Genomic DNA, 72,089 nt, shown 5'->3' with positions numbered 1-72,089 from the left:
CAAGCCTCTTTCCCATGAACTGTGTGCCCAGAAAGGTCGCCATAAGCCGGATAGTCAGTTATCGCTCTCAAATTGAAAGTTTCGTTCTTATATGCATCAAATACTTCTATCCCACTATCCCACAACAATCGCAAATCATCTAGAAGAGGTTCCAAATATACATCTATATCATTTCCAGGTTGTTTAGGGCCGGAAATTAACAACGACAACATCAAATACTTTCTTTTCATGCACACATATGGAGGTAAGTTATAAATAGCCAACACTACTGGCCAAGTACTATGTTGGCTACTCATGTTTCCGTGTGGGTTCATTCCATCAGTGGACAGCGCTAGACGTAAGTTTCTAGGTTCATTGCCGAACTTGGGATACTTAGCGTCGAACGATTTCCATTGCTTACCATCTGCCGGGTGTCTTAGCTTTCCATCATTTATTCTTCTTGTTTCATGCCAAGTTAACATTTTTGCATCATCGGGATTCGCATAAATCCTTATGACTCTTGGTATCAATGGAAAATACCACAACACCTTAGCTGGGATCCCTTCCTTATCCTTATAAGGCCACTCCAAACATTTAGGGCAATTGGTTAAGTTTTCATATAATTTCCAATACAATATGCAATCATTTGGACATGCATGTATTTTCTCATATTTCATACCCACTCCTCTTATTAGTTTTTTCGCCTCATATGTCTTAACAGGTAGAACATTACCATCGTAAGCAACTCCTTTATCAAGGCTAAAAACTAGTGAAACACGTGTCACTCACCCCATTTGCCCCCTTGATATTATACAACTTCACCACAGCCGACATTTTTGTGAACTTACAACCAGGATAAAGAGGTGCTTCAGACTCACACAACTTCTCATACATGTTGTTAAGGTCATCCCAATTACTAGTGTCATCACCTACATCTTCAAAAGCAATGGACTCATCATCATTCTCTTCATTATCTATAGACCCAACATTCAACTTCTCTACTTCCAACTCTTCCAACTCAAAAACTCGCAAACTCAGGATCATCAGTTAGCCTTTCGTGTACCTCAACATCATCTTCTTTAGAGTTATTCTCTTCCTCTAATGATTCCCCATGAAAAATCCAAAGTGTATAGGATCGACTAAATCTCCACTTTTCTAGGTGTATTTTAACGTCCATAAAAGCCATATAGCTAATATTACCACATCTTTCACAAGGACATGCAATACTAGAAGAACCTTTCAAATTGTTCGAAACGAATTCATAAAATTCAGCTAAACCATCCTTTTAGGTGCGGTCACTCATATTTGCATCAATCATCCAAGTTCGAGTCATTATTCTACATTCGTAATAATAGGCAACTAATTCAGAAAATACAATAATAGGCAAACAAATAAACGAAATTCAGGAAAGCAATTAAGCTAAATTATCAACAAATTAGATAATAACCCAAAAAATCCTATATCTAGTTATAAGCGTTGCTAAGAAACATATATATACCTGATTGATAAACACGCGCGATGAGGGAGAGAAGACGTGACAACAGTGACGGAGATGAAGACAGAGAGACGATCAGGGAGGAATGGAGGATGATATAGTAGCAGTATTAGCTTGCGTTTGTGTTTGTAGCGTATAGCAGAATAAAGCAATATGTTGTTCTTAAGATTTTCATAATATTAATAACAACGGTTATTGAGTCTACAACCGTTGTTAAAAAGTATTAAAAACGGGTTCTAATATCACCGTTGTGATTACTTTTCACTAATTTGGCGCCAAACCATTAACAACGGTTAAAATTTAACCGTTGTTATTAGTTTTTTCATTAACAACGGTTGTTTAAGTATGACCCGTTGTTAAAACCAATAACAACGGTTAACAACACATAACCGTTGTAATTAAGTTTGGTAAAATTCGCGGAATAAATTCTACAACGTGTTTTGATGATTTTCGTGAATAAGCGTTGTTAAAGGGCCGTTGTGGTTGCCTGTATTTGTAGTAGTGGTAGCCCAGTAAGGGCACAAGCCTATTACCGATGCAAAGGGATCTGCCTTGGTTTGTAAAAGATAAAGACAAGAGGCCACTTGGGGCGCGAGCCATGGGGCGGTCCAAGGGACCTCTCCTGGATGTTTAAAATGTATTTAAGACCGCTTTTATATTAATCTTTTCGAATATGGTTTGCACGACTCGGAATAACTACTATTATGTTGGTAACATTCTGTGTCAGGTTTGGATTTGCAAGCTTGACATGAATAGTTTACAAGTAAATGTACAAGATATGTACGTGATACGTGCATATTGTATAGTCTTTTTAGCCTATTTTAGCACGTATTTCTATGCATTTTTGTAATGTTTATATAGTATTATGCCCCGAATTGGCTACTTTGGTTCGTTTTGTCCGTTTTGTAGAATTGAACGCGAAAGTAGTGGAATCGTACCACTTTTCGTCCTTTTTGCATGCATTTAGAGGAGACGGGATTTTTCAGAGTGAGATACTGCATTGGAATGCGTGACGGTACGGTTTATGAGGCAGTCGGTGACGAGATTGGGCTAATTTGAAGGAAGAAGACTCGATCGTGTAGTTTTACCACTCGATCAAGTGGTTTTTATGGCCTCAGTTGATCGATCGAGTAATTATTTACTCGATCCAGAAGTGCTGAAAAGAGAGTTACTCGATCTAGTAACTATTCTACTCGATCGAGTAGATTATCCTAAGTTTTGCTCGATCGAGTGGATTCATTCTACTCGATCGGGTGATTTAGCTTGGCGTGGGCTTTAATTAGCCCGTGAGTGTGTTTTAGTTGTTGGACTTAGTTTGTTTTCTATTTAAACTTGCGTTAACTAGGTCATTAATTATCTTTTTATCTATCATTCTAGTTTTGACAGTAAAATACATTACGTTGCTTTTCCTTCTCTACTGTAACTTTATTTCTCGGATTATTTCGCTCGGATTTGATTGTTCTTTACGCCGGATTCGCACGATTGTAATCTCTTCCTCCTTTATTAATAATAATCTTTATTTTGTTGCTTTGATTACTTATTTTACTTCGTTTATTCCTTTGCCCTAATTGACTTTTATGCAATTTGATTATCGTTTTAATATGTTGAATGCTGGTTATTTATCTGCTGTTAGTCTTGATAGTATTAATAGCGATATGAGTAGCTAAATCTAATTCATGTTGGGATTAGAGGATCTACGGTAGAAATGTGACGATGTAGTAAATAGTTTAGATGAGTTAATTGTGAGGCTCTGTCACCATAGCAATTTAACTGTATTTTTACCGACTTAGTTGAGTGCACGCTTCTGAGTCATCCCTTTAATCTGGCTAAAATTAATCCTGGATCGGAAGATTGGACTAAATAGGCCTGCTATGAATAGTAGACTACCCTGACGAGGACGGAAGTTAAGTTAGTGGTATTTTAGGATAGAAAGTGGACCGGGAGAACCTTTCCATATCCGTCTCGCATTAATTTGTCTAAGTTGTTTACAGCTGAGTCACTGGACTACCGTAGTGAGCCGAAATCCTGAAATGACCCTTCTCTATCTGATAGTTTAATTCTATTTCCTGCCTTTACTACTCTATCTCTGCTTCTCTTTCCTTTAAACCTTCTAGTTTAGAAAACCAATTCAAACAACCCCCCCCCCCCCTCATTTGTGACCAAATAGACGGACTTCTACAGATATCTTGCCTCCCTGAGGAGATTGACCTGACTTCCCTAGCTATATAGTTAGTTTAGTTAGTTTACTTTTGATAGGTATACGACAGAAGTATCAAATTTTGGCGCCGTTGTCGGCGAGGCAATTGCCCTATCTGTCTTTGTTTCGTTTATTTTATCCGTCTCAGGGAATTTTTATTTCTTGAGGCAGTTCTTATTTATTTTCTTTCAGTGTTGTCTATGCCTAGGTCAGACAGGTTTGAGTTAGTTTCAGCTGATTCAGAGCCAGAGAGACTATTTAGGCATAGACTCCGTCTGCAGAGAAAATCACGAATGGAAGACTTGAGTACTTTCGAGCCAGAGCTACATCATTCTCTTTTCGCAGAAGACCAGTCTTTAGTGGAAGACATTCCTAATTCAGTCGATCAACAAGTAAAGATGCCGAAACTTTCCAGTCACTCGGTGCCTAAAGAATCCTCAATTCCAAAGGGTTTCAATCTCCAGACTGAGGATGGGAATACATTCGACATCTGTCCTTCCTATATCAATCTGGTGGAAATAAATCTCTATAGAGGTGTGGCAGGTGAAGACCCGAAGAAGCACATGGAGCTCTTTACAGACTACTGTTCTACTATCCCCGCCACAAAAGGGGTAACTGAAGACAAGATTAAGGAGGTTTTGTTTCCTTTCTCTTTGACCGACTCAGCCAGAGAGTGGCTGACTGATTTGGACCGCATAGCTGCAGGAGTTACAGATTGGGAGTCTCTTGCTCTTGCCTTTTACAAGAGATATTTCCCCCCACAGCGCACCAATCAGTTGAGGGCCAAGATTACCGTTTCAAGCAAAGCTTAGATGAGACTTTATATGAGGCATGGTCCCGATTCAAGAAATTGGTGAGGTCTATTCCTCACCATGGTTTTGACCCATGGTTTATATCTAACCAGTTCTACAATGGGTTGTACGATGACCATAGAGCCATACTTGATGCGTCATCTAATGGGAGATTCCAGGAAAATACCGACGATGATAAGGGATGGGCCCTTATTGAAGAGATGGCGAATCACAGTGCTGAGTATGGAAACCCGAGGGATGGTATTAGAACAGTTCATGCAGTCGATAAGCAGGTTGTGACCCAGCTGGAAGCCATGAATGCTAGATTTGACAAGTTAGAGTTACATTCTGCTAGGGAGCCTTAGATGGTCCATATGCTTACTAGAGGGGAGGCCGTCACATGTGAGAGGTGTGGGAGCAATGATGGTCACACTGCTGTTGGATGTCTTATGGGGAAGGAACAAGTCCTTGCCTTTCAACAATATAGGCAAGGAGGGGATTCCTATTACAACAACCAAGGGGCAGTCCATCCCAATTTGAGGTGGACTAGTCAAAATGTACTCAATCCTACCCCTCCTCCGCACCAGCAGCAGCCGTATGTTCCTCCACATAAGAATCAACAAGGCTTTCAGAAGCCTCCTTCCTTCCCTCCTCCCAATCACGGAGCATCATCTTCTGGAGAGGTGAGTGAGATTGGTGAGCTAAAGACTATGCTGCAATCTTTTACAAAGCAGTGGCAGTTGAGTGATCAACAGAAAGATGCATCCATCAAGGCACTTGAAACTCAAGTTGCCCAATTAGCCGCGAACCAATCTGCAAGGAAATTAGGTCATTTACCATCACAAACTGATAAAAATCCACATGAGACGGTGAATTTAATTAATTTGAGATGCGGTCGTTCATATGAGGGACCGGAATGTTGAAATCAGACCCGAGGAAGGAAATGATAGCTGATGAATAGTGTTCTGTCAAAGGAAATTAGCTGACGGCTAAGAAGGTACTCGATCGACTAGTTTCTGGAGGTCGATCGAGTAGATTTGACGAAGAAAGTACTCGATCGAGTAGAAATTCCACTCGATCGAGTGAACAGGAAAAGCCAACTGCTCGATCGAGTGAATTTTATACTCGATCGAGTGATGCTGTTGAAGAAACTACTCGATCAAATGGGAATTTTGGTCGATCGAGTAGTATGGATAATGGACAGCTTGATCGAGAGCCTGCTAGTGCTCGATTGAGTGAGAAATCACCTGAAAGACCTCGTTCGAGAGGAAAGAAGCGTCCAAAGAATACAGAGCTTGATCCGGCTGACACGTTGGAGGAGAGAAACAAGGGACTCGAGATACCCATCACGGTTCCTTTCCCGAGGTGTCTGTATAATACTAAAGCTAATCAACAATTCGGCAAATTTGCCAAAATCCTGAGAAGCTTGCAGGTCACTGTACCATTCACCGAACTGCTGACACAGGTACCCTCTTACCTTAAATTTATGAAAGAAATTTTATCGTGTAAGAGGCATATTAGTGATAATGAGACGGTAGCCTTGACTGAGGTAGGGACGGCCCTAGTTCAGAATAAGTTACCTCCCAAACCGTCAGACCCGGGTAGTTTTTCGATTTCGTGTCATATTGGTACCGACTTGATTGATAACGCGTTATGCGATCTTGGCGCTAGCGTGAGTGTCTTACCGTTATCTCTGGCTAAGAGACTTGGTTTGACAAAGTTTAATTGCGCCAACATGACTGTCCAGATGGCCGACCGTAGTATATCACAGCCACTAGGTGTAATAGAAGACGTACCTGTTAAGATCGGGAGGTTCTTTATTCTCGTTGACTTCGTTGTACTTGACATCCCCGAAGATGCACATACCCCTATTATTTTAGGGAGACCATTTTTATCTACTGCCCGTGTAGTAATAGACGTCGGGGGCAAAACATTGACTTTTCAGGTTGGGGACGAGGAGCTGATATTCCATCAGTCTAAGTTCCGGAGGGCTCCCATGCAAGCTTAGCCATGCAATGCCCTCTCTTCTATTGACCCTATTATTGACACTCCAAATGAAAATTTGGAGCATTGTGCTGCCATTGTGACCCTCTGCCTCAGATTGAGAGCAAAAAGGAGGAAAGTTCGTCTGTTTTACTTGCTGTAGGTACATATGAAAACAATGAAGGAGCTATCAAAGGGCATTGTGCAATTAATATCAGTCAAGTTGGGAGCTACAGTGTTACAGGCGGTGAGAGAGGAGCAAGGGTGAGAAAAGTTCGAACATATGTGGATGTGAACTATTCTCCTCCAAATGATTCAAGTTCAAGCTCATGGAAGTTGAAGAGGACGATTAATGTTTTTGAGGTGACGTCCTCCAGTCAGGAGCCCTCCGAGGGGCTACTGAATTGCTTTGGGAATTGAGCGGGGAAATGCCCCGTGTACCACCTTGTATAAACAATTTTTGAACTTCCGTTGACTTTCTTTTATTGCTTTTAATTAGGACAATTAGAATTTAGACAATTTTTAGCGTAGATAAAGACTATAGACTGTCACTTTACGTATTTGGTATTTTGGGATATTTTTGCATGTGTTTCTATGTAAGTTTGGGGAAGTTTACGCAAATATAAAGGAATAATGACGAATTCAGGAGCTTACACGAGAAAAAGAGTTCGATCGAGTACTTTTTGTACTCAATCGAGTGGATTCTGTTCGATCGAGTAATACCATACCAGTCGATCGAGTAAAGCAGAAATGGGGAGTTCTCGATCGAGTAAAATTCTACTCCATCGAGTAGATGGATCCACAAAGCCCTCGATCGAGTAGTTCTAAACCACTCGATCGAGTGAAATCACAAGAGACGCAGGGAGTTTTTCCTTTAACTCCTTTACTTTTGACTCTTTATTCATTTTCCCCAATTTTTCGACATCCCTTCCTATTTGCGATTAAAACACCCCCAAATCCCCAATTTCTTTTGCCCTTTTACCAAATCCGTCACCTACATTGTGTTCATTGTTAGTTAATCGACAAAAGCCCTCTACTTTCCCCTTCATTCGCGTTGCTTTACTCGGTTTATTGAAGGATTAGGGTTCCGCGGTTTTCATCTAAAAATCGCCTAATTTGATTATTTCTTGTCGATTAATTCTTCTTTGTAGGATCTCTAGCATCAAGTAAGTAATTTATACACCTTATTGCATTTTAATTTCATAAATTATTGTATAATAGGAGAGCATGTTCTCCTAGGAGTATGATGAAGATTGATCTTAAAAAGGCCTATGACTCTATTGAATGGCCTTTCATCAAGGAAATGCTTCAGGCTTTAGGGTTCCCTGATCAAATGGTGCATTGGATAATGCAGTGTGTTTCCACCCCATGGTATACACTGAGTCTTAATGGTGCTTCTTTTGGTTACTTTCAGGGAAGGAGGGGGATAAGACAGGGGGACCCAATGTCCCCTCTGCTCTTTACTATTTGTATGGAATATTTGAGTAGGGTGCTAAGTGAGGTGACAATGACTATGGATTTCAATTTCCATCCCTTATGCAGACCGTTGCAGTTGAGCCATTTCTGTTTTGCAGATGACTTGCTACTGTTTTGTAGGGGGGATAGGCATTCTATAATCATTTTGTTAAGGGCCTTTGCTACTTTTTCCTCTGCTTCTGGGCTTGAGATGAATCGTGATAAGTCTGATATATATTTCAATGGTATGAGGCAGGAGGAGATTGATTATGTGATAAGTATTTCTGGGATTAAAATTGGGAGCTTTCCTTTTAGGTACCTAGGAGTGCCTATCTCTTATAAAAGAATGGCAATAGGTGATTGTACTAGGTTGGTGGAAAAGATTATAAGCAGAATCAGAAGTTGGGGAGCTAGGAGTTTGAGCTATGCTGGGAGATTGATCTTAGTTCAGAGTGTCCTCTCTCAGTTACACTCCTATTGGACCAGAATTTTTATCATTCCCTTAACTGTTATTGATAGGGTGGAAAGGATTTGTAGGAATTACTTATGGTCAGGGTCTGATCTTTATTTGAGAGCTCCTGCTGTGGCTTGGGAGAAGGTCTGACGTGAGAAAAAGTGTGGAGGATTAGGAGTGGTGAGTTGCAGGGAATGGAACATTGCTATGCTTGGGAAGTATGTGTGGTGGATTGCAGCTAAGGCTGACCACTTATGGATAAGGTGGGTCAATCATATTTATATTAAGAATCAGCCTTGGATGGACTATAAACCTACCACTAATACAAGTTGGACATGGAGGAAAATATGTCATGTGAAAGATCAGTTTAAGGATGGCTATGTTGGTGGGAACTGGTGTAGAAATCAGGGGAGGTATACTGTTGCAGATGGGTATTCTTGGTTACAGCCTGAAGCTCCTAAGATAACCTGGTATCCACTTATCTGGAATGCTTCTGTTGTCCCTAAACATGCGTATATTGGTTGGCTTGCTATGCAAGGGTGACTTTTAACTAAGGACAGACTGGGTTCATTTGGTATTCAGAATGATGGACAGTGTGAGCTATGTCAAGCTCATCTGGAGAATCATACTCATATGCTGTACCTGTGTTGTTACAGTCAGCATTGTTGGTCCCTGCTCTGGGAATGGCTTGATTATAAGTTCCCTTTGATTGGCTTATGTGACTGGTTTAGGAGATGGAGATGTAAGACCCTCATCAAGAAGCAGATCATTGCAGCAGCTATTGTTGGTCTGATATATCACATTTGGTTTGCTCGGAATATTTGCAGGTTGGAGGCAAGATTACAAGCACCATGGGCAATTCTTAAGCAACTGAAGGGTGAATTACAAGCTCGATTTCAAAGACCTTCTAAGATTGAGCTCGTGCAAAAGTCTGTCTGGGCATGTCAATTACTAGCAGTTTAGTTTGTTTATGCTTGTAATGTGTATGTCCGTAATGGTGGTGATTTCGATGTAATCCTTGAATGATTATCTATCTTTATAATATATTTTCACAGTTCACCAAAAAAAAATTTCATAAATTATGCCCTTTATGAAGTGTATTAGGAATTAGGGCTTTGATTTCGGTTTTGGGTCGAAATTTTCGACTTAAATTTCGTTTCCTTGTTTAATTTACACTACTTGATGCTTAATTCCCATGACTCATTGTTTCTTACATGTTTATTTCGAATTTTGCGAGAAATTTGCGATACGGGTTCAGGACAGTCAAAATTTTCGACTGTAATCTTGGTTTTTGCTGCTGTCATTTGATTAGTCAACTTCAATTGTTGTTTAGTTGCTGTTGATGCTTGCTACGCCGTCCCTATCGTTGTTTACATGCTTCAATTCGATATTTTGAGGAAATTTTGGGAATTATCGGGGTGAAGTTGAATTTTTCGACTATCTGGGGATTGTCATGCCGTTACCATGCTGGTTTTCATGCTGTTTAGCCACTGTTTTCTTATCAATTCCCCTGCCCTATTTATTCAGAATGGACTCTAGCTCAATGCCTTCGTCGAGCTCTTCTGCCAGTCCGTCTTTGTCTTTGTCCGACACGGTAGTCCCTGCTGTTACTACCGTCTCCGCACCAGCCAGCGCTCTCGTGTTCTTAGTTTCAGCCGCTGGTACTGTCTTTACGCCAGCTAGCACAGCCGCTAGCTCTGTTTCGGCTGCCACTTCAGTTACGGCCACTACCACTGCTAGCACTGCTGCTAGTCTTTCTTCGTCAGTGGTGGTCACAGCAGCCACAGCCTCTACTCCAGCCACGGTGAGCACACCTGTGGCAGACTTACCTGCAGTTGCAGCTGCCTTTAGAGCGGCCCAAGACCCTCGCACCGTCACTGGACGGGATTCTATTTCGGGTTCTAGAGGCCGGGGCCGAGGTCGTGGACGTTCCCGTTCTACGCCACCTCCCAGCACTTCCACTTCAGCTGCTCCTTCTGGCACGGTCACTGTTCGAGGGGATAACTCCCTCAACTTTCACCCAGACTACCCGCAGGCAATTTTTATTAAAGGTGTACATCGTAAGAAGTTTTATAACCTCCTAGGCTGTGAGTTTTTACCTACCCGGTTTTCAGATAAACCGGCACTTGAGAGACTCGGCATCTACGAGTCAGTTTGTGAGCTTCTACGGGGCACGGGGATGGCTGGACTCATTACTATGAGTGGCCGTACCTTTCTGGAGCTGAGTCTTGAGTTCCTCAGCTCCTTCACCTTCTCCTCCGGGGCACACGACGCTGCCCCCACTAGTACTTCCGTGTCTTTCCAGTTGTTCAACCGGTCTTTATCGATGACTTTGGAGGAGTTTGGTAGGAGACTTGGCCTCTCCTCTACGGGCGACGCTACAGCCCCTAGGAGGGTCATTGTTCAGCTTTGGCGGACTTTGGCCCAGACCACCTTTCCCGAGCGAAAGCTCGCACAGGTCCACCTTCCCCCTGCCCGTTACTTTCTTAGACTGATGGGGAGCACCATTTTTGGCCGAAAGGAGCCAAACAACATCAACAACAATGAGCTCTCCATCTTAGGCGGTTACCTGAACATCGACTGCGAGGGTCCTTTCACCCTCAACATCGCTTATCTGACCGCCCAGCACCACCAGGCCCAGGGGCTGAAGCTTACGGGAACCATTGTCTGCGGTGGCATAGCCACCATTCTTGCCCGTTCCTTCTACTTCGTCTGGCCTTGTGACTTACCGTACCTCCGGAGAGAGAGGTACTTGAGCCTGGATGCCATGCACTCTCAGCATTGGCTGACCACCGACTACCAGACATGGAAGATAGACGGTTCCTTGTCTGTCGACCTACCTTGTGACACTCTCCCCCGTCTAACCCCTTTGCCTACTGTCGCTAGGGGCGCCCAACTTCCACCACTACCTGCCTACCACCTTCCACTCCGACCACCTCCCACTTTACCCGCCGCCAAGATGCGGCGTAGACTTGAGAGTGGAGAGGGGTCCACACCTTCCGCGAGTGCCCAGCCTTCCACGGCTACTCCCATCCCAACCCCTACCCCTACTCCTACTCCTACTCCTGCACCAAGCGACCAGACACAGGCACAGCCGGTCCTACCGGCTACTTTCGTACCACCTCCACCCTTTGTGGCGTCCGCGGTCATGGACCAAGGGCGCCGTGACGGTTTGTTCCTTGAGATTGCAGAGAGACAGGCTCGTATGGAGAGGGACTTAGCTCTTAACTTGCACCCTCTGTACGAGTACCACTTGAGGCGACACTGTCCGATCCCATAGGGTTGGCAACACCCTTCCTTTTACCGGTACCCAGCTGAGGGGTACCCGGAGTCTGCTGAGGAGGAGGAGGAGGACGAGGACCCTGAGGTGGCAGTGGAGAGAGCTCGAGCTGAGCAGAGGAGGAGGAGAGAGGAGGAGGAGGATCCAGAGTTCACGGTGGAGGACATCCGTCACGAGGAGGCTGATGAGTAGCTACTTGTCTACTCACTTCCCCAGTTTTCTGGCTGGTTTGGGGAAGTTCGTTTTTTGTATGTCCATCTTACTCTTTTATTTTTGTCTCCTTTTTATTTTATTGTTTTTATTCTTTATTGGTTGTATATTCTCGTTCCCCTGTATATATCTGCTGATTTATGCTGGAGGACAACGAGGGCGTTGTCCGTTTTGGTATGGGGAGGGTATTGCATCCTTTTGAGTCTGCATTTGCATTTGTTTTGCATTCACGTTTATTTATTTCAGCTTGCATTGTTTTTTTATCTGATTAAAAATAAAAAAATAAATGCATTGTATTTCAGCTTGCATTTATTTTTGCATATAGGTTGAGTCGGAACGGTAGATTTTCGTGATGAAACTGCACTATAGCTTGTCATTTCGCTTGAGCCTTGCACTTCTGTTGATAGTTATTAGCTTTGTCATACGCATAGTCTACGAGTTTCTGTTCAAATATAGCTGACTGTTTAGACTTGACCTGATAAATTGGCAAACTACTCCATAATTTCTGAGTTTTAGAGCCCATAACTGGTGACATTCATGACCACTTAATTAGGAATTGAGAGTAGTACTCCTTGCATAGCATGTTCATCATTTTTGCACTTTTATGACATCAATTTCTTGTCAAATGCACACATTTGGGTTTGTGGTTGGTGTCACATGCAGGGAGGTACTTGCAAATTTTCCCCTTTTCCTTATATTTTTCACCCATTTAGCCCCACATAAGCCAAAACTTGCCTTTTTGACCCATTAGCTACATCCCAAACTGAGCCTGCCTAGTCATGCTAGTTTAGTATGTCTTTTGTGGTATGATTTTCCGTCTGTAGTTTGGCTCGTATCAATTTGTATGGAGTTGGTGTAAATAGAGGAGGGAGAAAAAGTAAAAAAAAAAAAAAAAAAAAAAAAAAAAAAATTGAAAAAGAAAGAAAAAAAAGAGTGAAAAACGTGAAGAAAGAACAAAAAAATGAAAAAAAAAAATAAAAAAAGAAGGCTGATTCATTTGTTATTTTGATTCATTTAGACGGTGTTTAAAAAAAGAAAGTTTGTGACCGTCTAACTCCTCCATTCTTATTCCATATTTTTGAGGAGATTGTGTTTGAGTTTAATGAGCTGTGTGCCAAGTGAAAGGCACTTGTATTCTATTTTTCAGTCAGTTGAGATTCGGAGGGTTTATTATGGTCCTGCTAGGAACTAGCTTGACGCTTTTACCTCCACATTACCATAACTTGTTTTGCCTTTTCTCACCTGAACCTCACTATTCCCATATTATTTGTAAGCCCTCGGCTGTGACGGACATTATTGGTTGGAGTGTGTGCATTAGTACTTGAATTGTCTTTCATTTTTGTTGCATGCATGCTATGTAAGTTGCAGTTAGGTGAGTGACTGTCTTTCCTTCTCTCTTTTACATATAACATTCACCCTTTGCTTCATGAGAGAAGAGTGACCACGAGAGAGTCCGATTTTGTTGGTCTTGCAAGGTCGATAGGTTGGCTATATTTCTGAACAGCTTATAACTCGTTTGTGTATTGACTGCTTAGCTCTAACTGTCAGATTTTGTTGCATTAAATTGGTTCAAGTAGACAAGTTAAGCTAGCTCTGAGTTTTCATTTCCGTTCCATTAGTTGCATTTTAGTATACTCGAGGACGAGTAAAGGTTCGGTTTGGGGAATTTGATACGTGCATATTGTATAGTCTTTTTAGCCTATTTTAGCACGTATTTCTATACATTTTTGTACTGTTAATATAGTATTATGCCCCAAATTGGCTACTTTGGTTCGTTTTGTCCGTTTTGTAGAAATGAACGCGAAAGTAGTGGAATCGTACCACTTTTCGTCCTTTTTTCATGCATTTAGAGGAGACGAGATTTTCCAGAGTGAGATACTGCATTGGAATGCGTGAAGGCACAATTTACGAGGCAGTCGGTGATGAGATTGGGCTGATTTGATGGAAGAAGACTCGATCGAGTAGTTTTACCACTCGATCGAGTGGTTTTTATGGCCTCAGTGTTGGGGCTGGTGTCCTTTACAGTTAGTGCAAGGACTTATAAATCTCCAAAAGGATCAAAGGGTATACTTTTGTATTATAATCAGTTGGTCCACGTTTATCAATAACGGTTGGCTTGCTAGATAAGTTTGACGTTATTGTCATACAGATGGCGGTGATCAACTGGTCCCTAAAAGTCACACCTATAGGATACGTTTGAGAGATGTGACGGTATGAAAATACAGTCATGTTGATGCCAAAATTGACTAAGCAGTTAGTCCGAGTTATTGACTAATAATTAGTCGAACGTGATGTTGAGATATTTTATTTAATACGGATTAAATAAAATTGGCTAAGGCGAATAAAACAGTTGATTCGTAAATTAAATATAAACGGTTATATTTAATTAATGTATATTGAATTAATTATACAATATTGTCTTTGTCGAACATGTATTAATATTTCAACTAATCCGTGTTATTAGTTGATATTTTAATAGCCGATAACCGATGACGATTTATAATAAAAACCGCGTCATATACATTTAGCATTTTTCGAGCCGGACCACGAGTTAAAATTAAGAGGAAGTGGAAGCCCACTTCCCCATGGAGGCTCACGGTTGGCCGAGCTCACAAAAGGGAGTCCCTCTCTCTTTTGTAACCTAACTGATTCATTTGAAACAAAAACTAGGGTTTTGGAAAAATTTCCTCTGAAACCTAGATCTCACATCTCGTAAAACTCACAACAAATTCTCTCAATATTGCAAGGCAATTAGAGAATACATTCTAGCACAAGGGCATATTCTCAGACGGTCTTGGGTGCAACAATTAGGAGGAAATCTACGTTGATTTCTGTTCATTTTGCCGAATTGCACTAGGACCCGAGGTTAATTCTTTACCTTTATCGTTTCTCTTGTATTTATGTTTTATGACAATAATCACATGCTAAATCTACGTTATAGTCCTAAAATTTATGGGAATTTTACGGATATTTCCCTACAAGTGGTATCAGAACCAGGTTACGTATATTTTTCAATGTGATTTTCATAAAAACGATTTGAAACGATCTTGTTTTTGATTTGTTCTTTTGCATATTGTTATTTTATACGGAGATTATAGCAATATGTTAAGTTTTGTCAATTGTAGAATTGATTTTATGCGTTTTAGATCAAAATTGCATTGGTTTTTGTTTTACCAATTGTTTTCACGAGGGTTTTTAAAGTTTCAAAGATGTTTTGCTCTCGGTCGAGCAATTTTCTACTCGATCGAGACCTCTATCGATGTTGTTTTTCGTTCGATCGAGCACATGCTTCACTCAATCGACCTCTTTTAAAACCCCACTTTGCTCGATCGAGAAATCCTCGTACTCGATCGAACAAGATTGCTAATATGAGTCCTCGATCGACCTCGAGTCCTGTCGATCGAGTACTTATTTGTTTGGCACCTCTCGATCGAATGGCAGCTTCATTCGATCGACCCTTTTTGTTCCTCGATCGAGAACTTGTGTCCCTGGATCGAGGGATTTCGTTTTGGCAGCATTGAATTTTATTCTTTTTGTTTTAAATTCTCTTTTGGCCATAAAATGTACATCATACGGATGTTGTACACTCGCTTGATAGTGAAACGGTTCACTCACGTACTATTTAGTTATTTTTTAACATTTAAAGTAACGGATTGTAATGAATTAAAATTAAGTTGATTAAATCGGTTTTATCACATAATTTTAATTGTCTTTGGTGGTTTGGATAAATTTAACATAATTACGGAATTATGTCACGAATAAATTTGATTTAGTTGATGCATTTTATTTATCGTTATTGTTGAATGCTTTGAATGCTTTTAATTACGTATTTGTTTTTACAATCGGTTGTAACTTAGTGTGGCCTTAGTAGAACGTGTTACCGTAATGATGGAACACGGTCTTGGTTGTATTTTGAGATCTCGCGTCTCCGTTTTGGTTTTTCTTTTATAATTACAGTTTTTATTTAGAATGTAAATAGGTTTATATTTTGTAAATTTTAATTGTAATTTTGAGAAGACCAAAGATGGAGACCGGATGCTCACTCCCGCTGCATGAAAGAGATGGAACATCAAGACCAGCTTCTCGGGTCCAACGGTGGATTCCAAAGTTGTATTATGTTCTTTTACTAGGATAGGCCACACTAGGAATTTTTGTTTACGTTTTGCATTCTTTTATTTATTTTATCGTAACGATAGATTGCATCATATTCCGCCTAAAACCAAACCACCTAATAATTGCATGAAAACTGACTCATATAGAGGTCACGCGTTAGTTTTCTTTGACATTCTTATGTCACACGTTTATATTAAGCCATCACCTAAGTTAATTCATTCACGTAATGCTAGTTATTCGTTCACTTAAAATGAATTAAAACTAAGTTGATGGGATCTTCCTCGTATAACCAAAAATTGAGAATAGTCTTTATAAGTCAAACTCCAATGAAACCCTTCTTCGTCGGTAGGCATAATATGACCCCTTCTACGTCGGGTAAGTTGGAACTGATTGACTTATTTTATCTCAACACTATGGTCACCCGTACGATCCTGTGATTGTGGTGGACTATAGATAGGATTTACGGAAATCTATCGACCGAGAGTTCTTACGGAAGAACTAGCTAAACAGTTGGCTTATCAATTTACGGAAATTGAGTCTTGGGATCACTTGTATTATTCTTGAAGGAGATCAATTATGCAAGTGCAATGAGTCTACACGATTAAAATGAATTTTAAATAGACTTAAATCACCTCGATGAGTTGCTTATTTCGTTTTTGTTTTTCTTTCTTTTTCAGCGTAGATCACGTTTTTTAAACTGCTAATAACATAATGGCTGGCATCCTCGATGACCCAATGCCAAGTGCCACATTGGACCGTGAGTCCTGGCTCGGATCTTTATGAATCAGATGAATCAGTCTACTAGACTGAAGAATGATGGATCAAACTTCACGGAATGGGAGGCGGCATTACGGAATGCTGCCACTGCTGACGGGAAACACAAGTATCTGACTGAGCCCCTCCCGCCAGCCCCAGGCCCCACGGCTCGAGTTAACGAAGTCTCCAAGTATAGCGACTTCGTCATGGAAGCGGGTGCGATTAAAAACGTACTCATTTTTGCAATGGAGTCCAATTTGCAAAAACGCTTCATAGCCCAAGGTGCAAACAAGATTTTCACCACGCTCACTAAGGAATTCTCGAAAGCACCGAGAATCGTGACCTATGAGCATACCACTCGCTTATTTGATGGGAGACTCCAGAAGGGCCAACCGGTTAGCCCACACATTCTCAGCATAATTGAGAATGTCGAGAGACTAGAGGCGCTTGATTGTAAAATCAGCGAGAACATTGTGATTGACCGCATGCTTCATTCACTCCACGATGGTTTTGCGCTCTTTAGAGCGAATTACTATATGAATGATTTGAAGAAAAGTCCCCATGAACTGCACTCCCTTCTCGTACAGACCGAGAAGGACATGAAGTTCAGTGGGAGCCTGAAACAGGATGTTCTCGTTGTGTCAAACAAGGGCAAGGGTAAGGGCAAAGCTCAGGCCGACCTAGCGGTAGGTAAACCGAAGTTTAAGAAGTCGGGATCAGGTAAGAGTGGGCCTGGTGAGGCAAGCAACTCATCAGGCGCGGCAAAGAGCAAGACCGAAAACATGGAATGCCATCACTGCCACAAGACTGGGCATTGGAGGCGTACATGTCCTGTTTATCATGAGGACATAAAAGCAGGTCGCGTTAAACCTGTTGGTATGTCTTCTTCCTCTTCTACTTTTATTCATATAATTGAGATTAACCACGCAAGTTACGGAACTTGGGTACTAGATACTGGTTGTGGTTCTCATCTGTGTAATCATGTGCAGGGGCTCCGAAACATCGAACCCCTCGTAAAGGGTGAGGTGGACCTGCGTGTCGGGAATGGAGCACGAGTGGCTGCCGTCTCGAGGGGAACATACGTGATCCAGCTTCCTAGCGGATTTGAGTTATCTTTATATAACTGCTATTATGTACCCAGTCTTTTTAAACACATTATTTCAGTTTCTGCACTTGACAAACTTGGTTTTTCATTTGTAATAGAGAATAATTCTTGTATTTTCTCATTACACGATATGATTTATGGCAAGGCAGTCTCCATGAACGGAATTTATGTTTTAGATCAGACCACCGAAATATTACACGTAATGAATAAGAAGTTAAAGGTCGGTGACAAAGATCAAACATACCTATGGCACTGCCGTATGGGACACATTAATGAGAAACGCGTAAAACAGCTCATAAATAATGGAGCTATCTCGGCCTTTGATTTTCAATCATTTGGCACGTGTGAATCATGTCTCATCGGTAAGATGACTCGAATTTCCTTCAAAGGTGTTGGAATGCGCTACCGACCTATTAGGACTCATACATACGGATGTGTGTGGACCTATGTCAATCACCGCACGAGAAGGCTATAGGTATTTCATCACTTTCACGGATGATTTAAGTAGATATGGCTATGTCTACTTAATGAAGCACAAAAGTGAATCCTTTGAGAAATTCAAGGAATACCGTCGGGTACAGAACCTCTTTTGGTAGAAAGATTAAAACACTGCGCTCAGACCGTGGTGGCGAGTATCTTTCTCATGAGTTTGATCAACACCTCAAAGACTCGTGGGATTGCCTTACGATTAACTCCACCGAACACCTCGGTTGAATGGTGTGTCCGAACGGAGAAATCGAACACTACTTGATATGGTTCGATCCATGATGAGTCACACCGTGTTGCCCGACTCATTGTGGGGTTATGCTCTTCTCATCACCGCTCTAATACTTAACCGAAGTCCGTCTAAAGCTCATGACAAGACTCCATATGAACTATGGAAGGGAACGGTCCCTAACTTGTCCTTTATACGGGTTTGGGGCTGCGAGGCTTATGTCAAGTGGAGACACGAGGATAAGCTCGGCCCGCGATCGGTCAAGACATACTTTATAGGTTATCCTAAAGGAACACTTGGTCATTACTTCTATTCGCCAACCGAACAACGTGTTTTTGTTGGGGCTAGTGCGACAATCTTAGAGAAGGAATTTCTCGAGAATGCAAAGAGTGATAGAACCTTCGACCTGTCGGAGATTCCAGAACCAAATACCGAGCAACCATTGGAGGAACCAATTCCTTCAATCCCGGCTGCGGTGAATATTCCTGAGGAACCTAGGAGGTCGGGAAGAGTCTCTATTCCTCCGGACAGATACATTTGTATGGTCGAGGAACATGACATAGATGACATTCTACTCTTAACGAGTAGTGAACCCGCAACCTATAAAGGTGCCATGACTAGTTCTGACTCAAAACTATGGCTTGAGGCCATGCAATCCGAGATGGACTCCATGTATGAGAACAACATATGGGATCTTGTTGACTTACCTGCTAAGGTTCGTCCCCTTCAATGCAAATGGCTTTACAAGATAAAACATTCTGTGGAAGGTCAACAAGATATCTATAAAGCACGACTAGTTGCTAAAGGTTTCACCCAAGTGCCAGGTTTGCACTACGATGAAATTTTTGCACCCGTAGTCATGCTGCGTTCCATTCGGATTATCTTAGCGATTGCCGCTTTTCATGACTATGAAATTTGGCAGATGGATGTGAAAACCGCCTTCTTAAACGGTTTTTTGGAGGAAGAGTTGTACATGGTACAACCCGAAGGTTTCATCAATCCTGAACATCCTAAGAAAGTGTGCAAGCTTAAGCGTTCCATTTATGGACTTAAGCAAGCATCTCGGAGTTGGAATCATCGCTTCGACTAAGTGATAAAAGAAAATGGATTTACTCGATCGGTCGAGGAACCATGTCTATATATCAAGTCGAGTGGGAGCAAGATTGTCTTCCTAATATTGTATGTCGATGACATACTCCTGATTGGGAATGACATACCTCTCTTAACTTCGGTAAAAGTATGGTTGAAGAACCATTTCCAGATGAAAGATCTGGGTGAGGCACAAAGAATTTTGGGCATCCGTATCTATCGAGATAGATCACGTCGGATGTTATCTCTCAGTCAGGAGTCTTATATAGACAAGATACTAGAGAGATTCAGCATGACTAACTCCAATAAGGGGTTTCTTCCTATGGCTGCTGGGGTGCATTTGAGCAAGTCTCAGGCACCAGAGACACCGGAAGAGAAAGAGCGCATGACACGGATCCCTTATGCCTCGGCTATAGGATCAATCATGTATGCCATGATATGCACACGTCCAGACGTGGCATATGTATTGAGTATGACAAGTCGATTCAAACAGCATCCAGGTGAATCACATTGGATGGCTGTCAAGAACATTCTTAAGTACCTACGGAGGACTAAAGATTGGGCATTGACTTATGGAGGCGATCAAAAGCTATGCGCAACCGGTTCTGCAGATGCTAGCTTCCAAACGGATCGAGATGACTCGAAATCTCGATCTGGATTCGTTTTTACTCTTAATGGCGCTGCAGATCAGCTGGAAGAGTTCCAAACAAAGTGTTACAAAGCAGATTCTACGATCGAGTCCGAGTACTATGCCGCGTCTGAAGGCCGCAAAGGAAGCGATATGGATGCGTCAATTCTTACAGGGACTATCTGTAGTGCCTAGTTCGAATGACCCGATCACCATCTATTGTGACAATAGAGGTGCCATCTTCCAAGCTAAGGAGCCTAAGTCTAGCAACAAGTCTAGACATGTACAACGGAAAGCTCATCTAATCCGAGATTACGTGGAGCAAAAGGAAGTAGTGATAGAAAAGATTGCTACAGATGATAATATAGCAGATCCTCTCACTAAACCATTACGACAAGATAAGCATGAAGGGCATGTTAATTCCATGGGAATTAAACGTGTTCCTAAGTTGTAGTACTCTTTTATGGATTAGATTCATTCTCTTATGTACTCTATACGACATCATCGTTTTGATATTTATATATTTTGTTTTTCATGTGGTTTTGTGCGACAATTTTGAACACCACAAAGTGAACTGAACAAACATTATATTTTTGGTCCTTAATTGCCCACGTGAGCTGATAACTCAAGGTAATTATTTTGTGACGTTGGTTGATGGTGGGTTCAATGAGCCATAAGTCAAAAGGTTGGCTGACCAATCACAGAGGCGATTTATACGGATATCTTGTAGGAGACAATTGTGACATCGACGTGGAGTCCTAAATGTTTTATAACATTCAGTGACAGGTCGTGGATAGGACCTCCATGGTGATCCTAAGAGTCGATTCTTTTGACTATCGACTGTCTCTTGAGACTAAGGCAGATTTTGGGTGACTTTGGTTTCTTTCTCACGGTCATCCGTAACAGGGGGCCAAGTAGATTTTTTCTGGGTCATTTCATGCTGTGCTTATGTCGGAAGGAGTCGAGTTGAAGGAAATATTCAGCCTTTATCAGGTACTCGATATTTCTCGGGGCCACTCGAGGAGTCAGAATCGAAATGCATGGCCATGCTCGAATACGGATTCGTTTTATCAGTTAAGTTACTCTCTAGTCGGGGAAACCACTCTTGATACAGATCGATTGTAAAATACGACCTTTGCGGATCCGGATCTGCAAATTGTTTTACATTGAGTGGGAGAAATTTTAAATGAATATGAGAATCGGTTATCGCACATACACTTGTTCGGACAAGTGGGAGTTTGTTGAGCCGTGTCCTCCGGTTAGTGCGGATAACGTCATTGCACATACACTTGTACGGACAAGTGGGAGCTTGTTGGGGCTGGTGTCCTTTACAGTTAGTGCAAGGACTTATAAATCTCCAAAAGGATCAAAGGGTATACTTTTGTATTATAATCAGTTGGTCCACGTTTATCAATAACGGTTGGCTTGCTAGATAAGTTTGACGTTATTGTCATACAGATGGCGGTGATCAACTGGTCCCTAAAAGTCACACCTATAGGATACGTTTGAGAGATGTGACGGTATGAAAATACAGTCATGTTGATGCCAAAATTGACTAAGCAGTTAGTCCGAGTTATTGACTAATAATTAGTCGAACGTGATGTTGAGATATTTTATTTAATACGGATTAAATAAAATTGGCTAAGGCGAATTAAACAGTTGATTCGTAAATTAAATATAAACGGTTATATTTAATTAATGTATATTGAATTAATTATACAATATTGTCTTTGTCGGACATGTATTAATATTTCAACTAATCCGTGTTATTAGTTGATATTTTAATAGCCGATAACCGATGACGATTTATAATAAAAACCGCGTCATATACATTTAGCATTTTTCGAGCCGGACCACGAGTTAAAATAAAGAGGAAGTGGAAGCCCACTTCCCCATGGAGGCTCACGGTTGGCCGAGCTCACAAAAGGGAGTCCCTCTCTCTTTTGTAACCTAACTGATTCATTTGAAACAAAAACTAGGGTTTTGGAAAAATTTCCTCTGAAACCTATATCTCACATCTCGTAAAACTCACAACAAATTCTCTCAATATTGCAAGGCAATTAGAGAATACATTCTAGCACAAGGGCATATTCTCAGACGGTCTTGGGTGCAACAATTAGGAGGAAATCTACGTTGATTTCTGTTCATTTTGACGAATTGCACTAGGACCCGAGGTTAATTATTTACCTTTATCGTTTCTCTTGTATTTATGTTTTATGACAATAATCACATGCAAAATCTACGTTATAGTCCTAAAATTTATGGGAATTTTACGGATATTTCCCTACACTCAGTTGATCGATCGAGTAATTATTTACTCGATCCAGAAGTGCTGAAAAGAGAGTTACTCGATCGAGTAACTATTCTACTCGATCGAGTAGATTATCCTGAGTTTTGCTTGATCGAGTGGATTTATTCTACTCGATCGAGTGATATAGCTTGGCGTGGGCTTTAATTAGCCCGTGAGTGTGTTTTAGTTGTTGGACTTAGTTTGTTTTCTATTTAAACTTGCGTTAACTAGGTCATTAATTATCTTTTTATCTATCATTCTAGTTTTGAGAGTAAAATACATTACGTTGCTTTTCCTTCTCTACTGTAACTTTATTTCTCGGATTATTTCGCTCGGATTTGATTGTTCTTTACGCCGGATTCGCACGATTGTAATCTCTTCCTCCTTTATTAATAATAATATTTATTTCGTTGCGTTGATTACTTATTTTACTTCGTTTATTCCTTTGCCCTAATTTACTTTTATGCAATTTGATTTTCGTTTTAATATGTTGAATGCTGGTTATTTATCTGTTGTTAGTCTTGATAGTATTAATAGCGATATGAGTAGCTAAATCTAATTCATGTTGGGATTAGAGGATCTACGGTAGAAATGTGACGATGTAGTAAATAGTTTAGATGAGTTAATTGTGAGGCGTTGTCACCATAGCAATTTAACTGTATTTTTACCGAGTTAGTTGAGTGCACGCTTCTGAGTCATCCCTTTAATCTGGCTAAAATTAATCCTGAATCGGAAGATTGGACTAAATAGGCCTGCTATGAACATTAGACTACCGTGACGAGGATGGAAGTTAATTTTATGGTATTTTAGGATAGAAAGTGGACCGGAAGGACCTTCCCATATCCGTCTCGCACTAATTTGTCTAAGTTGTTTACAGCTGAGTCACTGGACTACCGTAGTGAACCGAAATCCTGACATGACCCTTCTCTATCTGATAGTTTAATTCTATTTCCTGCCTTTACTGCTCTATCTCTGCTTCTCTTTCCTTTAAACCTTCTAGTTTAGAAAACCAATTCAAACAACCCCCCCCCCCCCCATTTGTGACCAAATAGACGGACTTCTATAGATATCTTGCCTCCCTGAGGAGATCAACCTGACTTCCCTAGCTATATAGTTAGTTTAGTTAGTTTATTTTTGATAGGTATACGACAGACGTATCAGTACGCTTAACAGTTTCGTCAACGTACTCGAGTTAGATCGACATGGCATGTATGTTAGCCAAGGATGGTATGCAAGATGGTGAAGATATGAGAAAGTGAGATGAAAAGAAGAGAAAATAAAACGAAATGAAAGAAAAAATAAAAAATGCTTGAGGTAAACTAACTATATTAAGTTCATTGTTGTGTAATTAGTCTAACATGTATCATTGTACTCGAGATTCACCCGACATGGTATGTGTAAACAAAGGATGATTATGGATATGACTAAAAATGCTTGCAAGTGTAAAAAAGGTGAAGAATGGTAAATAAAAGAGCATGGTATGCAATGACCGCTTAAATTGTAATTAACCAACAAATATCATCCTCACACGAGATAAAACCGTCGTGGTATAAATAACTAGGATAATTTCAGCAGTGGTTTAAAATCATCATGAGGAAATGACATTAAAGTGGTAGAAACCGTAAAAGAAATGAAAGAAAATGAGAAAAGAAATTATTCAAGGGAGATGAAGTAAAACACGTTTTGGATAAGGTTTTAGAGGCCCAAGAGGCGCGAGCCTTGCGGCGACACAAGGAGCCTCTGTCTTAGACCAAAAGTCCAGTTTTAGCTCATCTAACCCATATTTGAATTGAGTAATTCATTATCTATGTTTGCCATGTCATATAAACATTAAAAACATGAAATAAAGGAGTTTTTTACGACCTCATACTTATATGTTCGGTTGCTAGACAAGAAATTGACAAAGTATAAAACTCATGAGCCATAAAACTCGATTTGAAAACCAAAGCTTGTGTAAGAAAAGGGTGTTGCTTTTAGTTGTTGATTGAGTGTAGTTGATCGAAATGGTAGGTCATGTGTTTTTAATTCACTATGACGGTATCAAACAATGTTTATAAGGATCATATTTTGGATCGGTAGGTCCAAAACACGCATCGATTTTTGACTTAAGAAGTCGAGGTCTAGAATGTTAAGGAAAAAAAGAGGTGGCGGACTCTCGCGTACCTTCAAATGAGGCACGAAGGGGGGTATTTATAGAAGATTATGTGGTGTTGGTTGCATTGGGTGGTTTTTTGCAACGTGGCCTGGAAGGGCTCACTTGGGGCGCGAGCATATCTGCAACACAAGGGCGTGTTGTGTCCTTTTAACTAATTTGGATTTTCTCTTTTGTTCTATCCTATGTTTTGTTGGATGTGATTTGTGGTTTATACCTTAATACCATGTAACCTAGTATTTAGGTATTATTTAGGGTGAGTTTTTTGTGTGTTGGACTCGATTTTGAATTTGGTGGAGTCGGGTTTTTAAATTTGAGTCGGCTTTAGGCCCAGACTTTGAATTGACTCTAATTATTGTCATTTCGACACTGTCGACGTTCATAAAAAATTCTAGGTATCTTTAAAATGTTTCTAAATGTTTTTCATTTTGGAAATCGGTTTTTTTATCTTTCTGATGCACGGTCATATTGAATGTCGATTAGACGTTGCTATTCCGAGACATGTTGTAGTCCAATAATCATCGGGTGTTTGTTGGATTCTGTAGATACAGTGTATCTACAGAGCCTCCACTTTGACTGAGGCTTGGACAAGGCAAAAGTCAAAGTATAGCCCCTAGGTCAATCTAAGATTACAACCTCGAGATTATGGCGACATCGAGGCAACACAAGTTGTTCCGAGTCAAGGACCTGACGTCGAGTACATTTTAAAGTATTTCGACTGCCGGGAAGGGTCGTTTAAAGTCCATTAGACTAGGTATTAAGGCTCTTCAACCATAGGAAGAAGCCATACCTGAGGGATTGTCGGGGCATGTCCTTAAAACAGGATTGAGTTGTAACACCCCCATTTATTCAGGAGCCTTTAGCAAGACATTCCGGGATAAATAAGACTGTTACCATCTCAGAGTTTCGAGGCAGTGACTAACAAATATAAACATTCCAAAGTACTTTATATAAATTTAATGAATAATGCTTTTATTACAACTTAACCAAAAAACTGAAATAATAACTAATTACATCTCGCAGAGGAATTAAATAAAGTGAAAAACATTAATTACAAATGTCTTAAACTATGTGATCTAGACTCTGGGTAGTATTGGCCTAATTCCTGACGATCCCCTAAACTCCCAAGTCAGCTAATCAAGTACCTATTATTTAATCTACTCCCCAATTATCCGAAAATATTAATTGGTTCACACAGAATGCCATAAATTAAAGGAGGCATCAATTTCATTTTGACAAGACAGAAAACAAGTTAACTAAAAGGTGGAGTAGGATAAATAAACAACAATTAGTATGTAATGCAGTATGCCATGATATGCAGTTGAGCTCATCACCCTAAACTCCCATTCATCCCGCCAATCCCTGGCCCGCGGTATTCATCATCCCAACTGAAGTTAAGGTATTCAATCATCCCAAAGACAAGTCCTGCAGAACCTGCCTGGGGAAACCATTGGAAGTGTTATGCAATATGAATGAAACTAATAATAATAGTAATCATCCCAGACACGAAGTGGGGCATTCATCATAAATATTATGCCAAGATATGCATAACCCAGTAATTATTCAACCATATAAAATCATCTAATGTCAACACACATATAATCTCATATGCCTCATAATATAACATCCATAATTTAATAATGCAAACAGTTGAGTAGTTATCCTACCCGATGAGCAAATACTTCCAAATAAAGCAATCCGGGCAATTATTAATAATACTGTTCAAATAAAACCGTCACCTAACATAAATAATAATAATAATTACTAATTATTCTAATTCACAAAACAATTAAACTAATTACAACAATATGTAATTTAATAAAACTAAATCTCTTACAAACCCAACAAACCATCCCAGGACTACCCGTGTTTAAACCATGACAAATACCCATAATTCTCGTGTAACTACACCCTAAAACAACCCATGTAAACCGCCCCAAACAACCACCATTAGCACGTAAACGACCTCTGCCCAAACCTCCACCGAGAGCCATCAACACCAACCACCCAGCCACGCACCAACCACTGGCAGCAACACCACACACAGCTGTCAAAACCTTGCCCTAGAAACCACAATACACGACACCAAAAACAATGCCACACACACACAACCCGACAATGATACAAACACCAACCCGACACCCCATTCACCACCAGAGGCCACCACCACCGTGGTCACCTTTGACCCACGGTGGATCCACCGGCAACGACTCACCCCAGTTGTGGTCCTGGACAAGTCAAAGTGGGTGTTTACAACCCTTAACTACTCACTATTTAACAACAAAAATAACACAACTCTTCACCTTATGCGAATTCCGGCCAGTCACCACCCAAACCACCACCTACAACCACCCAAAACCACCCACATCCGATGACCCACCACCAGCTACCCAACCAACCCAAGTATAAGTCACAAAAACCCACAATCCATGCTAAATACATGGCTTTAATACAACAACAACCATCCTAAACTAGCGGTCAAACCACCCCATTCCCTTAGTCAACGGTGGTCTGACAGACATTGTGTGTCACACGGTGGTCACGGAAGTCATGGTTGGTCTCGGGTCAGTCAAGGTGGTCAACGGTTAATAAATTATTTAAAGCAAATTAATTATAAGATGGATTTATAAAAATCTTACCTTTTACATCTTGAGACAAGTTAAGATGACTGACTCCTCCTATTTCTCCCTTTAATATCTCTCCCTCAAAATTTATGTGTTGTATTAGTAAAAGTGAAAAGTGATTTATATGAATAGGTCTACCCTTCTATTTATAGTAGTAAAGGTAGTCTTAGGAAAATTCTAGGAGATTGCCAATTAATATTATATCTTATTGTTGGTTATTATTTCTTTTATTCTTTCTGTCTTACAACATAAGCCCGTAAATTATAATATAAATAAATATAAAAGAATATAATTAATATTAAACACATTTTCTCATTTTATCATTTCACCTTTGACTAACTTTTGACCAAGCCTTAAAATACGGGGTATTACTGTCTTCCCTCCTGAAAAAGAACTTCGTCCCAAAGTTCACCCACACTAAAAGGTACTCCACACAATACAAAACTTACATGCTATTAACATACTTATTACCAACAACACATCGTACAAGAAAAGACAACAACTAAAAGGTACTACTACAGTCTATCCCCCATAAAGGAACTTCATCCTCGAAGTTCGAGACACACATACAAGCAACTTTTTCAATAAGATAGATAAAGTCGAATATAGGTATATAAAAATGAGAACATTAAGACAACAGTTATAACTCAACAAAGACTTCTCTATTATCAAAAATGTTATCAAAATACCATAACATAGGACTCATACCACTTTCTAACACCCCCATTTATTAAGCAGCCTTTAGTAAAACATTCTCGGATAAATAAGACTGTTACCATCTCGGAGTTCATAAGCAGTGAATAACAAAGATAAACAATCGAAAGTACTTTATATAAATTTAATTAATAATGGTTTTATTTCAACTTATCCAAAATGAATAAACTGAAATAATAATTAATTACATCTCACAACGGAATTAAATAAAGTGAATAACATTAATAACAAAAGTCTAAAACTATGTGATCTAGACACTAGGTAGTCTTGGCCGAATTCCTCACGATCCCCTGAACTCCAAAGTGTAGATACCTGGTATCTGCATCTTCAAAATAAACACCCGATGATCATTGGACTACAATGTGTTTTGATATGCGTGCGTGGATTGGCTATACATAAGACAGTTTAATGCATAACTCTGATATGAAAAATAATTTCTAAAATGGTTTTCTAACTTCATTTGCATTGAAACATAAATTTGTAGAGTTAAATCTGACACCGGGCAAAAACTGACTCACAATTCAAATCCCGACTAAACACGAATCAAACCGAGTCAAGCACAAAATACCCACCCCAAATAACACCTAAATATCACTCCACAACTATCTTACACGACATCATAGTGAACACCACAAATGAAACAAACCAAACATTAGATAGAGCAAAGGCCACATCCAAATTGAAAAGGACATGACACCTTATTGGTGTGCAACATGGCTCGCGCCTCAATTAGCCGCTTCCTTAGCCACCAAGCAAACTCAACCAATTTACCACCCCACATTTCTCTATAAATACCCCCCTTGCAACCCCCCCACCCCCCCCCCACCCCCCCCACCCCCCCCCCCCTATTTACACTTACTCTAGTGTTCCACCCCTTCACCTCTCCCTTACACTTCTACACCTCTCGACTTACTAAGTCAAAAAATCGACACATGTTTTCGACCTACCCATTCGACCAACTCAACATTAATCAACATGTTTTCAAACAACATATTTTCAGAGTAAATTCCTTTTTTAAGGCACTCTTTTAAACTCATTTTGATCCCGAGTAGTCGCATAACGAGAAAACCATTTCAAAAGTCGTCTACCTCGCATGAACAATGTATAACACGTTTTCAAACAACATATTTTCAACTTATATCATGTCTTTAGTGTTTTTATAAGTTTATACGCATGTACAATGTACAACACGATTCAAAACAAGGAAAGATCGAGCCAAAAACCGGGTTTTAGTCCGAGACGGGGGCTCCTTATATCGCCCCCTGACTCGCTTCCGAATGGGCCGCTCAGACTGAAATCCAAACGTGTTTGTGTTTGTCTTTCCGCACCATTTTCCTTTTAATTTTCTTTATTTTCTTTTACGGTTTTTACCATTTTAATTTATTTTCTTATGACAATTTTTTACCATTACCGAAATAATCTGTGGTTCCTTATACCATGACGGTTATTCCGTGACTCGATGTCATTATTAGTTAATTACAAATTAATGGGTATTCTAACACTCTTTTCTTTTGCTTAGAATTTTTCCTCACTTATTTACATTTTCAAGCATTTTAGTCATATTCATTATTATCCTTGGTTCCTTATACCACGTCTGTTTAATCTCGAGTACGGTGACATATGTGGACTAATTACAAATAAATGAACTTAACATAACTAGTTCATATCAAACATTTTTCTTTCACTTTTATTTCATTTTATTTTCATCTTTATCTTGACCATATGATCCTTGGTTAATATATATGCCATGTCGAGTTAATTTGAGTATGATATGGATAAGCAGACACATTTTACATTTTTATTTGTAAACTATACTTTTCAAACTTTCAAATCTGACATCGAGTATTACTAATACAATAGTAATTATTCCAAGTCACGCAAACAATATTCGCAAAAATTTAACACAAAAGCGATTTTTTACAACTTTTTAAACAACCAGTAGACGTCCCTTGGCTCGCCTCATGGCTCGCGCCCCAAGAGGCCATATGTTTTCACATTTCAAAACCTGGACAGAGCCCTTTGCATCGCCCTACGGCTCGCGCCCCTATGGGGATGTCTGACACTGTTCTTCTTCGTTTCAGCACTTGTCTCGGACGATCTTGACTTTGGTTAACCCGAATGCGTGACATATCAGATTGACGAGTTCGCATTTCACATTTTACACTTTATCATTTAAACACACTTCTTTTTCAAACAAATGGATCGTGTTAAGCGCCATAATACAAATTTGGTAAATGGATGTTTAATTTCCGTTTTCACATGGAAATCAATCTAAATCCAACCTCGACACCAATTTTTTGATAATTGCATAAACAGCCGACATACCAAATTGTAACTTGTTAGGTTAAACTTGTAGATGCGCATTCATGCATTTTACCCGTTTTATCAACTTTTTCATTTAAACAACCACGATCAATCAGTAAAGGCCGCTAATGCAGGCGGGATTCGTTGTTCGATTAAAGAGCTTCCCAATAAGTACCCTCACCCCTAACTCAGAACCTTTGGTTAGTGGACGACCTTATCCATGGCAACGTGAGTCATTCTAGCGATATGATGCTAAAGGGGGGGCCAGTCCTTATCTTTAGTGCCTATGTTAAGCACCGCTTTTTGCTTTATTTGACCAAGGTACAAAGTGGATTCGAACGGTTTCCAAGCATCCAATAACTGCTTGGTGGCGACTCCGAACATCTCTGCATCCTTTCGAGACCTTCATCGAGACGAAATTGATCGATCTAAAGCGATTCAGCCGAAAGCATTTCAACGTCACCAAACGTGACTTTCAGACCGCCGCATGTCAACAAGTGGCGATGTCCACAAATCGGCGTGCGGGTGGCCCATGTCGACATATTGGCGACTCCGCTGGGGAATTAAGAGACTGATGTCTTTGTGATCCTTAGATGGTGAAGCTCGAACGAGGTCGTGGTTAAAGTGCATTAATTGATATTATGGTCATAAGTTGGGTTCCTTGTCCTGGCCCACAACCTAAGCTTTATCGACCAATTGGCTCATCTCGTCGGCGTGAGTTTTATCATTCTCGCGGTTTGAATCCCGATTGCGTCAAGCATACCGTTGATGATACACTCTTTTGTTTCGTCAAAGAGCTTTCACTTCCAACGTAAACGAGGATAAGGCACCCTCCTTACACATTATGTTTGGATTGGCATCCCTCTCGAAAATCGGGGATTAATCGATTGGTGTGTAACCACCCTTATCAGACTAAAACCCGCGTCTGCATTATGCATAATACAATGAACTGTGAATGCTTATGTGCTACGTGATCATAAGTCCTTCCGTGTCATTTTCAATACTGACAAAAATACCTTTTTACACAGTTATAATGGCCATATCAATCCTCGGTCTTTTGCCGACCGTTGTAAAAACACTTTTTTTTTTAAGCCGTCACAATGGCGATTTATAAACTCGGATTTCAAAACAAATCAAAAACCGTTTTCTGCGCCGTCATAGTGACGAATTCCACCAATACAATTTTTCAAATTTTCAGACTCCATTTTGGAAAACAAAACACCGCTTTTCGAAACCGTCGAAATGATGATTTCAATTCCCGTAATTTTCGCAAATTTCAAATCCCGTATTCGAAAATGAATTTGATTGTTTTCTAAGCCGTCGTGTTGACGATTTCAATTTCCACAATTTTCGAATTTCAAATCCTTGAAAACGAATTTAGCCGTTTTCAAATTTTCAACCGAATTCCAAATATTGAAATCGAATTTAACCGTTTTCAAATTTTCAATCCCAATTTCAAATATGTTGAAAACAAATTTAACCGTTTTCAAATTTTCGATCCAATTTGAAATTTTTGAAAACGAATTTAACCGTTTTTGAATTTTCAATCCAATTTCAAATCTTTGATAACGAATTTAAGCGTTTTCAAATTTTCAAACCCAATTTCAAATCTATTGAAAAAAAATTTAACCGTTTTCGAATTTTCAATCCAAAATACAATCTTTTGAAAACAAATTTGCAACCCAATTTCAAGATCTTTTGAAAACAAATATAACCATTTTCAAGGCCGTCATGATGACGATTTCAACTATCCAAATTTTCAATTCTCGATTTTAAAACCCGCGATTTTGAATTTTTCTAAGCCGTAGCAACCCCAATTATTTCAAACCCGTCTTTTCAAAATAAACTTAACCTTTTTTCGAAAGACGACCCCATAAATTTTTTCAACATTAACAAAGTCGTTTTAAAAAATTTCAATTTTTAAAAATCCTCTTTAAATAATAACATCGTACATGTCAGTCCACCTTTCTGATTCAACCTCGAGTCGAGTGGAGTCGAGTCACGTTCAAGCCAATGTCGTTTAGATAACGTCGAGTCCCCACCGAATTTAGTACTCACCTTATGGTCTACGTCGTGTCGCCTAATTGTCGAGACATCTTCAATAGCGTAAATAGAATCTAACTCTGTCGTGACTTAAACATGCCTTTCCCTAATGTTACGGATCAAAGTTCAAACTTGTACACTTGTCTCGTCCAATGGCGTCACGTGATTAATACACCTCCATATCACGTCAGAAGCCATTCGTCTAAGCATCATTTTACCTAAGTCGACACTCGAGTCTAAGTTCAAAGCCATGCACCATGAGTTCAAACACAAGAAGTCACTCACGATCTTTGTTGAACTCAATATCTAGTCACACCGCCGCGTCTCCACGACATAACTGCCTTTAGTACATATGTGTCTTACTTGACGTTGTTTGTGAAATCCTTTGCCAAGACAAGTTATAACGCCTGTCGTTATGTCAAATAGGAATCTCTTGGGTGCCATCGATCGTGACAAGAAACTCAATAAGCCGATCAATCCGCATCAGCCATGACTTCCGTCAAAATCATTAACTTAATCCTATGCCTTCTAGCTACCGTGGAAAACTTGAGCACTCGTATCTCCAATGTTTACGAAAAACTGGAATTTGGGAATTTTCCCTCTTCTGATATTAAGCAAAGAGTTAAGCTCCTCAAGAATCGACTACTTGTCAACCACAAAACCTACCCTACTTGGAAGGCTACCAAAACCACTTAAGCGAATCCCCTAGGAACTCCGCCAAAGAAAACCTGACGACCCTATAGGTCATTCCCTTATTTGGGAATACCTTACGCCACAGCTTTGGAAAGGCTAATCTCCAAAGGAAAGCTCAAATCGATTGGTAACACTCCAGACCCTCTACCAAACAAGCGAGGTCGAAGATGGAACAGAGAACAATATTGCCAATATCACCAAGGTCGCGGACATGATACTCAGATCTATCTCCCCCTGAAAGATGTCATCCATGATATGAATTAAAAGGGCGAATTACCACAACCTCCCTCTACAGAAAACAAGAACAACCCTCCCAAGAACCTTGTTGAACAAAGTCAGGAACCTTTACTAGACTGCTCTCATCTCATTTCTTCCAAAGATGAGAAAATTCATGCAATTGATGAGGATGGCATACAAAGAGGTATACTCATGCTCTCCGTCTCAATCAACAACATATTTTCAAAGCTGCAAGTGGCTATCGATAATTTGAACATCCGGGTAGCTAATTTGCAGAAGAGGTCTAGGAATACAAATGAACCTGACCATCAACGAGAAGACCAACCCTCCATTCACTAACCAATGAGTGCTAAAAATGACGAATTGTCTAATAGTTCCGACACCCACGAACCCACCAACAAAGAACATGAAATTGCCTCACCAAAATCCTCTTCAAAATACCAAGCAACATCCTAAATACTTCCCATTAACAATGACCAAATCCTGTTTCCGCCCAAGGCTGACAAAAACAAAACTCACAAAAATTTCCCGATAAATACAAATGTTGGAACCATGGAAAAACATGAAAGGGTATTCAGAGATCTTGGAATAACATATAGCACCGCTCTGGAGATGCTTGCTTCCGAAGGATTATTGCAACCCATTGGTCCAATTCCGAACCCACCCGAAAACAAGAGAACCCGTTGTTGGAACATAAATGCCTATTGCGAATATCATCAAGGTAATGGACATGATAGCGAAACGTGCTACAAGCTGAAGAATGTCATTTAAGATATGATCAAAGCTGGCAAAATCATAGTCGCACCTCACAGTCAAGACAATCCTCTGGGATACTTCAAGTCAAGCAACAAAGTTAAATGTTCCTAAAGGATTTTCACTTATCTCGAAACGACTTGTGCCGCAGTTCTTCAAAAGCTTATGACTGAAGGGAAACAACAACCAATCGGGCCCACTCTAAACTTGCATGAACAGAAGAAAACCCGTTTCTTGGATGGCAACGCTTATTACCAATATCATCAGGGAAAAGGTCATGTTACCGAAGCATGATTCAAACTGAAACATGTTATTCAAGATATGATCGACAACCATGAACTGATAGCTGCATTCTTAAGCCAACCAAGTGATGAAGCCAACCCCAATATGTGTCTCATTCTGCACAGACATGGAAGCCTTATAGACTATTACCCTCATAACATCCCAAACAACGAGAGTGAAGTGCTTAAGTGGGTCAATGCTCAAGACAGAACATTCAAGCCGATGGATGCTGAATAAGGGATCTTTGAAGAGGAAAGTGATGAGTAAGAGTTCGTATCTGAGATCGAGTCAGAGTTCGAGTCCGAGTCTTAAGCTCTCTCATATATATCCTAATGTTTGTTCTTCTATTCCTAAGTGACAAAGAGGGGGCTGTCCCCATGAGTCACGCATATTTCTCGAGTCTGTGCCAACCTCTTATTTATCGAAATAAAAGAACAACTTTCAACTTTCATATATTCTTCTCTGTTCCTTTACCATTTCCTGTTGACAATGAGAATTTATTTAAAACAAATACCACACTCCGATTCAATGTGATTACACTCAGGTGACGTTTCATACCGAGTAAGCAAAGGACCCGGAATTCCGTGTCTATTTTCTTTACCTATTCCATGTCTCGCAATAGAAACCTTTCATTAGCAACCAATTTAGAACGAGCTTTTATCAAAGGGATTCTTTGACGAACCTAGATAACAAACCCAGAACATCTCCTTGTTCATGATCGATGACGGAAGGCGAGCCCATTCACCACAAAAAACAACCCATCAAAAAACACAAACCTGCATCTGGCAAGAATTCTTATAATATACTAGATATTACAGTCTTCTGTCCTAAAAAGAAACTCCGTCCCAAATTTTACCCAGATATAATACCACTCACGACACAAGTTTCTCATGGCACGCATGTCGAGGCCATTCAATTACTCTAATTATCATATAAATTTCTAAGTTAAGACGGTGTTTTACATTCTACCCACCTAAAAATAAGGTTACGTCCCCGTAACCATATACATACCTCACGAAAAAGATGAGGATATTTCTTGCGCATTGAGGCTTCTGTCTCCCAATTAGCTCCTCCCACTTCATGGTTATACCATAGCACTTTCACCATAGAACTTTCCCGCGCATTGCGAACCTTAGTGTCTAGTATTTCTTTAGGCACTTACACATAAGTCAATTGCTCATCCAGCTCAATATTATCAATCTCGAGGACATGTGACGGATTACTAACATACTTCCTCAGCTACGATATATGAAACACATACATTATAGACTCTTGCCAAAGCTGGTGGTAATGCTAAACGGTACGCTACTTCCCCAACTCTATCTAGAATCTCATATGGTCCCATATACTTCTGGCTTAGCTTACCACGCTTCCCAAATCTCATGACTCCCTTCATTGGTTACATTTTAAGCAACACCTAATCACCAACGGAGAACTCGATCACAGATCTTCTCAAATGTGCATAACTTTTCTGGCGATCATGTGCAGTTTTCATCTTCTATCTAATCACTTGCACTTGGTCAATCATCTCTTGGACCATTTCAGGTCCTACTACCATCCTTTCGGCTCCATCATCCCAGCAAATCGGACTTATACACTTCCTTCTGTATAAAGCCTCAAAAGGAGCCATGCCAATACTGGCATGATAACTATTATAAGAGAATTCAATCAAGTCTAGCTTCTCCTCCCAAGACCCTCCAAACTCAAGTATACACGCCCTAAGCATGTCGTCCAGTGTCTTGAATGGTTCGTTCACTCTGACCGTCTTTCGTAGGGTAAATGTATTACTGATCTTCAATTTAGTTCCCAAAGTTTCTTGCAACTTCTTCCAAAACTTAGATATAAACCTCGAATCTCTATATGATACTATATCCGCAGGAATCACATGTAATTTCAACACATTCATCCTATAAGCCTTATCTAACTCAGCTTTAGTCCAACTCAGCTTTCCTTTAACCCTCTGACACGTCAAATACTTGGCTAAAAATTCTGTTATTTCTCTCTTCGGGTCTTTATACAACCTATCTCCTCCAGGGTGAACTGAATATGGAGTATTATGAGCTTCAGACAGAATACTTCACTTCAAACTGTCATCATAAGGAACGCACCAACGACCCTCAAAGCGAAGGCTACCATCGACACCAACCACAAACCGTGTAGGTTCCCCACTAGCGGCAAGGGCCCAATACTTCGCCATCCTCTAATCATACTGTTGCTTTTCCAGAATTTCAGAATACAATTCATGCTCTACTGTTAAATCACCAATAATACTCTCTCCCTTCCTTATCACATAAACTCCCATCTTTTCAATCTCCTCTCTCAAACTCACTCAGGACAAAGCACTGTATAAGTGATGAATAGATTTACTACTCAGTTCATCTGCCACCACATTTGCCTTCCCCTCATGATACACAATTTCTATATCATAGTCACTAATCAGCTCTATCCACCTTCTCCGCCTCATATTCAACTCCCTATGAGTGTAAATATATTTTAAACTTTTATGATCTAAAAACACCTTAAATATCGCACCATATAGGTAGTGTCTCCATAATTTCAGCGCAGATACTACAGCTCCCAGTTCAAGGTCATTAGTAGGGTAATTCTCCTTATATGGTTTCAACTGACGCGAGGCATAAGCTATGACTTTCCCATTTTGCATTAAAAGACGCCCCAATCCATTCTTTGAGGCAACAGTATACACCTCAAAATTTTCACTTCCGTCAAAGACGGTTCAACTATAAGATGTAAACAATTGATTTTAGGTTAGTTAACTTACCACAATTTAGATCTAGAGCGAGGTGAATCCATATTACAATTCTGTCTCAAGTTATCTCTCAAAATAATTCTTAAATCTCTCTCTTAAATCTCTCTATATTATATGTGAATTTGTATTGTGAAATAAGATCTAGGTGATGTGTTAGGAGAGTATTTATACTAGTCATCTAGTCTTTAAGGAAGTTTCTAGGTAGCTTCCCAATATAATAATATAATAAAATATCTAGAGTAAGACAACACACTACCATGCATTATACTCCCTAAAGCCATTCAGCCCAACCGGCCTTTGTTTTTAATTCTTTTTTTTAATATTATTATTACAATATTATCATACAATATAAATATAAATTTACTTATCTTATAAAATGTTTAAAATGCATAAATGCCTTATAAAATATATATGAAATATACTTTAAAATGTCTTATAAAATACATGGTATTGCAGTAGGTCCGCTAGAATGCCTAGAAGGGCTCTGGGAGAGTAGTCTTTTTCGTTACTTGAGTCTGTCCCTCTGACGAATGAATATGTGTTTCCGATTTTTTCTGGATTTTATGATTTGCATTTCGCAGGTTTTAAATTTTAAATTTCGCAACTCGGATGTTATGATTGGAATCTGAATTTCGTAATTTGAAAGGTTGTGATTGCAGAATTTGCGATTTGAACCTCGCACATGGGATTGTACTTTGTGAACTGAAATTCGGATGCGGCGATTTACGAATTTGAATTTCGTAATTCGCGATGTTAAAATTTGTAGTTTTAATTACGATTCGAATTTTCGCAATCCGAGATTTTGCAATTTTGAATTTTGATGCGGCGACTTACGAGTTTAAATTTTGTAATTCACGATTTTGAAATTTGAAATTTGTATTTTTATTTTGTGACACTATCGTTAAAAAAACAATTATGGTAATAATTAGAGGAGATTTGGGGAAAAAGGAAAGGCCCAAAACTCGGCGGAAAAAAAAACCGGGAAGCCTTTAGGGGCACGAGCATAGTGGTGATGTGAGGGGCCTCCCCTTTTCCTTAAAATAGACGCGAGCACAGTGGGTCGTCATTTACTCCATCTTCCTCGGCAAAATTCAAAAAAAGCTCTCAAAATCGCCATTTTCATTCTTGTCTTTTGCTTGGATTCATCCCACATTCATCATGTCATCTCAAGGTATGTATATCCTCTCGATTTCTCTTACTTTTGTTCTTGTTTATGTTGATTGAATTGTTTAGGCTAGGAGACCCTAACTTGCCTTAAAATCGAATTGGGGCTTTTTGGATGATTCTGTTTTCGGTGCAATTCATGGTGTAATTGGTTAGAACCCCAACTAGGAGTATAGGGATGCCTTATTTCGCATTTTGATCCCCGTTTCCTTCTCTTTTGTTCGAAAAACATGAATGAGGTGTGAAAAACATCTCATTTTCACAAAATGGTTGTCTTGCTTGAGTCATGGGTCCAACTAGGTTGCATTGTAGTCGGAGAACGTCGTCTTTTCTATGTGGGGCCCTTGTTGCTTATAAAAGAGGTGGCGGGCTATTTTTGCTTTTTACCCTCGTTAGACGGTCTTATACTGACAAAAATAGTGCTTATTTAGACTCGAATTATGTCGTCTGGTTTTGACACGCTCCCTAAGCATCATTTAGGTCACCTTGAGACATGATCTAGTCATTTTGCTTTGCTATGGCCGCAGCTTGAATTTTGGCCTTTATTTGTCCGAATTTGCGTCAGTTTCTACCCTGTTTGGACTCTTCTGACTGTTTTGCTAGAAGGGGTGTCTTTGTGGGCCTTGTGGGCCATTGGTGTTTTCTACGGGTCGCTAACTCATCTTCTATATAAAGGGAATGAGTCGGGGGATTTTGCTTTTGGTAGTTTGCCGTTTTGCTGAGGTTAGACGGGTTTGCTCTGTCTTAGGTTATAGTTTGTCGTTTGTAGGTTGTTTAGGTTTTTTGTTTTTTTTTTGGGGGTTTTCTTATTTTGCGCCGTCATAATGTCGGATTTTTTTTGCTGACGTTAGGCCTTTTCCTGATTTCAGGTGAGTGCTCTAGGGTTGCTGAGTTTGTTGGCCGCGAGTCTCCGACTCGAGAGGAGGAGGATCCAAACGGTGGAGAGAGATGCAACTAACCCGTTATTTGTGAGAAGTTGTGAGGCTAGAGGGTAGGTTATTTGTCAGGTACTAATCGTTGACCTGCGTCTGCAGATTTTTAGGCGTCGACCGAGGGTCATCATAGGAGCTATACAATGTGCCATGGTCCTTGGTCTTCCCCGTTTCCGATGACTACCAGGCACCATTCTCTCCTTTCCTCTCGGAGTAAGGAAGAGAGACCACTATCCCTTAGTTTACTAATTATGTTTGTATCGGACTCTGTTTGTTTAGCCAAGGTTTGTATCAGACTTTGTTTGTATGGTTAGTGTTTGTATAGGACTCTTTTTGTATGGTGAGTGTTTGTATTAACGTGTTTTGCCTGAGCCAGTTTTCGTATATATTGCCTTTTGTAGATTTTGTGTTTGGCTTCTTTTTGTGTTGTTGACAAAAAGAAATGCGATCGACGGATGACTTCCCGCTTGCTACGACGCGCTCCTGCAATGTTAGTGTAGAAAACTGGCAACATGTAGCATACATACACATAATGCACGTAAAACAGACGAAGTGCTGTCGAAATTTACAACTGCCCTGACTCGAAAATTTTGTCAAAGTTGATTTCAAAATTTATTTCTAAATTTGAATTTGCACGCTGGGAATTTGCTATAAATTTTTGCAATAAAATGTCACATTTGAATTTTGAGAAAAATGATTTGGAGTTTGGTGAAAATTGAATCGGTTGTTTTGAATTCTAACCATCGTTTGAATCTGCCAAAATCGTATTAGAGTTTGAGCGAAATAAATTCAAAATTGGGTGTGCAATAATCTTAGTAAATTTGATTTTGAATTTGTAGAATTGATTTCGCGGAAGTAAATTGCGTAACGCGGAATTTGTTAGGTAATTTGCTGAAATGCGGGAAAAAAAATTCGATGATAAAAATGCGAAAATTTCTCGACGAGTCGATTGGACGCGATCTGCAAAAATTTCTCGACAACTCGATTGGAGACGATGCGTTGCGGATCAGGGCGCCTAGCCCTTCCTACCTCAAAAAAAGGAGAAAACGCGTATGTTTGATGGCAGGTCTCGGACATCGTGTCGGATTTTGTAAGCCGTAAGCCCAAGGAAATGCGTGAGAGAGAAAACACATAATTTTCTGGGACAGGCCAAAGAGGCGACTTCTTTTGCGAGGGGATGGTCGTGTGTTAGGAGAAAGCATAACTTTAAAAAGACAAGTAAAGGTGCGGTTTTTTAGTAGAAGTTGATAGGGGCACGAGGTGTTCTGCGATGGAAAGAGCCTCCCCTTTCTTTTAAAATACCCACGCTCATTGATGGTCATTGGGTTTATTAGGCTAAGACAACTTGTACTGAGGCTTATTGGGCCAAGAGGTTGATGGAGGAGAGAGGTCCTCTCATTCGTTGGGTGGTGCTAAAGTGGCATTTGCAATCTTTCACAGGTTTGCCCGTGTTTTCTCCTCGATCATTGATGGTCATCGGGTTGAAGATGGTTTCGTTCATCTACTCGGATCGTGTTATGAGGCAAATGGGCCATCAACAAAAGATTCACGCTCAAGATACGTTGGTCCAAGAGAGCGTGATCCCAACCTCCTAGCTACCGAAGAGGTTCGAGAGAAGGTGAGTTGCCATCCGGTTTGGGAGGAGCCTAATAAGGCGCCTACTTCGTGGGTGACCCCTTCTTATGTCAAGTGGTTAAGAGCTTCGACTTCAGAAGAAAGGTCAAAGATCCGCAAGGATAAAGTCAACGACTTAAAGTATCGAGAAGCGGCCTAGGCAAACCCCGCATTCTTTGCTGATTTCGATGATGCAAGTCCGAGTGTGTTAAGGCCGCAAAAGAAGAGAGGCTTGGGTCCCAAAGACGCCTTAGGCCGTGTGTGGGATTGGCTAAACCCAAAAGGTAGGGTGTGTATAAGCCCGAGTGCAGTGGTTGTAGCGGGTCTGTTCCGAGGTGGAGATCGAGGCTAGGCATGTAATACCCGCCCTGTTAGGGACCCGTTGACTGACCTTAGACACATGTCTAGACCTTGGGAAGCCTTACTAGTTCAATCTTACGTCATAGTAACCTTTGATTTTAGGAAGCTCGATCTAGCAGGGGCTACTCGATCGAGTAGCTCTGTGACTCGATCGAGTAGAGGCCAGTCGATCGAGTAAGTCCCATTCTCGAACGAGTAATTGGAGTTAAGCGGTAAGATATAAATCGGGAAGTCGAGAAACCAAAATCATTTTTATTTCATTTTTCCTAAACCTAATTGTCGTCACATCTCTCTCCTTCAGCTATCTTCATCCTTTGGAGCCCTTTATGAGTTGAGACACCATGGGGATGGGAAGCATGAGTCAGGTAGCGGTCTTCTCGCCGGAACGTTGTGTGTAGGTAAGTCGTCATCATCGTCATCGTCTTCCTTAGTTTTGGTATTGGTTGTGGTAGTAGTAATAGAATTTGTCATAGTATTTGTAATAGGTGGCCATGGTGGTTGCTTGTCGTCATATGGTCATATTCGGTATTGTTGAGGATTTCTAAAGGTAGGTATTCCTACTCAGTACTGTTAATTGTTTAGTATGTCGGTTGTGTTGTCTAATTTAATTGGTACTGTTGTTAGTTTTGTAAATTGGTTGTAGTTGGTTGTGGGTTTTTGTCTGTGGTTCGTGAGGTGCGCCCTCGGCTGAGTGGAGTCACTTGCGGGAGTGGCTTCACGCCCTAGATTCGCCCCTTGTGGAACCCGCCACAAGAGGGGATGTGCACATTAAAGAACATGGGTTTGCGCTCGGTAAAGATGAGCAAGGCTTAGGTGGGAACGGTTGCGGTCCTCCACTGGCAGTGTGGATTACTAGTTGCGGTCGTAATCTGGCAGGACATGACCTTCGGGCAGTCAGAGGAGTGTTGGGTGATTGGAAGTAGTATTGGATGTATTTATGTTATGACTAGTGTTGTGTGGTTCTTCAGTTACTGACCTTGTGTGGTGTTGTTTGTGTTTTCTTCTTATGTTATGTCTGTCGTGATCCATTATGGTGAGCAGTCGGTATTAGCATGTTGATATATGTAGCTTAGCTGGGTGCTTTGGAGGGACGAGTCTACCACGAGTCATGGCATGGATAGTGTCACGTATTTGATAGTGTTATCAGTTTTACCTTTCTTTGTTGAGATAACTCGTAATAAGCTTAATTGTTCTTTTATTGGCGTTTAATATTTACTATTCCTCGGGCAACTGAGATGGTAATGCCCTTCTCTGCTAAGGAAGGTCTTATTAAGGCTCCTTGGTATGGGGGTGTTACAGAGTGGTATCAGAACGACGATTTTGGAACTTGTAACCAATGAGCCTAATGAACGTAGTGAGTCTAATAAAATGAACCTGGTGTATGTGTATCGGGATCCCCGGCAGTTCCTTGATTTTGGGTGGGAAGGCGCCCTCATTCCAAAATCCAGGCCCCAACATGCTTAAGCCAGCCACTCCGAATGGGAATATTGAGTCAGGGATTGTGTATGTATATGTGTGTGTAGTATAGGAGGCAGGTATAAGTATATCGGAGTTTGAGATGATGTCTTGTGTGTGCAAGTAGTAGCGTAGGAATGTGTAAGTGTTTGTGTAGTTGGGTATGTGTGTATGTATGTTGAGAAATGGCAAGGTGTGTGAGAAGTTTACATGAGAATATATGATAACGTGACAGTTGGTCATGAGTTACCAGTCTCTATATGTGCTTTAGATGATGAGCATTGTTGTGTGGTGCTGTGGAATTTAACAGATGAATGATATCATATATCGTGGTGAATAAGGGTAACAATGTGAATTATATCTTATGATGCTGGAATGTGAGTGATATGTTAAGTAATATGGTAAGGTATGAATAGTGGTGGTAGCACTACAAGAAAAAGGCCTATTTGCAACGGACCAATCCGTTGCGAAATAACCCTAATCCGTTGCTTATGTACAGTTTGCAACGGATAGCCGTTGCAAACTGGTGCGTTGCTTATATGGCGTTGCAAATGAAAAAATATGCAACGGATCGGCGTTGCTAATTTTTATGCAACGGACGTATATTTTTTGCAACGAATGATCCGTTGCTTAAATGAGGTCCACGTGGCACCTGTTTGGTCAATTATGAGACGGATTTCCGTTGCATAAAAAATGTTTTCCGTTGCATAGTAGAGGGAAAAGTCAACAAATTGACTTTTTAAATTAATGGATAGCCGTCACAAAACCTGTAATTTCCGTTGCAAACACAAATGCATTGACTTTTTCAATTAATGGATAGCTGTCACAAAACCTGTAATTTCCGTTGCAAACATAAATGGGAGATTCAAGCAATCCTGCATCCATTTTCCTCCATTTCGTTACGATATCAAACAATTAAACAATAAACTTTAAAGAAGCCAACAATATAGAAACTTGGAATTGTTCATTTAGCAAATTTAAAAGAGTACATACATTGAAAACATCCTCAAAAAAAATCCATACGTAATTTGCTAAGCAATTTCGTTGTCTAGCTATTATGGAGTAATCTAGCTAATTAGTTGGGATTGATGTCGAGTTGCCACTTCCACCATCATCATTGAAGTCGTCTCGATTTTGGAACTGGTTGCTATCACAATTTGGGTCAAAGTCAGACCCAAACTTTGCTTGTAGAAACGCCTCCATTCTTTGTACTTTGTCTTCGAGCACTTTGTTGCGGAGCTCAGTTTCAACATTCTTGCTCACAAGTCGAGGTAGTATTCCGGGCGAATAATCCTGGTCGATATTGTTGGACTCTCTACTTCCAGTAGCCGAGCGTTCAAAGTAATGCTCGCGTGCGGCTCCAGTACCAAAAACTAACCCCTTCTTATTAAAGCCGCATTTTTCAAGGTAGATTTTATCTTTATTGATATCCGTTTCACCTTGAGATTGAAGGGCGCTAATTTCTGCCTCAATAGATACCTGAAACATAACGGATAACTGAATCAGTTAAGACAATCCGGGGCTCTATATCCTAGTCAAGTCACCGGATTCATATGCTTCAACTAACAGGATTCATAAAATGGTAGCTCTAAATGCTCTATGTCCTATGCTACTACTATTTCTACCTTCTTTTGTCTACTACTATACACACACAAATATAAAAACAAAACTCAAATATCAAAAGTCAACAAAGAGATCGCTTTCAACGAAGTTGTGACATTTTAGAATACTTGTCTAGAAATGTATCATTAACCTGGTATCTAACAATTTGTATGCATAAATCCGCAACTAAGGCAAGGCAAGGTATTTACAATATAGACCATGTCATAGATTTATGTATTCTGTAAAAGAAAGAATAGCCTCCTCTGCCACAGAAGCCTTGGTACTACAACAACTAACCAGTAACCACTACCTAGCTGGCCCTAATACTAATTAACTGGTCCTTGTAACTCTTCAAGACTAAACCATTTTCAACAAATTTAGAATGTCTAATCACTTATACTTTCAGACTTGCAACAACTAACCAGTAACCACTACCTAGCTGGCCCTAATATGTATAACTAAAAGAAATGAGCAAAAGAATATGAGCATTGATATATTTGTATAAAGTAAATATATAGAATTCAATGAAATGGAGCAAGTACTTTATTTTTAATCGCGGCTTAGTAAGAAAGAACTTATCGCTCCATGAATAAGCTTGCTTGTTCTAATTAAACAAGAAACCATTTATTAAACAAGAAACCAATTAATGGTGATTTGGGGAAGGAGGAACAAAAAAATTAAGAAATGGAGCTTTGAAAATGAAGAAATAAAAAAAGATGGTGGAATTAAGAACAATTAAAATGGAGGAAGGAGATCTGGGAACTGGGAAGTATGATAGACCTCGGAAGAAAAAGAAAAAAAAAAAAAAAAAAAAAAGGACCCACAACATTATCACCTGAAACAATATACGCCCAACAATCCACCATACTTGCTTCAGAAACAAAAGAGCTTACTGCATTCACCTCTGCTCATTATAAGAGGTCTCTCACTCTCCCCAACCAGGCATGAAAAAAAGCAGACACGGAAACACATATACTCGGCTTTACACCAAAACCACAAGCCTCACACATCCCTCCATTATATTTCAATACTCGGGTTGGAATCAAAGACAACCAGCAAGACGAAGTTTCAAAAACATTTAAAAAAATCAAAACTTACAACGTAATCTTCAGCTTTCTTTGAAACGTATCCTCCCGTCTTCTTCGTTTTTGTTGCTTTTAATAACTCAATTGCAGGTGGGTAATCTCCTCCATTAGCCTAAACATGGTAACAAATTTAGTTTAACACACAAACACTGAAGGAAATCCCATAATTGAACTTATAATGATAAATTTGTTACTTACTAATTTCTCCATCACTAGTAGAGAATTCATTCGGCCCATGGTATGCGTTCCTAAAGCTTTTCCACCTTCTGCATTTGATTTGCGATTGGCCTGTGCTTGAGCTGATTTTTTTTTCCCTTCTTCGGACTGTCTATCAAATAGCAATTCAGCATGGAGTGCATCACCCATCCATTTCGGCTGCTTCTTTACGGCCCGACAAACCATGGTCCTTAGCCGTGTTTTGAAGAGTTTGGTAAAAGCAGCTCTAACTTGGTCTTCCTCATCTTTAGGATAATCCACTTTGCTCTGTTTATTCAAAAATAGAGAACTTACCATCATCGAAAAGTAATGTAAAAAACGCACCATAGCAATATCACAATCAAAAGTTTTATACTGAACTACTAACCATAACCTTTAGTGTCATCAGTTAAGTAGATGTACCTTAAACCACTTCCAATACTGTTCTCGTCGGGCAGGTTTAGTTTCACTCCAATTTGGGCCATGTTCATGATAATTACCTTTCACTGTCTTGGTCACTAACTTCGATACCTCCGGATGTTCAAACCTGTAGGTTATTACAATCACACTAAATGTTTATATTTAATAAGCAAATCAGTTGTACATGTAATTCAAATGCATATTCCAAAAGGCAGTGCATTTCATTCTACAATAATACATATTTACATGAAATTTCCCCCATTTCACTCACCACTTATACTCGATGGATATTCTCAACTTTTGAGGGGGTGATTCACGGAGCTCATCATCGTCTTCGCCAGATCTTCGTCGGTTGCTTCGTCTTGAATCTGTCATTATTGATCAACTAAAAACCAAACAAATGTTTAAAGAAATCATTAAATATCATTAAAAAAAACCAGGAAGGCTAGTGGAACACTCATGCAAAGCTTAAAACTAATATAAAGAAGAAAAGAATGAAATTAGTATAAAGTTCAAAAGCATGATCAGCATTTAGGTGTTGTTAATACCATTACTTTTGTTGATGATAATCGTCGTTTCATTACTTCCGATTTATAAGAGTCTTGAATTTGGGAGTTCGGGATCCCTGTTGTTATAAGTATATTAGTGAGCCTCATATGCATTTGATTTCGTCTAATCAAGGTTGGTTGCTCGAAATGCGAGACCATATTTTGATTGGCTGCTCAGAAATGCACCCTAACACACTAACTGGTTGGTTGCTCAGAGTATATGGATAACCAGATTTTGATATATAGTACTAGGGATAGATTTCAACTTAATAATAAGAAGAGGTTTGCTGGGCATATTACGTGGTTGGGATGGTTTAATCAAATTCGGGTAGATGGATTATTATCTTAGTGTTTGCTCTTGTAACTTTTACATATAATCCTACACCATTTTACTCATACCAACTAATAGTAGCAGTTAAAAAAACTACTAGCACATCCTTATACAAATAGGTTGATATGAATGACATTAACACACATTTCTATTTGTTTGATTCATGTTGGTGTCACTTAACTACGATAATTTGCCTCACAATAAGCCTTCAAAGACTGTCACAATTTAATGCAATGTTGTTTTTGAAATTGACCTGTCTGTGTTCCAACTTGAATAACTCAAAACCTGCTGGATATTTTAGGGTAATTCTTTTTGGAGATGAAATCTAACATCATTGGCTTTCATTTGATGTATGTTGGGTATTTTTAGCCTTCCTGAACTAAGAGTTATGGATTTTCAAAGTTACAGCAGTTGTGCAGGAAGGATCTTTGTCATTTTAAATGACTGTCGTGTTTAAAATTCAATAGCTGAAGATTTGCTCAATAATTTTGATTTATTATTCTTGGAGAGGGAAGCTGAAATCCTTAGCTTTGTTTTAAGCTATCACTAGCAATTTATTTCAACCTAGAGCAAGAGATATGAATTTACGAAGGAACGACTTAAAACCTGAATTGCATTTCGAACCAGTTCTGATTCACCAAGGGGAAATGATCCAAGTTATTAAGGAAACTGTTCAGATTATTTATCCAGCTTACCTTCCATAATCCTTAAGGTACTAAGCTACAAGAAATACCAGGGAAGATTATGCAAGCAAGTTCAGAAGGTCCTCTAACAATTGCAGAAGTTCAAATCAGACTGAAATCAAGCAACATTGTCTTTGCCTAGTTGATTCAGTTTCTTGCTTTGAGTAATTAGGTCCTAACCTCTAAAATAAAGACGTTGAGGAGGTCCTGAAGGTCCTTAATAAAGCAAATACAAGACTCAAGGAGAGCCACACACTTTGATAAACTATGATTTATTGCATACCCCTGGGTTTGACACTGCAGAAACTAAACAAAATGAGATATGCTAGAGGACATATATGAAAAAACAAAAACTATAGAAACTACAGAATTCTTTAAACGATACTAAACATCATCATCATCATCATCATCGTCGTCGTCACTATCATTATTAATGTCAGCATTTTCATCTCTATCACTATCGGGGAAAAGCTCCTCATCTTCTTCTTCCTCTGCCCACTCCTTTTCTTTATCCTTCTCATCCCCCCTATCCTCCTCCTCCTCCTCCTCGTTGTCCTCTTCGCCCTCCACCACCACCACCACCTCCTCCTCCTCCTCCACCACCACCTCCTCCTCCTCCTCCTCCTCCTCCTCCTCCTCCTCCTCCTCCTCCTCCTCCTCCTCCTCTTCTTCTTCATCCTCTATTATTGATAATGCTGGCAGTTGAGTGACTACATTTTCTTGAAAGATTCGCTCATCCACGGGAGCGTCGATATGTGATCTAGCTTTAGTTTTAAATACAGCTGACCATTGAACTTGGTCTTTTTTTGTGTTTGGATAAGAAATATAGCAAACTTGCTCCACTTGATATGCCAACACGAATGGTTCATATTTCGTATATTTTCTCTTACGATTGACATCTACAAGCTTATATTGTTCATGAATCACCATACCTCTAGCAGAATTATCTAACCAATCACATTTAAACAATATAGCCACATAACTGCCGTGATCACCGGTATAAGTCAACTCAATAACTTCATCAAGGGTTCCATAATAGTCGGCTCCTTCAGTGGAACTAACACATACCCCATTGTTTAACGTTGCTTTAGATACATCTTTCCCATCTTTAAAAGCTCTAAAGTTATAACCATTGATGGAATAGCGTTTCCAAGTTCTTACTTCTCTTGACGGGCCCATTGCTAGAGATATTATTAGATCATCGGTCATGGTATCATCATTCACCTAACAAGATTTTAAAATTTTATGTTTACTAAATTATTAAGGCTATTGTAAAATAACCCATGGTTGGAGGATTCACTTACTTGATTTCGTAACCATTGTGCAAATTCTGATTCGAATTTATTCCCCAAATCGAAGGTGAAAGATGAGGATGTTGTTTACTTAGAAATTCCTTAAACACCACGATCATCACATAATGAATTTATAATTTTAATCACTATACAAATAGTAAGTTTAGTTTTAACATGAAAATTAAAAGTTTGAAATCAATTATTTTACTTACGTTTCATAAGGATTCATTTTCTCACAATTACTTAAAATGTACATGTGAGCAGATTGGTATTCTTTGTCAACAAGATATCTCAGATGGCACTTCCCCGAGGGTTTTCCCATATGATCTTGAAAAAGTTCAGGTAAATTTGATTCAGGCTCAACTTCGTCACAAACATCGAGTTGTTTGGCTTTTGTGTCTATATGCTTCTCATAGTAGAGTGAACAGAAATTTGAGATTTCTTCAAGTAAATAAGCGTTGCATATGGAGCCTTCGACCCGTGCTTTGTTACCAATTTTTCGTTTCAAATGATTAAGAAACCTACGTGTTAAGTAATCAGTATATAAGATTTCAAATTATTGGTGCATTTATCTAATATAAATAAATAAAAATCAAGGTGTCAATGATTACCTTTCAAAAGGGTACATCCATCTATATTGTACTGGTCCACCAACTTTGGCTTCGTAAGGCAAGTGAACCGGTAAATGTTCCATGGAATTGAAAAAAGACGGTGGAAATATTTTCTCTAATTTACACATGATCTCAGCAATATTATTTTCTAGACGTGTCATGTCATCAATTTGAAGAGTTGATGCACACACATCTCGAAAAAATTGGCTAATCTCAGTTATCGCACACCATTCATTCTTCGGAAGCAAATGCTTTAGAGCAACAGGTAGTAGACGCTCCATAAATACATGACAATCATGACTTTTCATGCCATGTAGTCTTAAGTCCTTTAGGTCTACACACCTACTCAAATCAGGAGCATATCCATCCGGAAACTTCAAACTGCATATCCAGTTACAGAGTACCCGCTTCTCTTCCTTTTTAAGAACAATCATATCTCCTTTCCGTCGGGCCTTACAAATTAATTTAAAGTCTTTTTGTGCATTCGGTTTAAAACTTGTTTTATTTTTCTCATCCATAATCGTGTGAATCATTTGTTCAAAGAAATTCTTTTCAATATGCATCACATCTAAATTATGTCGAATTAACAAAGTCTTCCAATATGGAAGATCCCAAAATATACTTCTCTTCCACCACCCTTCCCTTTTCTTTTTCAACTTCAACAACTCTTCATCAGTTGCATCAACAATAGAAGGTAGATGCTGAACATGCTCCCAAACTTCTTCACCGGTTAGTCTAGTAGAAGCAAAATCAGCCTCCACGGGTCTATCCTTTCGGAAATGTTTGTTATCTTTCCGAAAAACATGGTCAGGCAATAAGAATTGTCTATGACAATCAAACCAACTCCACTTTTTACTATGTTTAAGACAAAAAGACTTACATTCATTAACCAAACAATATGGACATGCATGCTGACCCGCTGTAGTCCACCCAGATAACATGCCATATGCTGGGAAATCGTTGATTGTCCACAAAAGTGCAGCTCTCATATCAAAATTTTGCTTCCTCGACACATCGTACGTTAGCAGCCCATTTTTCCACAAATCCTTCAACTCTTGAACTAATGGTTGCAAATATATGTCTAAGTTTTTCTTGGGATTCTTGGGACCGGATATAATCAAAGACAAAAAGATGAATTGTCTCTTCATACACAACCAAGGAGGCAAGTTATATGGGGTCAACATCACCGACCAACATGAGTATTGCTTTCCAAATCTATTAAACGGTGAGAACCCGTCGATGCCAAACCCCCAATCGCACATTTCGAGGGTCATTCGCAAAATCAGGGTGTTGTTTATCAAAGTGCTTCCAAGCCTCTCCGTCACTTGGATGAGACATTATTCCATTGGCACGAGGGTTCTCGTAGTGCCATCTCATTTGTGCCGCAATATCTTTATTTGCATAAAGTCTTTGGAGCCTAGGTCCTATCGGGAAATAAAATAATGGGTTTTCGGGTACTCTTTTTCCATTTAAATTAGATTTAGATTTGTATCTATCGGCCCCACACTTCTTGCATTGCTCAAGTTGATGATCATCATTCCAAAAAAGCATACAACCAGTGGGACATGCATGAATCTTCTGATGGGGTAGCTGGAGAGCTTTAAGCACTTTTTTGGTCTCATAGAAATTCCGAGTCATACAATTATTGTTAGGAATCATATCCCGCATATATGACGCGAAACCATCTACACACTTATGCGGCATATTAAACTCACATTTCAAAGTTAATAACCGCGCCGCAGATTGCAACAAAGACATCTTACTGCCTTCATACACAGGTTGTTCTCGCTTTTTTAACATCTCAAAAAAGCGGTCACATTAGGGTTAGGAGATTCGTCGACTTCTTCAGCATTAAGGGCCTCCTCCATTATTTGTTCAATGTTATCACGTAACGCATTATTAACCATCTCTTGATAGGGGTTGTTAGGCTCAGTGATTGGTTCTTCTAGTGGATACTCTTCTCCATGACACACCCAATAATAGTAATTATCGCAAAATCCCTTTAACGAAAGATGTTTCTTCACCTCCAATTCACTTAATAGTACGAAATTGGTGCATTTTTTACAAGGACAGCGAATTTTTTTGTTGGTTATATATTCATTTTGTTGCTTAGCGTAATTAATAAATTCGATTACGCCATTTACATATTCAGCCCTAATTTTTTTATTAGCATCCACTCTCTCGTACATCCACTCACGCTCTACTCTCTTCATTTGAAATCTACAAATGGTTACACAAAATAAATTTATAAATGTATATATATACAGTGAATATATTGAAAATAACAAGAGAAAAAAAACAATTATTACATACGAACCGTTGAAAATATCAAAAAGAATTGGAATTAAATTATTTAATCTTATTATTAATACTTTTTTAAAAAAACAATTATTACATACAAATATTCTCAGCCTCTACCTGCAACACGTATACTCCGTAAATTATTTGTAATTTTAGTTTATATTTTGCTAGACTCATTCCTTTAGTAATTGAGGATTAGTTTATCTGAATCCGAGTGTAACTTTAACATTAACAATAATTCATTTTGGATGTTTATTTTAGTTGATTTAGTAGATAGTTGTATTATTTTAGATATAAACCAGTTCAATCAAAATAAATAAAAACAACAAAACTAATGTATTCAACCTAAATAATCTATATATAAGTATAATAGAAGAACCACTATACATCATAATAACCCGTTTTAAGATATGATATTCCATTGCACTATATGATTGAAATGATTTTGCTAACTGCCTTAAAAAATAATATTTAATTCAATTCGTTTTGATATTCTAATTTCTATGTCGCCTGTATAGTGTTAGTTTCTTCTGAGTTCTGACAACAAGAAGCTCAACGCTGATTTATTTAGGCAATTCAAATTTTGCTGCTCTTTTTTTATCTTTACATTTGTAATTTTCCCCAATTATGTTATTCTAGCCCACGTTTCCAAGTTACAAAGTTTACAAACAATCAGCCACTTAAGAATGTGAAAAGTTGACTCCTATATGTAATTCGTGACGGATGTCTTTGAGTTATTTTTGCCCAATTATCAGAAATTCGGACGGCTTTAACTGGAAAAGCAATGGTTGATCATTTTAAATAGTCTATGTCGCCTGTATACTGTATTAATTTGGCAAAACTTATTTATTGGTGCCATGGTCATATTTATTTGATAGTTAAAGGGTAGTTTATATTGTAAGATACACAGTACTGTAAATTTTAATGCCTGATTTGTTTTTTTCTGTTAATTATTACCTCCAAATGTCTAACACGAAATCATAAGAAACAACGTCACTAATCACCTTCGGATACATGTCAACCCACACTCAAAGTCGAGAAGCCTAGGGCTGCGTAATGAGCCTTAACATTGGCATCTTCATTATCACACCTTACAAAACTAAAAGAAATAGAATTAAAGCTATTACCTAGGTTAACAATTTTCGATGTCACCTTACCAAGATAACTATCATATATATACTATTGAGTATAATTGTCGAGTATGTTATTATTACCCGAATGATAGTCAAATTGCATTCATTTGTAAATGAGTACAAACACTCCTTCCATTTGATAGAAGCCCCAATTTTCTCGACCGGAAAAGAGAAATGAAGTGTGTATTATGGAGTACTTTGTATTTTTTGGATAAAGTATTTTTATTAGCTACCTTAGTTGGCAATGACAATATCACTCCGTACAAATTACTCCCTCCGTTTTAATCATTTGTTTACCATCTTTATTCTTTATGAAAGGTATTTTAATTAAAGGTAAACAAATGATTAAGATGAAGGGAGTGATAAGCTTTTGCCGATAATCAACTTTATCAAGTTCATTGTTTGGAGTCAGTGTGTTTATTTGATAGAAATGGCGCTCCTTTCCCCCTAATCATTGAATAATTTCCATTAAATTCTTCCTGTCAATGCAGGTTCAAAATCTATGCCTTCAATAGATATCAATTAGTGTTAGGCTGACTCATGTTTGGAGAGGCATGTGATGGTTGCCTTTGATGGTACTTGGAAGTTGGAAACATGCCGAGGAAATGATGACTGCAAGTCTTCCATTTATATCAAAGTTTGCAACAATCGTGCATGTTAATTGGGATTATGAGGTTAGTGGAGAGAGCATATATGATTCGGACCTCGGTCAAGAAGAAACCGTCTACACTTCGTAGGGGTGCATAAGTGCCATGGAAGCCACTACACCGGTTTTGAGAATGGGCTTTGATAATACTTGAGCCTGATGGAACTTATTGAAGCTACATTAATTGAGGTTATGAAGTCAATGGTTCGCTTGCCAAAAAAGAGTCAATGGTTCGCCTATAGGTCGCCTACTATCCAAAGATGGAAATCAGAAAATACAAGCACGGCTAAAATTTCACATTCACATTAATAAAGCATTCTTAATTTTTTATCATTCGGGTTTAATTTTCGATATTCATGCCCAACATTCAAGATGGTAAAACAACGATTCACAGATAATTACATGCTATGAATTATTCAAATAATATACATACTAAACAAATTAACAAAAATATATTAGGGACAAATAATTATCAACACATATTTCAAATAATGAATTACTCAAATTATTACTATGAATTATTTACAGAAATCCCATAATATATACAACAAATTAACAAAAATAAACATACTTTTGACAGCACGGTGTTGGTGTTGAAAGACGGCGACGGAAGGAGCGGCGGCGGACGAAGGAGCGGCGACGGCAGACAATAACGCAAATTAAAGACACGATAAGGCAAATTAAAGACACGATGGTGATGGTGGAGTGACAGTAGCACGGTGGCGATGGTGGTGGTTATCGGTGGAGAAAATTGGTGGAGGAAGAGTAAGGGTTTTGGTGATCGGTGGAATAATTGTGAATTGAAAGGGATTTTTTTGTAATAGGTAAGTATGTGAATGGCGGTTGGGGTTTTTTTATTTAATTAAGCTTTTTTTTTTTTTTTTCGGAAAAGGAAACCCGCGCATGACGCATATGCAACGGATAGGCATTACAAAATCCGTTGCATAAATTAACCAGCTATAAATTTATTAGGCGGGTAAATAGATATGACGCATATCCGTTGCAAATTTTCATTAAGCCGTTACATAATTTAATATCCGTTGCAAATTTTCATTTAGCCGTTGCATAATTTAATATCCGTTGCAAATATAATAATATCTGTTGCAAGTAATACTTAGCAACGGCTTATACAGTTCGTTGCAATTAGTCCGTTGCAAATCAGCATTTTTCTTGTAGTGTAGTTGATTTGCCGCATGTAATGCTTAATTAAATTGTATGCATATGTTGAATGATGGAATTTGATATGTCTAAGTAAAAGTAGAGTAATGTTGTTATTATATGTATATATGTGAGTTAAAAGTATGCCATGGTTGGATTGCATTGTAAGTTGTTTGGAGTATGGTCGGATAGGATATGTAGTGTTCGGTTGCGGTAAGTGGGTTATATGCAAGCTAATGTTAATGGATAGTAATCGGAAGGAAATAATCAGTGACGAGTTCCAAGTATACCATGGACTCCGAACGAGTTGTTATTTTGCAGGAACGACTAATCGAATTCGTAATCTTTGTCTTTGTTTTAACCTTACTCGACCGAGTACAAGTGCCTACACGACCGAGTAGGCCTTACTCAATCTAGTAGTGGGTCACTTGATCGAGATCGTAGGAAAAACAGAATCGTGGTTTATTCTGACCAGCCGGAACTCGATCGAGCAACCCCAACTATTCTCATTTTTTCCTTCATTCTATTCTTATTTTTTCCTAAAATTCAAAACCCTAAAATCCTTCTAAACCTTTCTCCTATCAATGTTTTTGGGTAATTAGTGATTGAATCCCCTTGAATCCTCCTTGCTATTTCACTCAATCTTTTTGCAACTCACTCAAGGTAAGATTGGTACTCTTTTTCTTTGTTTTAATCAATTAGTAGTATCTGAAAGTATTGGATTTTCTAAAAAAAATCGTTTTACACCCAAAGTTTTGCTTTATAATTGTTGTATTTTGATAAGAGTCACCTTAAATCATTGGTGGTGATGCTAGAGATTGCAAAATCAAACCAATTTCAGAGTAGGTGTGGACCGAAATTTCTAGGGTTTACTTTAAAAACTTGATTTTTGTTCATCTTTTGCATATCTAAAGGAGGAAATAGAGTAAGGAATGCTATTGGTATCTTGTTTGGTGTTTGATTTTGGTTAATTTCATCCAAAATTTAGTCTTAAAACTCCGTCTTAAAAGTGCCCAAAACTGAATTTTGCCAAAATTTTTGTAATAATAATCTTTTCCTAAAGTTTATTTTGAGGGGTTAAGATCCCAATACTCCTAGCAATTGTGAAAATTTGATATTTTGAAGCTTTGAAACCGTCTTTTATGAACTTATGTCGGTAAAGTAAAGGGGAAATTCTTGTTTTGTCTTAAAAGCTTTACTTCAATTGACACTTTTCTTCACATGATCCATTGTAAGTTCAATTTGTTTATGTAAAACCCGATGTGTGTGGCAAAAAACATGTTAAAACAGATGCCATGAGCCGCAGCTGCAACCCGCCAGAGCAAGAGGTCGAGAGCCGCTGAGCCTCAGGTAGGAGAGGGGAGTTAGGGGCCTACTGTTCCACCGGTTCCTGAGTACCGTACCATAGTCTTTGCTGATTTTAAGTAAAGAGATGTGTTTGTTGAGTTGATGAGTTATCGTATGAGACCCACTAGGTGCATTAACACAGGTATTTTGGACGATCTGAAGATAGAGGTTGATGTGAGACATATCTTTGAGACCCTGGGTTTGGCGGGGTTATAGAATCTTAGGAAGCACTCCTAACCTTTTCTAACCTTAGAGTTTATGAGTTCCTTTGCTTATGATGCGGTAGCGAAGACCGTAGAGTTCCGTTTGATGAACACCAGCTTTCTCTTGACCATGGACCGGTTTGCTTCTCACCTTAGACTTGCGCGACCCGAGAAGGGATCTCTTAGAGATATCCCGACTGGGTTTGGTGCTACAAGTTACATGCTTTATTTTACCGGTAGACTTGCCCCGACTTCAAGTAAGATGTTGATTAGTGATGTTCAGCATGTTACTTTGAAGATCTTCCTCCAAGCCCTGACTTGTATACTTTATGATAGAAAGGATGTGAGTATGTTAAACTCGCATGCGGTTGTGTTATTGGTCGCCTATCTGAACCCCACCTGATGAGTGCAGCGCATAGCCTTTAGTGCCCCGGCCATCGTGTGTGCTTTTTTGGCTTTGATGGCCACGTCTTCGACCCGATACCTAAGTTGTGGTGCTATTTCTACTCGTTTAGCAGAGAGGTTGACTAGCTTTGAGGCCTCTTCGGCTCTCAAACCTATGGTTTCACTTGTGCCCACTTTGGACAGGGCTTACTTCATCGGCCAGAAATGGCTGAGGGTGGTGGGTTAGCTTGGAGGGTGAGGGGTATGAGTTGGATGAGAGTACCCGACCCAGAGAATCTTCTTGTGACTGAGCCTTTGACTGCAGTCGTGGTTGCCTCGGACTCAGATGATGATGCCGCTCCTACCCGACGGTATTACCTGATCGCTGATGACCTTTTGGATGTGACACCCTCATTTTTTAGCATTAAATAAACACGTATATTCTACAGAAAAACTGACAGGATATGTTTGTAATTGGTTCAACTAGATAAAACCTGTAATTTTAAAAACTTTTCTAAACCATTCACAAACATCTCCAAATGAAGAGTGCCAAAACCTGCAAATACTAACAAACTAATTTACATATTATGGCTAAAGTCGCGAGAATATAGTGATTCAAACCAAGGTAAAAGAGGGAGACATATGTCCCTCCAAAAAATAACACAACCATATGTTTAAAGGTTTACTACAAAATATAACCAAACTAGGTCCAAGGTTCTTATGCTCACTAGCTCGTCCGTGTACCCCATCTAGTCACCATCAACTCACAATCGCATTTTATACAAACACGAAAGCCACAATTCAGTGGGGAGTAACTTCGAGTCCTCCCAGCCACGAAATGTCATATTTAATATAACATGTAAACATAAGAATATGAATACGAATCACACATAGCCTTAGCATATAGATGCTAGACAATCGTGCTTACCATGTGAACAACAATATAACAACACTTAGTTCTAACATGTGAATACTAGACCGACTCATACTACACTATCATGCGAATCACATAACATCGAGGAATCCAAACTCTATCAACCATAGCCGGCTTGCATCTCACCTTCTATGATTCATAGAATCACCATACAAGAAAGGACAATATATCAAAGACAGGCATAAGTTCTTAGCACCGTCAATAGTCACTCAGAATCTCGAGTCTATACCACGAGGTAGGGAAGGTAATCGAACCGGTATCTTGGCTCGAGGTTCTATCAAAACATGGCCAAGACACAACACAACCCTAGTACTAAATCACAAGCAGACCTAGACATGCGGATACACACCACCGCACCCAAGACCCACAATTTTTTTAAAAAACAAAGTGAGTACCCTAAGGAGTCCACCAAAGGGTTGGCTAGTACTTAAGCTGGCCACTTACTCTCAAAATAGGTAACGAGGTCATGCCCCAACTTGGATATAAACCCACCAAGTCAGGAACACAAAGGCTATTAAGCAGTGAACATATACTCGTCAAAGACTATAAAGGCCTATCTATGACAAACACAACAACCTGCAAGAAGTATTCAATACCAATTCCATTTCAAGCAATATTAACAATATTAAAGGTTTCGGGGAATCTAAGGCCGTTTCTAAAATATAAGAACCCATTCAAAACCACCAACCACATTTGTGAAATAAAAACATAATTAATGGCCTAAACAAGAATAAGGCCAATTATCCATTTTTCACAAAAACTCATCCAACCGAATTTTTACCCGCAACCCCAGCCCTGCGACAGGTACGGGTTCAATCGCGGCTGACCAATCACACAATTGACTGACATCGATTCAGTCAAAGGGACTAAGGCTCAGTTTTCGGCATAATCATCCAAACATTGCAATTATCGCTATAAAATTCATTTCAAGCCTATTCTTTACAATTTCATATCATAACCTATCGTAACATGTGCTACTACCAATATAAACATAATTTTACCATCAACATTATATTTACTACTAACATGATTCTTTTCAAAAGATTACCCATATGTTACTTATACTAAATATAACATTAATAAACCCGAAACGACGAACAACGCATGAAAAATCACGAAAACAACGGGGCCGACCGGGCCAACCTGGAACTGGCCGGCCGCCTGGCTCTTTGGCCGCCACCCCCACTTCTTCCGTTCTCCGTTTTTGTTCATTTTAACACCGTTTTAAGCATCAATTAATCATTCCCAATTCATTTCCATACTAATATGTGAACATAAACTTACAAAAGACATGAATTTAACACATATTTTCATGTGAAATAAACCACTCAATTAACATACACAAAATCATACAAAAAGCAAAGAATGTGACATTAATTCGTCGAGTAACTCGAAATATGTTACCTTAAGCAACAAAATGAGCAATTAGCACCTTGAACACCAAACCCTAATATGCAACTAGCCACTATCTTCAACTATATACGAGTCTCCAAACTCGTCTTCCAAATCTTCACCTAAATAAACAATAAAAACACAATTATAAGCACTAATAATCAAAACCCTAAAAATGGTGGATAAAATAAATTTAGGGCAAATGAATTTAGAACATACTAGGATGTTGGAAATGAAGAGAGGATTCCAAATATATAATCCTTATGAAATTTGGAGTAGAAACGAGTAAATTATGATGAAAATAGCGGAAAAAGCTTAGGTTTTTAGATGAAAATGGTGTTTTTAATTTAGAATAGTTTAGAATGTCCTAGGAAGATGTAGTTGGAAAAGAAAAATAAAAAGGAAAGGAGGAAGAGGGAGGTGAGCCGTGGGAAGGGGGAAAGAGGAGCGGGATTTGGCGGAATTTCATTAGTCGGTTTTGCTCGTTTCGACAATAATTAGAACCGTTTGTCAAACGCAAATTCCGACAACGCCAAAGTTCTTAAACACGAGATTACAAGAAGATTGAGTACTCATATGACCCATTTCCAAAATCGTTTGCCCAATTTTCACAAGAATTGCCATTTTTCCCGATATGCCCTTATTTCGAAATAAAAGGTTTTTACATGGTTTAAACTATTTTTAAACATTTCGAAACTATCAAAATAAATACTTTACTTCAAAATATAATAGAATTATATTTCATTGAATTATTATTACTTCAAATACGTTAATATTAAATTCTACTTGATTAATAAATTATTTCCGTAATATAATAACGGTCCGAAATTACGGGGTGTTACATTGGAGGTGATGTAGGAGCCGGTTGGGGGAGGAGCCCAGGCTAGACCCGAGGACAAGGTACCTAGGGGGAGAGGTCTTTTGCGGGTGAGAGAGATGGTTGGTGAGACTCAGCTAGTGCAGCCCGTTCGACCACGGTACCGGTACCCCAGTTACCCTTCCTCTTTTAGCCCCGAGATGCAGATGAGTGAGTTCACAAAGAGGGTGTCCAACTTGTTAGTGCTCCGGAACCTTCATGAGATTGCATACATGCAGGGCATTGGGACCAACGTGGCCCAACCAGTCTGATGGAGAGGTGTCGGGTACGATAGTGGAGTCTTTCACTCTTATGCAGTGGACCCAGCCACATAGGAAGTCCCTGAGACCTGTCCCTTCGGTTGTCTGGCACTAAGGAGAGTAGGAGGAGACCTAGGTACGGGAGCGACTACAGGAGGAGGCACATCCGGAGCCGGCACATCTGGAGGTGGAGGAGGAGATGAGGAGATGGAGGACCGAGGTGGCGACCTCGAGTGACTTCCTTGTTGATTGTTGTTTAGTAGAGTTATGATACTTGTTTTTGTTGTTTCATCGCACTTGGATTTATTTTGGTTTGTAACTGGCCATAAGGCCGTATTTTGTCGGATTTTTCTGAACTCGTAATGCAGGTGTATGATGTCGGGGTGAAACCCCGGAGATTAGATATGATTTCTTACCTTCACGTTGTGTTTTGAGGGTGACCTAACCTGCAGATACTCGATCAAGTGCCCTTTACTCGATAGAGTACCTACTGTGGATGACCTACGCAGTGGTCTGACCTATAGGTATTCGATCGAGTACGCGACATGATACCGTCGTTTTAGCATAAATACCTAAGTACTACTAATAGCAGCTAGCGGTAAGTAGGGTCGATGTCCACAGGGAGGCAAAAATGAGATTCATCTGTTTTAAATTTGTCTAAGAGTAACGGGGGTTTGAGTATGATTTCTAAACTAAGAGAGGTGGCAAGAGAAGTTGAGCGATAAAAATAAAGGGATTAACAATAAAGAGAGAGAACTAGAATTGTCGGGTCATCAATGAATGTCAGATAATTGCAGCTAAGGTCACAGATCGGCACTTGTATCGGTCTAAGGGGCAACGAATATCTCCTTCCGGTCTCAATGCACCCTAAAACACTATTAGCTTAGCTTCTGCCCTCACTAAAGCATTCTAATGTTCACTGCAAGTCTCACCTCTTCCAACCTTTCGGTCTAGGTCAAGGCTTACCAAATTAATTAGCTATATGCGTCGATTCAAGCAGCTAATTACAGTTAATTACAGTGATTAACAATAAAGACACAATTTTACCAACGGATCTGTAAACCTAATAAGCAACTAACATCAATTCATCGAATCCACTAAGTCCTAGTAGGAGAATTAGCTAAACATAACAATGGATGAAGAAAAGGAGAAAGATGAAGCAATAGAAAGCATAGTATAGAGATGAAAAGAAGAGAAATAATATTTAGAAAAAGACAGAAGGAAGATTACAAAAGAGCGAATCCGGCAATAAGAACAAGGTAGCAGCAGAAATTAAGAGAGAATACAGTGATTAAGAGTATATGAGATGTTTCTAACCTAATCCTGGACTTCCTTTATATAGGGAAGTGATTATTAACATAAAATAAACCTAACACGGGATAAAAATCCCGAGTATATAAGCTAGTCACTTGATCGAGTAACTTTATATCACTCGATCGAACAAATCCATGCTAAAACCTCTCGATCGAAGACTTTAGGTACTCGATCGAACACTTATCAAAAAGGCACATTCGATCGAGTAGAAAAAGGACTCGATCGAACAAGATAGTACTCGATTGAGTACTTTTCAGCGCACAATTCCTACTTCGCACACTGAACTTCAAACGGCCGCCATTGCTTCGTTACTAGGGAAAATAGAGTGTTTCGGGTGGCGTTGGAAAGTAAGAGGACAAACTTTCATCTCCAATTGGAATCACTTTAAAATATGTTATAGAACTCGAGATATGGCTCTTCAAACTAGGCACTAGTATTTTGAAGTTCTTCCTTTGCTCGCCTAGCTATCTTACTTATTTGCGCATCTCAAAATAGTAGTCTTCAAGCTCCGACTAAACTCATCTCGTAAATGCATGCATAAGTACATGTTTTAAGCTTGATTATGCTCATCTTCGGTTCATTCCTGCAAATAAGACAAGAGAAACCAAAGTAGACAATTCGGGGGACATTTGTAGCTAAAGACTACTAAATATGCATAAAGATGAGTGCAAATATGGTACAATAAGTCTATATAAAATGCACGCATCACGACAATCGATCGAGTAGCCTATTCCGAACTTGATCGAGTGCCCCCCGTGGACCTCAATACTCCGTTCTCTTGGACTTATGGGAAAGATTGGTTGATTATGTCTTGTGTCGTGATTGTTAATCATGCTGCTATATTTCTTATTACGCTACATGTGTTATCAAGGTGGTTTATATTAGTTTCATGTGATGTCATGCTTTTAGCTAATTGCTAATCTTTCTAAACGTTGGTTAAGCTATATCTTCAGTGATGATAATTTAAAAGCTCGTGACATGTTGAGTAGTCATGTTTCAAAACAAGTACTTAATTTAACATACATAGGTTTGGTAACGCTGCGTTTCATGGACTCATTTTTGGGTTATTCTCACTTGGTGTACACATATGCATACATGTCTTACAAGTAAAATTGATGCGGTAATATAATAATTGTTGGTCTCATCATATGTCGAATTGTTTTGTAATGTCAAGATTATGTGAAGTTATCATTTCGTGTAGTGTTGATATCTCGTCTTGAAGGTGAATTTCGGGGACGAAGTTCATTTTAAGAGGGGAAGAGTAATGTCGCATGAGAACAATGACAAACATATGACAAAAATTTGACAAAAATATCATGTTTTGGGTAGGTTGTTGGTAAAAGTTTAGTATGATGTACTACATTTTGTTAACCTAAAATTTAAATTTTGGTACCGTGAAGGTAATGTACGTAATTGTTGAGTAAAATTTATTAAACAATTCGAATTGTTAAATTGTTGGGCAATATAATTGTGTGTAAATGCTTTAAATCAATGTTGAATCAATTCTTGTATAATTGACTAGTAATTTACTATATATTGGATGTTAATGGGTAATTGTTGGATGAGTAAGTAGAGTGTTCGTGCCAAATGTGTATGTTATGTGTGGTGCATGGAGTTCTGCGGTGTTAAAATTGGTCGGTAGAATGGAAGTTACAGTTGCGATAGTATGTCCTTTCGTGATTAGTACGTGGTTGATGACTCAGTAGGAAGTGGTATTTGATGGTCATGCTCACAGAGGTAGATGATGATGATGAGTAGTCGGCGTAAACAGATGGGTGGTATATGGGAATGGTTATGATTGTTCTTGTCGAGATAAGTTGTCGTCAGTTACCTTAATTCATGTTACACCTTGAGTTGTGGAGGATAACGAGTTGAACTTCGAGGACGAAGTTCTTTTTAAGGGGGGAAGACTGTAATACCCGCCATGTTAGGGACCCGTTGACCATCGTTGACTGACCTTAGACACATGTCTAGACCTTGGGAAGCTTTACTAGTTTAATCTTACATCATAGTAACCTTTGAGTTTAGGAAGCTCGATCTAGCAGGGGCTACTCGATCGAGTAGCTCTGTGACTCAATCGAGTAGAGGCCACTTGATCGAGTATGGGACAATCGAGTAAGTCCCATACTCGATCGAGTAACTGGAGTTCAGCGATAAGATATAAATCGGGAAGTCGAGAAACCAAAATTATTTTTATTTCATTTCTCCTAAACCTAATTGTCGTCACATCGCTCTCCTTTACCTATCTTCATCCTTTGGAACCCTTTGTGAGTTGAGACACCATGGGGATGGGAATCATGAGTTGGGTAGCGGTGTTGTCGCCGGAACGCTGTGTGTAGGTAAGTCGTCATCATCGTCATCGTCTTCCATAGTTTTGGTATTGGTTGTGGTAGTAGTAATAAAGTTTGTCATACTGTTTATAATAGGTGGCTATGGTGGTTGCTTGTCGTCATATGGTCATATACGGTATTGTTGCGGATTGCTAAAGGTAGGTTTTCCTACGCAGTACTGTTGATTGTTTAGTATGTCGGTTGTGTTGTCTAATTGAATTAGTACTGTTGTTTGCTTTGTAAATTGGTTGTAGTTGGTTGTGGTTTTTTGTCTGTGGTTTGTGAGGTGCGCCCTCGGCTGAGTGGAGTCAGTTGCGGGAGTGGCTTCTCGCCCTTGATTCGCCCCTTGTGGAACCCGCCACAAGAGGGGATGTGCACATTAAGGAACATGGGTTTGCACTCGGTAAAGATGAGCGGGGCTTAGGTGGGAACGGCTGCGGTCCCCCACTGGCGGTGTGGATTACTGTTTGCGGCCTTAATCTGGAAGGACTTGACCTTCAGGCAGTCAAAGGAGTGCTGGGTGATTGGAAGTGGTGTTGGATGTATGTATGTTATGACTAGTGTTGTGTGGTTCTTCAGTTACTGACCTTGTGAGGTGTTGTTTGTGTTTTCTTCTTGTGTTGTGTCTGCCGTGGTCCATTATGGTGATCAGTCGGTCTTAGCAGGTTTATATATGGAGCTTAGCTGGGTGCTTTGGAGGGACGAGTCAACCACGAGTCATGGCATGGATAGTGTCACGTAGTTGATAGTGTTATCAGTTGTACCTTTCTTTAATGAGATAACTTGTAATAAACTTAATTGTTCTTTTATTGACGATTGATATTTACTATTCCTCGGGCAACCGAGATGGTAACATCCTTATCTGCTAGGGAAGGTCTTGTTAAGGCTCCTTGGTAGATGGGGGTGTTAGAAGGCATGTTAACAAGAAGAGCAAGGGGAAGATGCATCCCGAGGGCAAAGGAAAGGGCAAAATGGGAGAATGAAGATCTCCACCTCCTCTATTACTAGATGTTGTATTAGGGTGTATTTTTATTATGTTTGTGTCGTCGTTGTTTTTTTTTATTATGTTTTATTATGCACTTGCGTGTGTCGTTGTATGTTAGTTATGTGTGTGGCTAGGGTGGGCGTGTCTCTCTAATCGATGCTCGTAGCATAAGGAGTTTTTAATTCGTTTAGCTCCATCGTTACTAAGTTTGTGTAATCCCATTATTATTAATCAAATTAGAGGATTGCTTTTGTCAAAGAAAAATGTTATGAACATTCGTTATTGTTCCTTCGTCCATCTTTTTAACATAACTCGGCTTGAATTATTATAACTTTGCACATTTGAAGGGTGGTTATGGAAATAAGTCATTTGTTTTGGAAGGGAGAAAGGCTTTTTTTCTCTTTTTAGGTAAAGGGGTGGGGTTGATGATGACGGTGTTTGTTTTGGGAGGCTTTTTTTGTTTGGGATGTGGGATTTTTTTTTGGTAGTTTGGGATGGTTGTATCTTTCTTGCATAAGAAAGGACTGCCTACGTATTCGTCAGAGAAGACAAAATAAAACCATGCTCGTAGTTCAGGGGTTTGATTGAGCAAATGGATGACACTTTTAACAGGTCAAAAGGAATCAGAAATATGGCAAAGTGCCGCAACTTAGACTCGATAAAAACATGCAATTTTATCCAGAACTTTGAGGAATCGACTTGAGAACAGGTGTTGTTGCTAGTCGTAAAGACTAAGGAAAGTTGCAGGTGTTGGGTTTCAAGGGTAATATTGCTTGAGTTGGTTTAGGTTGATTGGGTTTGTAAAATCCTCTCCATCTAGGTCAGTCAATCTTAATGCGCCTCCCGAAAGGATTTTCTTGACTAGGTATGGGCCTGCTCAATTGGGTTTTAACTTGCCCCTCGGATCGATGCGTAAAGATGCTCTAACTGACTTGAGGACCAAGTCGTCGTCTTTGATGTTCCTAGGTTTGACATTCTTGTTGAATGATATTTGTATACATTGTTGGTATATCTAAACGTTGTGTAAGGCGTTGAGTCAACGTTCATCCAGAAGGATAAGCTGCTCGTACCGATGATGAGTTCATTCTGCTTCTGGGATTTGCCTCTCTAAAAGTATGCGCAGAGATGCGATCTCTAGCTCCACTGGTTCCACTGCTTTGCTTCCATATGCTAGGTAGACGGGCGTTGCTCCTGTTGGTGTTCTAACAGATGTCCTGTATCCCCAGAGTTAAAATAGGAGCTTGCTCGGCCAATAGCGATAGTTGTCTTGCATTTTCTTGATAATGATGATGAGTGTTTTGTTTGCTACTTCTACCGCTCCGTTCGTTTAAGGACTATAGGGAGATATGAACGTGTTGGAGTGAGTGTCCTCCACAATAGTGCGTCTACATCTTAAATTAAAATATTTTACATATTTGTCAGTTGATCAACGTTCATCGGTAATGCTCGGCTGACTAGAGTTTGACGTTACTGTTGTGTGACGGCGGTGATCAACTGATCCCTTTAGGTAACACCTAGAGGATGACGCCCAAATGGAAAAACTAATTATTTGTATGAGATAAAATTTAATTAATTCCTTGTATTAATTGACTTTTAATAAGTCAAGTGAATGCATTATTTGATGACGAGTTACGAACTCGGTCCAAGGGGATTTATTATTTAATTATATGATAATTAATTAATAAATATTAATTTAAATTTATTAATTAATAGTTAATTAATTAAATTACTACGGTATTTGTGTATATTGTGAGGTGGAGGTAATTAGCTATTTAAATTTACAAGAGGTAGTAAAATTAGCTAATAAGGGTTCATAAGACACATTTTATATTGATAAAATGGTCTAATAATTACTTAATAGTTAAGTGGTCATTAGTTGGAAATTTGTAGTATTTAAGTGTTAAATAATCAAATTAATGTTTAATTATATTAGATAATTAAATATAAGACTTATAAGCATTTCTGGGATAAATGTCAAAAATCGAAATGGACTCAATAAGTCCACATTGGACCGGTTTTTCCGTTGTCTTATAAGACCTCCATGTGTCAAGATTGTTGGCATAAAACACATGTTATGTTCCCAGCAATTGTTTACATTTGATGGTCTATAAATACCCTTCAACATACATATTTGCAGGGACTAATTTTTAGACCAAAAATCCTCTAAAATTGTCCTCTTGGCCAGTCACTTTAGAAGAAAAAAGTGTCATATTTTCTTCATCTTTTCTCTCTAAAACCACTTGATCAAAGAGCTGATCATAATCAAAATAATTCCCAAAATTATAATATTTATAAACTAATATTCTTAGTGTAATAACATTACATAATACAAGGCTTGTTACTATTATTATCTAGTTAGTAATCTTAGTATTAATTTGGGCTAGTCTTGGGTGCCACCAAAGGAGGTAATCTAATTTGGTGACTAAGGTTCAAGAAGGATCATCTACTTTATTTTAGCTCAAGAACTACAATAGGAAGGAGTCCTATTGCGGTGCCCTTATTGCCATTTTCACCAATGTAAGGAAAATTTCTGCTTTTACTTACATGCATGTTTACTAAGACCACCTTACATAAAATTAATTAGTAATTTTAATGTCATAAGAAGAGTCTGATGAGGATCTTAGCACTAACAAGTGGTATCAGAGCGTTGTTAATTACATGCATGTCACTTTAAGACGATTTTATGAATTTATGAGATAAATTTATAAAATGAGTATTTTATAGTTAAAATTAGTTTTTTCACAAAATAATATTTTGCATGTTAATAATATGGTCATTAGATGATATGGGTTGAAAATTTAATTTTTATAAAATTTTATGGCATATAATTACTTTTTATCACATAAAATCGAGTCAATATGCATTAATTTTATTTAAGAGTTAATAAAATTATGTTGCATATTAATTTTATTCATGTTTATTTATAAATAATCATTGCATATTCTATTTATGAGAAGTAGAATTTTTATAAATTATTATGATTAATTTAGTTTGTTTATTGATTTTTATTTGATAAAACTCGGTAAATAATGGTTATTTTGCAAATAAATATTTATTGAAAATTTTTGTTCTAAATTTTTTATTTTTACCTACTGGAATTGGTTCCAAAATTTTCAAAATTTTGTTTTGATGTTTTTTTATTTTTTATGATTTAATTTGAAATTAAATTGTTTTAAATCAATTTTGATGACAATTTTTCAACATTCGTGTCATTTTGATAGGTGACCAGAATGAAAAAAAATTTAAGATTTAATTTTTCCATAAAGGTTTTGATTAAATTGAATTTTTCATAAATATTGTGAATTTTTAAGCAATTTTTTTACTATAAAATATATTTTAAACCCATTTAATCACAAAATAATTAGTGGGACTAATTATTTTGGGGTTATACCAGATTAGTAAGAAGGTTTCATCTTAAAGATATTTTAAGAATTGATTATAGATTTTTAATGGATAAAAATTCTGCAAAACGAGCTCGTTGATCATTGTTGGTAAGTTGGACGATCTGGCATGACATTTTTTATTTATTGCATTTTTTATTCATGTTGATGAATGAATTTATGTATTTTAAATCATGTAATTTTACCCAATATGTCCATAGTTAGAAGTCGATATTACCCGCAATGTAAGGGAATATCGATTAATTTGTAATTAATTGCAATTCCGTATCGCTAATTTATAATTGATTAATAGTTTTAATTTTATGAAAAATTGTATAATAGGATATTGCTATGTAATTTGATTATTAGTAGTTTATTCAAGTTTTCTCAAGATGGAGTATCCAAAAGACGGTGTTTTCGGAAAGGAGTTCCGAAGTCCAAAAGATGGAGGCCGTTTCAATGAAGACTCAAGGGACCATGGAGTTGGTTTCTGAAGTATAAAAGTAAAGCTTTTGAAAAATTTAAAGAATTTCAAAATGAAGTTGAAAACCAAATAGATATGAAAATCAAAACATTACGATCAGATCGTGGTGGTGAATACATGAGTAATGAATTTGATTCTCACCAAAAAAAATTGTGGTATTGTATCTCAGTTAACTCCACCTGGCACACCACAATTAAATGGTGTAGCTGAAAGGAGAAATCTAACTTTATTGGATATGCTTCATTCAATGATGAGTCAAACTGAGTTACCGAACTCATTTTGGGGATATGCTATTTTGTCCACTCAAAGGTCACTAAATCTAAGCCCAACTAAAGCAGCCGAAAAAAAAATCCATATGAAATAAGGAAAGGGAAGGTCCCGAATTTGTCATATATGAAAATATGGGGTTGTGATGCTTATGTCAAGAACAAGTCTGACGATAAGCTTGCCCCTCGTTCTGATAAATGTATCTTTGTAGGTTACCCAAAGGAAACACGTGGCTATACTTATACAACCGTCAGAAAACAAAGTGTTGTGGCTCGTGAGGCTGTCTTTCTAGAAAAGAAATTTATTTCTAGAAGACAGAGTGGGAGAAAATTTGAACTTGAAGAAGTTCAAGAGCCACAACCTAAGGAGACGATACAGGAAAATGTTCCTTCTTCGTTTGGCTCTATGATTTTTCCTTCGGAACCTAGGAGGTCAGGTAGGGTCAGTCGCCAGCCTGATAGATATATGGGATTATCAAAGAGGATGGTGATTATGAGGTGTCGCTTTTAGAAAGTGACGAACCTGCAACCTATAAGGCGGCAATTACTAGTTCTAATTCTAATCTATGGCTAGAAGCCATGCAGTGCAAAATGGATTCTATGTACGATGATCGGGTGTGTGACCTAATAGACTTGCCTGGAGATTTGCGAACTCTTCAGTGTAAATGGATCTTTAAGATTAAAATTGATATGGATGGACATAAAGATATCTACAAGGCTAGACTGACTGTTAAAGGTTTCACTCAGGTTCATAGTTTGCACCATGACAAAACCTTTGCACCAGTTGCTATGCTAAGATATGTTCGAATCATGTTAGCGATTAATGCATTTCATAAATATTAAATTTGGCAAATGGATGTCAAGACCGCCTTCCTAAACGGTTTTCTGGAAGAGGAAGTGTATATGACACAACCTGAAGGTTTTATAGATCCTAAAAATCCTAACAAAGTATGCAAATTAAGAGATCCATTTATGGTCTTAAGTAAGCATCTAGAAGTTGGAATCACTCAAGCAAAAGAGTCCAAGTCTATTAACAAGTCTAGACATTTACCAGGAAATATCATGTAATTAAAGATTTTATTGAAAGGAAGGAAATAACAGTTAGTAAGGTTGGAACATATGATAATGTCGTCGATCCATTAACCAAGTCATTGTCTCAAGCTAAGCATGATAGTCATGTAGTTTGTATGGGATTAAGACAAATGCCAAAATTGTTGTAAATTATGCGATGTGTAATAATTAAGATATTGTATTTATTATTTCATACATGATAATTGCATTTATCATTTGAGTTTTAAGTAAATAAACTCTTCTGTTCAGTTTTTATCTAAATTTACATAATTTGTTTTATCCAAATAGGTTGTAGTGACAACGTCAAACCCTATTAAAGTGAACTCGATTAACATTGTATTTTGTCCCTAGGTACTTGATGAGGTGACGTCTCGGAGTGACTAGATTGTAAGGCGATTGATGACAAGTTCGACTGTCATACAGCCATAGAGATGACTGGTCGATTACATGGGCAGATTGTGAGAGGATTTGTTGGACAGTGACCATTTATAGAGTTCACTTGTTGCCCGGTCGTGGCAAGGATTTCTATCTATTCCTTCTAGTCAATTCTTTTGACTTGCGACTATTTGTCTAAGTTGGTGCAGTTTTTCGATGGCTTAGGTTTTTGCTATAGGTCACGCCATAAAAGGAGGCCAATGGGCATCTACTGGGTAATTGTGATCTGTATCGAATGAAAAAAATAGGTCAATAGGATTGTCCACCCATGTCATATTTTATATCTCAAGGCCACTCACGAAGAGGTGACTGGAAATGCGTAGCCACACTCGGATGAGATCTATAGTAGATTATCCGGTCAGACAGTCATTCTCCTGATCGAGGAAACCACATTATGATATGATCACATGCAAGAACAACCTGAAAGACATCTTGAATTGAGTGGGATATATTATTGGACAAAAGAATTGGTAGCGCACATTTGTGTCGGACAAGTGGGAGATTTTTAGAGTGAGTGTCCTCCACAATAGTGCGTCTACATCTTAAATATCGTAAAAGGAATATCTAGGATTTATTTTATATATTTGCCAGTTGATCAACATTCATCGGTAACGCTCGGCTGACTAGAGTTTGACGTTACTGTCGTGTGACAATGGTCATCAACTGATCCTTTAGGTCACACCTATAGGATGACGCCCTAATGTAAAAACTAATTATTTGTATGAGATACACTTTAAATAATTCCTTGTATTAATTGACTTTTAATAAGTCAAGTAAATGTATTATTTGACGACGAGTTACGAACTAGGGCCAAGGGGATTTATTATTTAATTATATGATAATTAATTAATAAATATTAATCTGAATTTATTAATTAATAGTTAATTAACTAAATTACTACGATATGTGTGTATATTGTGAGGCGGAGGTAATTAGCTATTTAAATTTACAAGAGGTTATAAAAGTAGCCACACTCGGATGAGATCTATAGTAGATTATCCGGTCAGACAGTCATTCTCCTGATCGAGGAAACCACTTTAATATATGATCACGTGCAAGAACGACCTGAAAGACATCTTGCATTGAGTGCGATATATTCTTGGGCAAGAGAATTGGTTGCGCACACTTGTGTCGGACAAGTATCAGATTGTTGGAGTGAGGGTCCTCCACTATAGTGCGTCTACATCTTAAATCTCGTAAAAAGAATATCTGGGATTTATTTTATATATTTGTCAGTTAATCAACGTTGATCGGTAACGCTCAGCTGACTAGAGTTTGACGTTACTGTCCTATGACGGCGGTGGTCAACTGATCCGTTTCGGTCACACCTATAGGATGATGCCCAAATGGAAAAACTAATTATTTGTATGAGATGCAATTTAAATAATTCCTTGTATTAATTGACTTTTAAAAAGTCAAGTGAATGTATTATTTGACAACGAGTTACGAACTAAGGCCAAGGGGATTTATTATTTAATTATATGATAATTAATTAATAAATATTAGTTTGAATTTATTAATTAATAGTTAATTAACTAAATTACTACGGTATGTGTGTATATTGTGAGGCGGAGGTAATTAGCTATTTAAATTTACAATCGGTTATAAAATTAGCTAATAAGAGTTCATAAGACACATTTTATATTGACAAAATGGTCTAATAATTATTTAATAGTTAAGTGGTCAATAGTTGTTAATTTATATTATTTAAGTGTTAAATAAACAAATTAATATTTAATTATATAAGATAATTAAATAAAAGACTTATAAGCATTTGTGGGACAAATGTCGAAAACCGAAATGGACTCA

At 38.7% G+C, this 72,089-nt stretch overlaps 3 protein-coding genes across 3 annotated transcripts; all 3 read right to left on the bottom strand.

Moving 5' to 3' along the window:
* Positions 1-34,414: 34,414 nt before the first annotated feature.
* On the bottom strand, positions 34,415-35,738 carry LOC141631532 (uncharacterized). Its single transcript, XM_074444191.1, has 3 exons — positions 35,570-35,738; positions 35,354-35,499; positions 34,415-34,459 (listed from the first exon to the last, which is right to left on the bottom strand). The coding sequence occupies exons 1-3, from the start codon at positions 35,736-35,738 to the stop codon at positions 34,415-34,417; spliced, it is 360 nt and encodes a 119-aa protein (XP_074300292.1).
* A 7,843-nt stretch (positions 35,739-43,581) lies between these two features.
* Positions 43,582-48,677, bottom strand: LOC141631531 (uncharacterized). Its single transcript, XM_074444190.1, has 7 exons — positions 48,333-48,677; positions 47,511-47,535; positions 46,208-46,304; positions 45,940-46,063; positions 45,520-45,804; positions 45,335-45,433; positions 43,582-44,113 (listed from the first exon to the last, which is right to left on the bottom strand). Exons 1-7 carry the CDS (start codon positions 48,675-48,677, stop codon positions 43,706-43,708), a joined length of 1,383 nt encoding a protein of 460 aa, XP_074300291.1. The 3' UTR covers positions 43,582-43,705.
* Positions 48,678-48,998: 321 nt separating this feature from the next.
* On the bottom strand, positions 48,999-51,201 carry LOC141631530 (uncharacterized). Its single transcript, XM_074444188.1, has 3 exons — positions 50,662-51,201; positions 49,402-50,543; positions 48,999-49,311 (listed from the first exon to the last, which is right to left on the bottom strand). The coding sequence occupies exons 1-3, from the start codon at positions 51,199-51,201 to the stop codon at positions 48,999-49,001; spliced, it is 1,995 nt and encodes a 664-aa protein (XP_074300289.1).
* Between the last annotated feature and the right edge of the window lie 20,888 nt (positions 51,202-72,089).

Source organism: Silene latifolia, chromosome Y (assembly GCF_048544455.1).
Source record: "Silene latifolia isolate original U9 population chromosome Y, ASM4854445v1, whole genome shotgun sequence".
Taxonomy (NCBI): domain Eukaryota; kingdom Viridiplantae; phylum Streptophyta; class Magnoliopsida; order Caryophyllales; family Caryophyllaceae; genus Silene; species Silene latifolia.
Note: the sequence above shows the minus strand (reverse complement) of the source record. Positions and strands in the feature narration are given on the sequence as shown.

Coding starts and splice junctions, on each gene's coding strand:
- LOC141631532 (XM_074444191.1), bottom strand. CDS start 35,738: ATGAAGGGAGTCATGAGATTTGGGAAGCGTGGTAAGCTAAGCCAGAAG. Junction 35,500..35,569: donor TATCGTAGCTGAGGAAGTAT/GTTAGTAATCCG, acceptor CTTATGTGTAAG/TGCCTAAAGAAATACTAGAC. Junction 34,460..35,353: donor ATCCTCATCTTTTTCGTGAG/GTATGTATATGG, acceptor ATGTCTGTGCAG/AATGAGACACATATTGGGGT.
- LOC141631531 (XM_074444190.1), bottom strand. CDS start 48,677: ATGGGCCCGTCAAGAGAAGTAAGAACTTGGAAACGCTATTCCATCAAT. Junction 47,536..48,332: donor TGGCATATCAAGTGGAGCAA/GTTTGCTATATT, acceptor TATTTCTTGTAG/CTTAGTACCTTAAGGATTAT. Junction 45,805..45,939: donor AGTATTGGAAGTGGTTTAAG/GTACATCTACTT, acceptor TTGAATAAACAG/AGCAAAGTGGATTATCCTAA.
- LOC141631530 (XM_074444188.1), bottom strand. CDS start 51,201: ATGTTAAAAAAGCGAGAACAACCTGTGTATGAAGGCAGTAAGATGTCT. Junction 50,544..50,661: donor TTGCGAATGACCCTCGAAAT/GTGCGATTGGGG, acceptor TTGTGTATGAAG/AGACAATTCATCTTTTTGTC. Junction 49,312..49,401: donor TGGATGTACCCTTTTGAAAG/GTAATCATTGAC, acceptor CTTAACACGTAG/GTTTCTTAATCATTTGAAAC.